Below are 71182 nucleotides of genomic sequence, written 5' to 3' on the forward strand. Positions count from 1 at the left end.
CTGGCAGATCTCTGAGTTCGAGGCTAGCATGGTCTACAGAGCGAAAGTCAGGATAGGCACCAAAACTCCAAGACTACACAGACAAACCCTGTCTCGAAAAACGTGTGTCCATGGAAGCCAGAAAGTGACATCAGATCTCCTGTTGTGAGCTGCCATGTGAGTTCTAGGAACTAAACCTGGGTCCTCGGCCAGAGCAGCTGGTGCTCAACCACTGAGCATCTCTCCAGCACCACGATATCCTGTGTATCTATCTATCTATCTATATAGATATAGATATACATTTAAAGATAAATTCATTTTTAAAGTAATTATTTCCTGGACTAGAAAAATAAATCCCAGAAAGCTTCCCCGCTTTGGTAGTATCTTTGCTTTAACGGAGTAACATTTGAAATTAAACAGGCATCTGGGGGAAAAGGCCAAGCATTGCGAGGCATTGAGACCACACTATGTGTTACTTGAGATATTAAGCTTCTAACTGTACAACCCATAATTTTTTTTTTTTTTTTGGAGCTGAGGATCTGAGGATCGAACCCAGGGCCTTGTGCTTGCTAGGCAAGCAAGTGCTCTGCCACTGAGCTAAATTCCCAACCCCAACCCATAATATTTTTAGATAAACAACATTCACTGCTTCTCCAGCACATCGAAGCCACCCCTCTAAACCACGTCTCACGTAGCCACTGGAGGAGGGCACTGTTTCATTTCATTTTATTTTTAATCACAAAAAGGAGTATTTTAGTAATTCACAATACGAGTCGAGTTCCCGAACACTTTTGGTATGAAATATTGTTCATCAATTTGCTATTCAAATCAAATTTTTCAGAAACAGCATGGCTTTTAAAGGCGGTTGTATAATAATGGGGGTGGAAGTTAATTCCATAATGTTGATTCAGTACACATATAAGTGCAGATATTTTCCAGAGCAGTTATAGCATTTAAGCATAATTCCTTAAGAATTCATGAGGAAAGGCCGACAGGATTTAAGAGTCATTTCCAGGTATTTTAAATTTCATGTAAAACTCTTTATCCCAAGACTGATCATTTAAACGTGGTACACAAAGTATACTGACTACATTGTTCTGTGTGGAGGTGGGGAGCAGAAACGGTCACTTTCATATAATCAGATCTTCTGGTTGCTCTTGGTTTTGCTCGTGGGACATCCTGTCTAAAGGCCTATAGTTGTAATAGACGGCATCACTTTCATCTGCCGGCTGGTACTCCCATTCCATGTCAGCTAGGAAGCCACTTCCGGAGCCGGAACCAGAGCCGGAGCCCGACCCGGACCCGGAGCCAGAGCCCGAACCCGAGCCAGAGCCTGACCCAGAAATGTCTTCAGAAATAGGGATGAAATTATCTGAGAATCCTCTCATCCTGAAATACAAAGAAAAAAATGTAAAGTTCAACTTACCAATACTGTAATGTCAATATTGTAATATAAAGAAATAAGCTGTGTGTGGAGTAACACGTGATTGCAGTTTGGGGCAGCAGAGGCTGCAGGATCGGAGTCATCCTTGGACCCGTGGTGAACTGCAGCCAGCATGGGCTATCTGAGCCTTCCTCCGAAAGCAAAACAAAAATGGGGTAGTTAGGGAGAATAGGAGAAGTGAGAAGAAGACGTGGAGACATATTTAGACACCCAGTTGTTCAAAATCAAGGAGTTAAAACCCTCCTCGATGCTTCAAAACAAAAAGCCAGGGCTAAAGAGACAACTCAGTGGTTAAGAGCACTTGCTGCTCTTGCAGAGGATCTGGGTTCAGTTCCCAGCACCCACAGGGAGGTTCACAACCACCTGTCACTCCAGTTTCAGAGAATCTGACATCTTCGTCTGGCCTCCTCCAGCACCAGACATGCTTGTGGTTTCTGCACATATATGCAGGCAAACACTCATCCATGTAAAATAAAAATAGATGCGTCTTGGGCTGGAGAGATGGCTCAGAGGTTAAGAGCACTGGCTGCTCTTCCAAAGGTCCTGAGTTCAATTCCCAGCAACCACATGGTGGCTCCAACCATCTGTAATGAGATCTGGTGCCCTCTGCTGGCCTGCAGGCATACATGTATGTTATGTATACATAATAAGTAAATAAATCTTTAAAAAAAATAGATAAATCTTTAATAGAAAAAACAATAAACCAAGCCCTCCATGTCAATGTTTGCTTATTTTCATCATATTAACTCATTGCCCTCACTGATTCCACATTTACCCAAGGCAGACTCAGATGAACAGTGCTCATCATTCATATCACTAACTACAGAAATCCTGTTTTTTTATTTTCTTTAGCACCATCTACTTAAAAAAAATAAAAATAAAAAAAACTTTTGATATTTTCTCCTTAAAGAAAGGGCACACCCCCAAATCATTCTAGACAGATGACATTGTTTCCTAATTTCAGCTTTCCACAAAACTTCTAATGAACTCACATAGTACCAAAACAAAGATTAACGCTCACTCTTTGTTCTTTTGAGGTAGGCAGAGTGTCATTAGGAAGGCCAAGTTGGTCTCAGGCTCTTGACTCTCTTGCCTCAGCCTCCTAAATGTGAGGCTTGCAGGCATGTACCTCCATGCCTAGCTCAAGAAGTTCTTTGTAAAGTTTTTTTTTTTTTTTTTTGTATTTTGTTTGTTTGTTTGTTTGTTGTTTTGAGACAAGATCTCATTTGTATATCCCAGGCTGGCCTAGAACTCACTCTGTAGACCAGGCTGGCCTAGAACTCATAGGGATCCACATGCCTCTGTCTGCAGAGTGCTAGGATTAAAGGTGTGGGCCACCCCACCTGGAAGAGGCTGTTAACCTTACCACAACTTAAACATTAAATTTTCTCTCCTAAAATATAAGACTTGAATATGTACTCTTGGGCTAAAGGGGGAAGCGGCCGGGGTTGAGGCAGGGGTTGGTTAGACACGTGTAACTCATTCTACAGAGCACACGAAAGTCAGAGCAGAGAAACAGTGCCACCCATCCTTGGCAAGTCTGGACAGCAGAACATCTTTGGCAAAAGTTGACTTCCAGCCCAGAATGGCGGCACAAACCAGGAGGAAGAAGAGACAAGGGGGTGACCACAACTTTGTGGCTAACAAGGTCTACACATCAAGACCCTGGTTCAAAAGTGGGGGTGGTTGTAAATGGCCTATGGGTCATTTTCTCCAGGAAAATCACAAACTATAGGCTGTAAAACTGGTAAGAATTATACCCAGTCATTCATGCAAAAAAAATATTGTTTGTTGACTATCTGGTCTCTGCCTTCACTGCTTGAGATATAACAGGGAAAAAAGGTGAGGTCCCCGCTCAAGAAGTTAATATCCTAGTGAATAAATCAGTCAGGAAAATGGTAGGTAATGCAGAGTCAGGAAACAAATGTCATCAAAGGTGCCCAGGAGGCTGCGTCAGCCCGCCGGATCACCGAGAGCGGGGTGCAGACGTGACGGTTACTGACACACAGACGGAATTGAAAGGTGTGGAACAGGCAGGGGTCACCTTGAGGAAACACATAGGCCTGTGACAGAGCCAGGACACACCATATGTTTAACATGAGCCAAAGAGAATGCAGCTACGGAAACCCAACAACCCAGACAAGGTGGATGGCAGACACCCACAGGAAGGGGCTTTCAGAGGAAGTAGTGAGTCAATCATCTTAAAAGGCAGTGAAGCAGTTGAGTAACCTAAAAATAGAGACACGATCAATAGATGTGTCTCAATCACCAAATCCTCTGGACTGAGAACAGGAGCAGTCCAACTGTATGTGTTGGGGGAGGGGCAAGCATAAGCATCCCTCCTATGAAGTGCTGGTGTGCCACGTATGGTGGCACACACCTTTAATCACAGCATTTGAGAGAGGAAGGTAGATCTCTACGAGTTCAAGGCCAGCCTGGTCTACAGAGTGAGTTCCAGGCCAGACATCCCTATATAATGAGAGGAAACTTTGTCTCAAAAAAAAAAAAATCTGACATAGTAAAGAGCAGAGTGGAGAAACATTATAAAGACAGAGAGTTGGGAGCTGGGTGGTGGTGGCGGCACATGCCTTTAGTCCCAGCCCTCGGAAGGCAGAGATAGGCGGATCTCTGTAAGTTCGATGCCAGCCTGGTCTACAGAGTGAGTTTCAGCACAGCCAGGGCTGTTATACAGAGAAACCCTGTCTCAAAAAAACAAAACAAACGATACAGAGTTGGGGGTGGTCTATCCAATGTCAGGAAGCCCTAGAATGTCTGCACACTGGTAGAAGAAGATGCTGGACCAGAGAGGCAACTGCAGAATAGAAGTCTGAGACAAGCTGGTGGGTACAGGGTATAAGGGAACTCTAAATATTTAATCCGAGAGGGGCTGCTTAAACATGGAGTAGCAGAGATGTAAAGTCAACAAGAGACAGCCAAGGAACCAGAGATGACCAATGGGCATCTCCCCACACTAGCCAGCAAGATGGCACATCACATGAGGTGCCTGCCTGCCACCAAGTCTGATGACTTAAGTTCAGTCCTCTCGACAACCACTCACTCCCCGACATTGTCCTCAACCTCCACACATACCCGGAGGCATGTTCATGCATGTAAACACACGCACGCAAATGAAAAACAAAAGCAGGCTGTTCCTAAGTTGTGGAAGCTGACTTGAGACAAGGTCTTACTATGTAGCCCAGGCTGGACATGAATTCACAACCATCCATTTTAGAGAAATGTGGTACCATGCCTAGCTGCCTTTTGATCCTAACAGTATTGATTTATATATCATTGTTTTTCCAGAACATGTTGAGTGAGAAGTCAATCACAAAGTAAAACTGAATAAACACTGATGAGAACTAGAAAAGATTTTTTAAAAACCTGTTAATTTCAGTATTTAATAAATATGTTCCAATTCAGCACAAACAAAAAACCACTGTGGTGGCACACATCTTTAATCCCAGAACTCAGAGGCAGAAGTAGGCTGATCTTTGTGAGTTCAAGTACAGCCTCATCTACAGAGCAAGTTCCAAGCTAGCCAGGGCAACATAGTAAAAGCCTGTCTTGAAAAAAAAAATCTAATTCGATTTTAATACATAAACACTTTATTTGTATAAATATAAAACTATAGTCAATCTTTTTCCATGTATATTGGAGGAATTGTTCTCAATGTCTGTTCCTGCCACCCACAAGAAAACCTTTCAGAAACATGGATGAGCCCACGGATGTTGGCACACCTCAGGCGTCGTTCAGCCCATGTGGCACATTTTCCCCCTAATGTGAAGCAGAAAACAGAGCTGCCATAGCAGGAACCTGAGAGATTCGCCATCTCTGTGAGATTGAGATCGGACAAAAGTCCACTTACGAAGCGGCATCGATCATCGATGGGCGGAGGTTGTTGGATGCCTCCATGGTGAGGTCAAACAGTGGTCCCTTCTCCTCCACGCAGTTGGCCGAGCTGCTGTCAGGGTTGCAGCGTACCCACTGGTACCGGGCCCTCCGAGCGGGGTAACCTGTCCGAACACGGAACCCACAGGGGCGTAAGTATCCCTCACACAGCCTCATTGGAATGATTGCACGCTGTCTCTAACAAGTGAATTGGATTCTTTCCTTTTCAAGACAGTATGTATGTCTCTATATATCCCTGGCTGTCCTGGGACTCGCTCTGTAGACCAGGCTGGCCTCGAACTCAGAGATTCACCTGGCTCTGCCTCCCGAGTGCTGGGATTGAAGGTGTGTGCCACCACAATCCTCGATCTCTTGGTCCTCTTGCCTCAGTATTCCCAGGGCGGGCATCACAGGTGTGTACCCCCGTGCCCAGGACTGTTGCCATGCCCTTTATCTCCACGTTACCCAAAGGTCCTCAGTGGAGGAGTCCGGATGGAGATCCGTACCTGGTCCTAAAGCACCACCTTCTTTTACAGAGATGCTTCACATCCTACGGCTTCGTTCTCAATGTTAGGAGACAGGGTCTTGCTATGTAACCCAGGTCAACCTTGAATGAGAGGAGCGCCTCCTCACCTCCCTCTTCTGAGTCCTAGGATGCCAGCTCTGAACCATCACACGCTGTTGGAGATGAATCCACTGATGGTTCAGACAGGTTGAGGAAACCAGGCCTCATGGTTCAGGCCTGTAATCCTAGCTACTCAGAAAGCTGAGGTGGGGAGGTCCTAAGTTCAAGGCCTGTCAGAGCTAGCCTGAGCAACTCAGTGTGAGAGAATTTGTGGTAGAGAACTGAGATAGCATGCCCAAGGCAGTAAATTCGACCCCGAGTTCCAAAGCAGGGGAAATAGTTGGGTACACTAAGAAGACCCCAAACAGTACAGCACCCTACTACTTGTGTTTTAGGACCCTGTGACAATGTAATTTTTTTTTTTGAGATAGGGTTTCTCTGTGTAGCCCTGACTGTCCTGGAACTCACTCTGTAGACCAGGCTGACCTCAAAGTCAGAGTTCCTCCTGCCTCCGCCTCCCGAGTGCTGGGATTAAAGGTATGCACCATCACCACCCAGATGATTTAAACATGTTTAAACCTACATCTTATTGATTGGTTTGGGCGTAGGGGAGCATGTGTGCACGAGAGCAGACAAGCGAAGGTCAGAGGACAATTTGCAGGGGCCGGTTCTCTTTCTACCACATGTGTTTCAGGGATTTAACTCAGGTCGGTCGTCAGGCTTAGCGCCTCTACCTGCTGAGCCATCATCTTGAAGGCCCCCACACAGAGATCAGAGCTGCTTGCCACCTCTTGTGGAATTTTTGTTCCGTGTTGTCTTTTTAGACGGCATCTCACAAGGTCGCCATGGCTGGCCTGCAACTTATGTAAACAAGGATGGCATGGAACGTGTGGAGGTCTTCTTCCAGCCTCTGCCTCCTGACTTGGCCTCATGTGTTTGGCCCGCAGGTGCACAGCACCATTTAAAGTCTGTAGGATACGCCGGGCGGTGGTGGTGCACGCCTTTAATCCCAGCAGCACTCGGGAGGCAGAGCCAGGCGGATCTCTGTGAGTTCCAGGCCAGCCTGGGCTACAGAGTGAGTTCCAGGAAAGGCGCAAAGCTACACAGAGAAACCCTGTCTCGAAGAAAGAAAAAAAAAAAAGTCGTAGGATACATGCGCTGTGATGCACTTTAATGAGGCTGAAATTGGTGAGAAGTACCACACCGCCTTTGAGTGCCTCGTCTCCCCGCCTAAGGACACGCGTGACTCACACCAGTGCGGCTCATAACCACCCAGCCAGGAGGAGCATGCCCAGGACTCTTGCAAAGGAGGGAGAGGAGTTTGACAGCCCCGGATGGAAGAGGAGGAAACGTTTCAGAGAAATGGCCAAGTGCTCACTTGTCACAGGAGAGGGAGCAAATTGTAATGAATGTTCTGGTAGAAAGTATTTGCAGTACAGGAAAGCCATAATTATGAATGAGTTTGCTAGTGGAATAGCTCAGTGGTAGAATAGGCACTTAGTGTGTGCCAGCCGCTGGGTTCTCTCCAGGCCCCTACAGAATCTCCAATTAATTTATTTTAATTGTATGAGTGTATGTGTGTGTGTGTGTGTGTGTGTGTGTGTGCATGTGTGTGCATGTGTGTGCATGTGTGTGCATGTGTGTCTGTCTGCTCTACAAAAGCAACAGGTACTTTTAACATTTAAGCCATCTCTCCAGCTCATGTCTTGTAAAAATTTTTAGCTGGGCAGTGGTGGCGCACGCCTTTAATCCCAGCACTCGGGAAGCAGAGCCAGGCGAATCTCAGTGAGTTCGAGGCCAGTCTGGTCTACAGAGCGAGATCCAGGCAGGAACCAAAACTACATGGAGAAAACCAAACCAAACCAAACCAAAAAATAAATAAAAAATAAAATTTAAGATTCATTATGTAGTGTTTTGCCTGCATGTATACCTGCACGCTAGAAGACCGCACCAGATCTCATTATAGATGGTGCTGAGACACCTTGTGTTTGCTGGGAATTGAACTCAGGACCTCTGGAAGAGCAGGAAGAAGTGTTCTTACACTCTGAGCCATCTCTCCATCCCCTTAAAACTTTAAGTAGTTAAAAATGAAGGAGCAAAAAGAAAGTAGAACACCCCTTTGCACACACAGTCGATTCAGCATCAACAAATATCGGGAAAGTGGCAGAAAACACACACAAAGGGCTATTATGGTAGTTGATCTGGCAAGTTTTAAACCGCATTTTCTAAAGTGCTGTAATAACATTCTTCTGTGATGTACGCATTTAAAAGACTCTAACTCAGAGCTGGAGAGATGGCTCAGGGCTAAGTCCTTACTGCTCTTGCAGAGGACCCAGGTTCCGTTCCCAGAAGCCACAGGGTGGCTCCCAACCTCCATTAACTGCAGTTGCAGGGGATCCGATGCCCTCTTGTGGCCTCTGCAGGCATCAGGCATGCAAATAGTGCAAATCCACATGCAGGCTAAAATCCCATAAACATAAAAAACAAACAAACGAAAAAACAAGATAGGAAATCATGTTAAAAAGAAAAATAAAATGTAGGTTTTTGGAATGGTACCAAATGCTGATCACCCGGATGAAGGGGATAACGCTGGTCCCTTTCTGGGAGCAGACAGATTGGAGGGAGACCCAGGCACCACTTACTACTGCTCTCCGGTTCTCAGTTTACTGTGTTTCAAATGTGAGTAACACTATAGTCATGAGCTCCTGATTCAGATGAGATGTAAGTTTGTAAAGCCAGCCAACACAAGCCTTTGCTCTCAGCCCATGTTCAATGCATTTTAACGCTTATTTTCCCCTCTTGATTTTTCTCTGAGGCATCTAGCAAACTATGACTTGTATCTGGGGGTGGGGGGGTGGGGGGTGAAATGCAGGCTGTTGTCCAGCAGAGGGCGATGTCTTCCCACTTCAACTGCCTAGAGTAGCTTTGCTAATAAAAAACAGTACCAACTTCAGTTGAGGTTGAATGTTTCAGCAGAATTGTTTTGTTTTGTTGTGTGTGTTATTTTGTTTTTGCTTCTTTTCTTCTTTAGAAGCCATATTTTTTAAGTTAAAAAAAATAAAAACTGAGTTCATGTTGGTTGAACATATTAAAATATCATAACATAGAATCAATATGAAAGTTACAAGTGTGATATTTTATACTGTTTTTTTTTTTTTTTTTTTTTTTTTTTTTTTTTTTTTTTTTTTTTTTTTTTGGTTTTTCGAGACAGGGTTTCTCTGTGTAGCTTTGTGCCTTTCCTGGAACTCACTTGGTAGCCCAGGCTGGCCTCGAACTCACAGAGATCCGCCTGGCTCTGCCTCCCGAGTGTTGGGATTAAAGGTGTGCGCCACCAACGCCCGGCAATATTTTATACTGTTTTAAACCAATTCTTCTAAATTGTGCATATCTTGAACTCAAGTGTTAGTTTAGACTCAGCATATTTCAAGTGTTCTGTAGCCACAGGAAGCTGCTGGCTGCTGGATGGGACAGGGCAGTCCCCTCTGCAAGTGGCTGATGCCCTATGGAGCTGAGAGAATGTGAGCCTGAGGAAGTTCTACCGAAAAGCTAACTGAATGTTTTTACTTCCCCTACAGGGTTGAGATCAAAGCCAGGGCTTCAGGCAGCCTCTGCAAATGCCCTACCACTGAGCTGCATCCCCAGCCCATAAACCAAGAAGGCACCCCAGTCAACAGCCACATCTTTCCATTACGGAAAACAAAACAAAATTAACAGCTTTGGCAGATTAGCAAAACAAATCACTGGAATAGAAAGATCCCTCCTAGAATTCAAGATAGTTACACACTGGGACCATCCTAAAAGCCACAGTTGTGGAAGTCTGTGAGTGAACTGTATAATGTAGAAACAGAATCTTACTAGAACTGCTTTAGAATTAGGAAAGGCATTGGGAGGTAGTCAGTTGGCAGAATTCTTGCCTAGCATGCACTAAGGCCTGGCTTCCTCCCCCAGCACTGCACAAAACAGATATGGTGGCGTAGATCTGGAATCCCAGCACTTGGGAAATGGAGGCAAGAGAATCAGAAGTTCAAGGTCATCTTCAGCTACAAGCTGATTCAAGGTCATCATGAGCCACCTGAGACCCTGTCTAAAATAAAGAAATAAAAAATAAGAAATCGGGTTGGGGATTTAGCTCAGTGGTAGAGGCCTTGGGTTCGATCCTCAGCTCTGGAAAAAAAAAAAATAAGAAGAAGAAGAAATCAAAGCCAGGCTGGTCACAAATGCCTATGAAACCTGGCACTTGAGGAGAATGGAAAGGTGGCCACAAGTTCAAGGCCAGTCTGGTCTACACAGCAGGTTCAGAGTTAGCCAGGTATTTGTGAACTTGTGGCCCAGCACTCAAGAGGCAGAGACAGACAGATCTCTGTGAGTTCCAGGCCAGCCTGGTCTACAGAGTAAGATCCAGGAGAGGCTCCAAAGCTACAGAGAAACTCTATCTGGAAAAAAGAAAGAAAGAAAGAAGGAAGGAAGGAAGAAAAGAAAAGAAATAAAATAAAAAAGAAATCGAAATTAGAAGGCATCCCACTCTAAAATCCATCCAGTTTTTACTCTAAAGAAATTAAAGGTATATTAAAGTAAAGAACACAGTTACAGATGACGAATTCCTGACATAGCTGTTCGTGGCTGGTGGGGGGGGCTGTGAAGATATAAGGTTCTGATACAAGGTTCTGGTTCCTGGAGAGTATCTGGACTCTATCTTGCTGGACAAATCTCTAATGATTATCACTATTTGTTTTGTTTTGTTTTTATTATCCCGATGTGTGTGTGTCCATGTCCCAGGGATCCAAATCAGGTCATCAGGCTTGGTGACCATGGTCTTTACTCACTGGGCCACCTTGCCAGCCATTTAAAAAAAAAATTTTTATTGAAGTTTTTTTTTTTTTTTTTTTTTTTTTTTTTATATAACAATGCATGTTGATCATATTCTTTTCTCTCCCTCAGCTCCTCCTCATCTCCTTCCCCATCCAGCTCCATGGCCCCCGTCCCCTGTTGACATGGTTTCTCTCCGTAGCCTTGGCTGGCCTGGAACTCACTATGTAGGCCAGGCTGGCCACAAGATCATAAAGATCTATCTGCCTCTACCTCCCAAATGCTTGCACTAACGGTGCGCGCCACAATGCCCACACGTTTTCTTTTTTGAGACAGAGTCTCCCTACATAGCCCAGGCTAGCCCAGAACTTGCAATCCTGTCTCAGCCTCCTCCAGGGTCCTGGGATTGTAGAAATGCTCTACTATGTGTGTGGTAAACATAATTTTTCCCATGAAAGGGAGGCCTTCTGTTGCTTCTTCAAATGCCCCACTTTAGTGGACCTGCGGGTTGATGGCACAGTGGAGTCTTAGGGAGAAACCTGTCCCTCCCTGCCTGCACACACACTCACTGGCTCTGCCTCACTCAGTATTCTTGGGAGGAAGCAAGCAGGGCAACAGCTCTCTCAAACAGGCCTCTTCTCTCTTCACACTCTACCCACCACACCTCCCACCAGACGACAATTTACTAATTTCCTTTTTTTTGTTTTGTTTTGTTTTTGTTTTTTCAAGACAGGGTTTCTCTGTGTAGCTTTGCGCCTTTCCTGGAACTCACTTGGTAGCCCAGGCTGGCCTCGAACTCACAGAGATCCGCCTGCCTCTGCCTCCCGAGTGCTGGGATTAAAGGCGTGCGGCACCACCGCCCGACGAATTTTCTATTCTTAATGGAAACTTTCTACGGATGCATGAGAAGAACTTAAACAAAAGGGAGGTTAAAAAAAAAAAAGTGTAAAAAAAAAAAAGAAAAAGAAAAACCGACTATTCTGATTCATTTAAAAAATAAATGGTAGTGCGTTAGGCAACTGCTGTTATCTGCGTTGGCGCTCCTTCCTATTGTCCTATCAACTGCGCACGATGGGCAGGCTTCCCCGTCTGGCACCATTTGACAGGCTATAAAAAGCTCCCCGTTTGCTTTCAGTTTGCCCTCACCTCTACAGGAAACAGCAAAGGCTTCAGTGAAAGGAAAGGCTTTTGTTTTAAATAAAGAAAGGGCTGAAGAGACAGCTCTGAGGTTAAGAACCCTGGCTGCTTTTGCCGAGGACCCGGGTTCAATTCCAGTACCCCCATGGCAGCTCACTACTGTCCGTAACTCCAGTTCTTGGGGCTCCGACACCCTCTTCTGGACTTCCTGGGCAGCAGGCATGCAACTGGTGCCCAGACATATGTGCAGACCAAACCCCCTTGCACATAAAATTAAATTAAATTAAAGAACGTGTCTGATCCCCGAGTTGTCTAGAAGCTTAATTCTGACCTTGAAACTGAATGATTTACGAGCTCGGTGTAACAGATCTCGGGCATAACTTGCACGTATTTGGCAAGGGGTAAACTGACGTAAGGAACATGTGAAGCCGCGGCTGTCAGGTCCAGTTAGTTCTTCTTCTGTCATAACCCCTCCTCACATCAAACATGATGATCGTTATTGCGCAGTGATTGTGAAATCACTTGACCAACAGCTGTGCACAAGGGGACCCGCCATTGTTCTTGTGAGTGTTGGAGGGCTAGCCCCAGCCCCTACACCACATCTGCGCGTGCACTTGGCATTTCGTCTCTCTGTGAGTATTTTGTTTTTAAGACAGGGTCTTATGTAGCCCAGGGCTCACTGTGTAGCTGAGGATGACCTCTAACTCCTGATCCTCTTGCCTCCACCTCCGGAGTGTTTATAGGCATTAAAAAAAAAAAAAAAAAAAAAAAAAAAGTAATACAGTGTAGGAGTGTCTGGCTTCATCAATGATCCCATGGAACCTATATTAAATAGATTAACCATTGTTCTTTTTTGCGGGGGTAGGCTTTCAAGACAGGGTTTCTCTGTGTAATATTAGCTGTCTTGGAACTTGCTCTGTAGACCAGGCTGGCCTCGAACTCACAGAGATCCACGTGCCTCTGCCTCCCTAGTGCTGGGACTAAAGGTGTGCACCCCCACCCCACCCCCCACCACCACCACCCTGCGGCCATCTCTTCTTACCATCCACACCCAAGTTTCCATTACGTGGCACAGCATTTTACATGATGATTTTAGCTGACTTTGTGGAAATAAGTAGTTTGTTATAGGACTTAGTTCTTTATGTAGGATTTATTTCATGTGAAGTCCTAACCTACACGTGCCTCCAGTGTGCCAATATTTGGAAACACGGTCCCTGAAAATGAAGTTAAAATGAGACCGTGAGGGTGGCCCTCAATATGACTGGTATCCTTCAAAGAAGAGGATAATGGGGTGTGTGGAGGAGGACCCATGTGAAGACACGGGCACCAACATCTGAGCTAAAGAGAAAGGTGTCAGAGTGCGGGCATCACGGCCAACACGGGGCTCTTGAGTTAAGAAGCTGGTACTGTGCGGAAAATGTGTTTCTGTTGTTTAGGCTACCCAGTCCCTGGTGTTTTGTTATGGCAACCCAGAGAACGAACACAGTAACCTAAGACCAAGAAGCTACAAGTCTGGTGCATTTGACCATCCAAAGCCAGAAAGCTACAGACAAGCTGGTCTTCAAATGTTTGTTTAGAGATAAGGAGAAGGCCGGGGCTGCAGGTGAACAGACAGAGCATGTAGCTGGGGTAGCATGCACAGAGGCCCGGGTTCCCAGCACTCTACTGAGGTGGGAATGCATAGAGGGAGTGCTATTCATACTACCTGTCACCGCACAGAGTGCGTGTGACAAGTAAGGACATTGCCATAGGGCAGCAGCTCACACTAACTCATGGCCAAGCACCGGTTTCCGTTCATGATAGGAGCATAAGCTGCCGCTGAGCCAAGAGCCCCTTGGAAACACCCTAGATTTTTGGTTCATTCATTTTCTCCTTTTCTTTGTTCCCTTTCCAACTGAGCGCTAGATCAACACGTTGGAAACATAAACGACAGCCTTGTCCATACCTACACCTTCCCCAGGCTTTCTTTCTTCCTTCCTTCCTTCCTCCCTTCCTTCCTTTCTTTCTTTTATTTTTTGAGATAGTGTCCTACTACAGAGCCCTGTCTATCCTGGAACTATGTAGACTAGGCTGGCCTCTGCCTCTTGAGTGCTGTATAAACCACCCGACCCGGCTCCTTCTTCATTTCTTGCTAATGATGAAATCTACAAGGTTTTGTTTTCAGTCGTTTTATCATCAGAGTCAGCGTGCAATGTGACATTTCTGGGAACTTTTGCAACTGAAAGGCTTGCATAGACGTCTCTGGTAAGAGAGACACCCATGGCCAACAGGTCACCCGCACGTCTCAAACTCAGAATTCCCTGTCGTCTATCTGGGCAGAGCACGTGGCTACCGGGACTCATTACATCAAGCCAAAGGTTTTTCCCTAGAAGATCTGAGTAAACTTGTTCTCTGCATCAAACAGAGAGCCGGGGCTCTAGCCCAGTGGTAGAGTACTTGCCATGCGTGAGCCCTGGGTTCGAGGCTCAACACCACAAAGCTTGCCTAAGTAGAAACAAGCAAGGTCACTTCCTGTATTCCTCCAACGTTAGCATAACCAGATAAAAATGAGTTTATAGTCTTTCAACATATAAGGGATTTCCGAGGTTACCTGTGAGGTTTTATTTCTACCGGAAGGAAGAACAGGCTAGCTGGGAGTCACTTCGAAGAAACAACCCCAGGACATGTGTGTCACCATGACCCAACATTTCCTTCACCGTTTGTGGGAACTATATGTTTTTCAGCCATAAGCTCTGCTACCTATTTATCAGGCCATGCCCTTCCCCCCTCATTTAGAAAAGTTTCCTTGTATATCAAAGGAGAAGAATTTGTACTTTTTTTTTTCCTTACAAACTTTTCATTTTCATCTTCTTAGTCAAGAAAAGTTTTAGGGAGATTCAACATGACTAAACAGCCCTAAATGATAACCAAACTTAAGGAGGGGTTACCAAATGGACTATTTTCTGAACAAGAGCACAAATGCTAACGTTCTTTGGGCTGTCCCTAACACATTTCTTTGGGTTGGCTTCAACAATGCCTAGCCAAAATGGAATGTTTGGTCAGAACAAAGTTAAGGACAAAAAGAATAGCTAAGTTTATCCCAATTAGAAAAAGAAAAAAAAAAGCCCACTGTTAAAATAACAGGGCCATCAGAATGCATTCTGACTTAGAGCCCAGCGTGACTACACACTCCTGTTATCCCAGCACTTAGGAAATGGAGGCAAAAGTATCGGGAATTCTGGGTCATCTTCAGCTGTACAGCAAGTTGAAGGCCATCTTACACTACACGAGACCCTACCTCAAAATGAAACAAAGATGGAATTCATGCGGACAGCTAAGGGATAGGATGATATTCTAGAACATTCCAAGATCACCATCATCTCTATATATCAGTCATTTGGGTAATTTTCTATTTATTTCTTGAATTCTTTAAATGAATAAACCACACATCTTCATCCAAAAAGAGTACTTTTCAGTCATTCTGATAGCTTTTTAAGGCTGCCACATGCCATAGAGTTATTTATTTTTTTAGACCAAACTCAAGTGAACTCACACTAAGAAGTTCAACCACCTTGACTCCCTCTTTGCCTCCTCTCCCACAATAGGACACCCTGCACCTTCAAATGGCGATGACCACTCATATAGATGCGGAGGTTTTCATCTCCGAGAACCAGGGAAGGAAGGTTCCTGGGCCTTACCTTGAACCGAAGATCCCCAAACCAGGATGAAGGCGAGAACCAGGACCAGCCTGCTGCCCATGGGAACCTGCTGCATCTTGACCAGCTCAGCCCAACACACCAGCCTCTCGATTAGCAAATGCTGCAGAGTACTCTCTCCGTCCCTTTCAGAAAAAGGTTCCAAAACCTCAGACCCTGCCCAAGAACACACGTCACAGTTTCCTGAACAAATAGAAAGAGATCCGCATCAACACTCAGAAAGAAGAAACAGAAAGCTGCAAAAAAAAAAAAACTATTCATACCCATGATGAAACATCGGACTCTCCCCAAGCTTTTGCTTTTTGTTTTTTTCCAAAAAGTTTTGCTGTTTGTCATTTGCATGTTAATTAAAATAAAAATAAAAAAAAGTTTCCCCCATCAAAAAAAGCCGAATCAGCATTCAGAAACAGTTTCTCCCCTTCCTTTCTTCAGGTAAGATCTAAACAGATGAGGGAGGACTCAGCTGTTTCGAGGCTGGTGAGATAAGGGAGCCTCAGATGCCACCGGCTCATCCCACAAAGCACATCAAAGAGAAACACCAGGCTCAGGCAGGGAACCTTCTTCCTTCCACGCTGGATGCTCGCCCCCGGGAACGAGTGTTCTCGCTTCACAGGCAGTTTCTTCCTGGGGTCCGTCTTTTCATTGGATCTCAGGCTTTCCCTCTACCTCACAAATAAGTGAGGACTTGGGGTTTAAAATCAAAGGTAGCCGGGCGGTGGTGGTCCACGCCTTTAATCCCAGCACTTGGGGAGGCAGGGGCAGGTGGATCTCTGTGAGTTCGACGCCAGCCTGGGCTACAGAGTGAGTTCCAGGACAGCCAGGGCTACACAGAGAAACCTTGTTTAAAAAACAAACAAAAACAAACAAACAAACAAACAAAAACCCACCACCACCAAAAACTTAGCATTTCTCTGTCCCTCTACCTCAACTCAACTGCTTCCCTGGGGGTGAGTCCATTCATGTTTCATCTTTTGTCCTGTTTTGTTGTTTTGTTTTTTTATTTATGTTGACATTATGTTTTAGATCTTTCTGGCCTTGGGTAAGTCAGAAATCAGGAACAAGGGCAGGTTCCCCTCTCTGAGGGCTATGGGATATAAAAACACAGGACACACATACTCCTGTACATAAAGGACTAGGCTTTCCCTGTCCCTGGAGAGAGCACCCAGTGAGCTTGGGGGCTGCCCTGTGCCACAGTCTCACAGGAAGGGTGGGTTACCCAGCAGCTTTCCCCTTCTTTGTTTGAAGGTTCAGCCACTCTCCATTTCAGGGGTGTCTTTCCTAGGCTGCTCGGATTCTTGCCTGCTTTCTATTTCATGCTCCTACCCCTTGGCCATGCTTTGACAGTGGGGAGGAGTTTCCCTTCCCGTGTTCTGGGCTTCCTGCTAAGGACAGGCCTCAGGATGTAACAGCTCAGGGGCCCTGATGAGACAGTAGCGTACAACCGACTCTCTTCAGAAGCCTCTCAGAGCCAGGGAGGCCTGCACTGTAATAACCAACTCGCACGCAGACCTGGCACACGCCCCGGGTGGAAAATTAGTATCTGGTGGAACTCCCATCTTTGGTTCCATTATCCTAGCCTTCAATTATTAACTCCTGATAACAAAACAAAAGATCCTGTTAATGCCTTCAGTAGGTTTCCCACAGCACCTCAGAGACAATTAGAAGTCGAGAGTCCGTTCCACACCACCTACAATCACGTGGGAAGAGGGTCTCAGTGAGGGATCGCCAGATCAGGCTGGCCACAGGCGGGCCTGCAGGGATTGTCTAGATTCTTTTATTTGCTGTGGGAAGAGCCCACAGCCCATGGTAGGCAGGCAGCGCAGTGCCCTGGCTTAGAGATCTGGGGTGCCAGGGAAGAGTAGAAGACGCCACGCTCACGCTGCCTCGACTCCCTCACAGCAATGGGCTGGAAGTGTGAGCTGAAAGGAACCGTTTCTTCCCTAAGTGGCTTTTTGGTCAGGGTACTTTATCTCAGCCACAGAAGTAAAACCTGAAGAAAGAGAAATTGCGCCTGAAAATGATCATCGGGGGATTTTTCTCACTTGGAGACTCCCCCCAACCCCCACCTCCAGTCTCTGAGTCATGGGAATATTATTTATTTATTTACTTACTTATATATTTATTGAGGCAGGGTCTGGGGTATCCCCAGCTGGCCTTGAACTTGTCGTGTAGCCAAGGATGACTTTGAGCCTCCGAGCCTCCTGCCACTGCCTCCCATAACCTGGAAGGCTCCCGAGTCTCTAGTGCCCTCCGCTCACACTGCTGGTGTCAGTGGCCAGACCCGTTCTAGAACACAGTCGCCCGGAACCAGACTCCAGAGACAGGTGAGCAATGAAGAGGAAATAAGACTGGTGTGTGAAAAGGAAGTCTTTCTGCAAGTCTTTATTGCTTAGGGGTATCTGCTAAACATTTCCATGCAGGCTGATCAAAGACAGATTCGCTCTAAATAACCCGAGGCTGCGGACGAGACTAGTTTGATCATTGCTGAAGCTGAGACATTTGTTAAAGATCGCCCCTTTAAAAGGGGTCTTTTACCTACCTTGAGTCTGCCTTGGTGGGAAACCCCCTCCTGATTTTCTGATTTTAGATGTATGTTTGTTTTTGAGATGAGGTCTCCATACATAGCCTACCCTGCAACTCACCGGAATTCACCATGTAGCCAAGGCTGACCTCAAACTCTCCGCCATTCTGCCTCCACCTGCCAAGTGATGGAATTACAAGTGTGCATCACCATACCCAGCTCTTAAATCCATTCATTACTTTTTTTGGAAAAAACTCAGGGGACAATTTAAATGACTATTACCTTGAATCTACTAGAATTTGAAATATCGTTGCTCAGCCTTTAGGGAGTAGGAGCAGGAAGACCAGAAGTCCACAGCCAATTCAAGGCGGGCCTGGGCTGCCCGAGATCCTGGTCTCAAAAGCAAGAAAAACAAACAAATAAGCAAAAATGCATGCCAACCCCAAAGTTATTGAACTTTCAAGGGCTAAATAGAGCCACATAAGAGCCAGGTGCTGAATATCACTGACCTGAGTGACAGGGGACAGGGTCTTAGGAATCGTTTCACAGGTATCAAAAATATTGGAAACAAATCTCGGGAAACACTCAGGCATAAGGGAGCAGAAGTAGGCCCTTTGAAAAGAAGGGTTTCAAAACTGGCTGAGCACGGTAACCAATGACCATAACCCCAGCATTTGGAAATAAAGGCAGGAGAATCAAGAGTTTAAAGGCAGCCAAGTGCAGTGCTGGACACTTTTGATCGCTTCTCTTGGGAGGCAGAAGCAGGAGGACCTCTGTGAATTCAAGGCCAGCCTGATCTATGCAGCAAGCTCCAGGACAGCCAGGACTATGTAGAGAGACCCTGTCTCAAAAAACAAAGAAGAATTTGGGGGGCCTCCTGTATTACCAGAGATCCTGATTCAAAAGAGTCTTTATTGAATTTCAAAGCTCCGAACCTTTTTCCTAAGACACACTATCAAGCTAGTCTGTAATTGTTTTTGTGTATCATTAATTATCTTTTCTAATTAAAAATCAGTGAGTGATCACGGGGGAAAGGTCAGCAGTTGGAGGTTTTCCAGGAAGGACTTGAAAGATAAATCCCTTGTCGTCCTCTACCTCAGAGATCACAGAAACCATGCTCTGACCCCAGCAATCGCCAACTGCCCACAGCACCCAGCATACTGGGTCCCTCTTCGTCACTGTTTGTTGCTTTTCTTCAGACTCTGTGGCACTGTGTAGGCCCACTGATAGCCTGTAGGTTCCAGCCAGTCCTGTAGCTCATCAGATGCACTTCCTGCAGATTCTAAGCTTCCTCTGGGATAAGCAATCCATCCACATTCAAGTTCTCAACTCAGTGACTGGCCTTGAACTCATTACACAGCTGGCCAGACTCAGAGCGATCCTCCTGCCTCTGCCTCCTGAGCGCTGGGACTGAAGGCATGCACCACTACACTCAGTCTTTTATTTTTTGAGTGAGGGTCTCTGGTAGTTCAGGCTGGCCTTGAACTCACTATGTATCCGAAGAGGATCCTGAACTCAACCTGGTATGTGCCAACCGTACCCGGCTTTATCCATAACACAACACTGTCTAGACTTCACAAACCAACCTCACTCCTGTTTCCTTCTCTGCTCAGAAGAACCCAAAATTAAGCTCGCAGTACCTGGCATTGCCAGTCACGGGGGAAGAAGGAAGTTCTCGCTCCTTAACGTGTAACCACGGAACATTAAACCGTTCTTCAACGGCCTTTTCATTTCCATCTCCAGGGGCTGACCACATTGACCAATAAAATTGCTACAGTTTGCTTGGTTCTTATTTTACGCTCGACTCTAGGCTCCCCCACCCCCTTGTCTTCGTGGCAAACGTGAAAAGGGACAGACTCATTTAGTGAAATGCTACTTAGAAATGTAGCATAGGGTGTCTGCCTAGCATGCAAGGGGTCCTTGGTTCAATCCTCGGCAATTCACACACCAAAAGTCAAGGAGATAGTCTGTCTCTTTGATGGCAGCCAAGGTAGATTTGGGCTTGCCATACAGCAGGCTAGGCTGGCCTCTTCATCTCTGCCTCAGCCTCCTGAGGGCTAGGATTCGAGATGAGCAGCAGCATGCTCAACTCACAGTAAATTAAAACTTAATGCCCATTAAACGATAAGGGAATCTAAAAACTGGCTACTTCTGATTTGTAATTAAATGATGTGTCTTTTGTTGACCCTTCTTTGATTTTAACTGCCCCTCCCAAACACTTAAGCTTGCGGATGGCCTCAGCATACCTCTGTCCAGCCCCCACTCCCACCCCCACCCCCAAGACACTGGATAAGTTCTGCCTGAGTAATTGTGGTCTCACCCGGTCTAGTCTTGGCTTCAGAGCAGTTGTTGACGTCTTGAGACAGGGTTTCACGTAGCTAATACCAACCTTGAACTGGTTATGTAGCCAACGCTGGCCTTGAACTCCTAATCTTCCTGAGTACCGGAAGTACATACCGCTGCCCCCAGCTTCATGCCGATTTTCTTTTGGTGGTATGGTTTTGAATATCACAAGCTCACTTAGCTATTGATTTTAAAAGGTCAACAGTTTCCAGACAAGGTTTTTCTCAAAGATCGTGTTTGGAGAAGAGCTGCCTCCCACCGGACCCCGGGACTAGGAATGACTTTAGGGTCTCACACACTCTAGGCACACACTGTTCGGCCGAACAGTATATTCCCAGCCCTACTGTCATAAATTTTATTGGACAAAATTACCTATCGTATTAGTCACCTGACAAAACACCCGAGAAGATTCTGCTTTCTCTCATGTGGATGGTTGTATGTGGACATGTGTGTGTGCAAGTATTCATGCATGTGTGTGCAAGTATTCATGCATGTGTATGCAAGGGTGAGGAGGCTCAAGGTTGACACCAACTGTCTTCCTTGACTGCTCTTCAGGTTATTCACTGAGGCAGGATCTTTTTTTGTGTGTGGGGGGGAAGGGGGGATTCAAGATAGGGTTTCTCTGTGTAGCCCTGGTTATCCTGGAACTCACTCTGTAGGCCAGGCTAGCCTCGAACTTATAGAGATCTGCCTGCCTCTGCCTCCCGAGTTCTGGAGTCCAAGGCAAGTACTTTAACCACTGAGCCACCATCTTCTTAGCCCCCAGAAAGGTGTTTTTTTTTTTTTTAAGATTATTTACTTTTGTTTTTCATGTGTATGAGTGTGTGCCTACAAGAATGCATGTATGTGCACGTGTGTTCCTGGTGCCCAAGGAGACCAGAAGAAGGCATCATCGGATCCCTTGGATCTGGAGTTATGGAGAGTTGGAGCCGACATGTAGAGACTGACCCAGCCTCACCCTCCCCCAAAGTCATTTTGATAGAATACAAAAAGTTAACCTCCCAGACAGCGGTGGTTCACACCTTTAATCCCAGCACTCAGGAGGTAGAGGCTGGCGGATCTCTGAGTTTGAAGCCAGCCTGGTCTATAGAGCAAGTTTCAAGATAGCCAGGGCTAAACAGAGAAACCCTGTCTCAAAAAAAAAAAAAAGTTAACTTAAAAAAATTTTTTTAAGGGCTGGAGAGATGGCTCAGCAGTTAAAAGCACTGGCTGCTCTTCCACAGGCGTTGGGTTCAGTTCCCAGCACCTACATAGTGGCTATGACTATCTGTGACTCCAGTTCAGGAGATTTGATGCCCACCTCTGGCTTCCACAGGCACCAGGCACGTATGTGATGCATGTACATGTGTGTGGGCCAAACACTCATACACATAAAAATAAATTGATTAATTAATTAAAATATTTTAATAGAGAGCAAGCCTTGGATAACCACCCCCAACCTGGGGCCCAAGGAGAATAAAGAGGTCACATCAGAGATGAGCTCTCAGAAACCACCCATAAAACAGTTGTGGTGAGGGCCGTGAACACAGCTCAGTGGCAGAGCATGTCAACCTGAGACCTGGGGATTGGCCCTCAGCATAGTAATAATAATAGCTACAATTACTATTATTTACCTCAAAGCAGTGTAGCTGGGAATCACTGTAGCCAGGGAGGCTGAGGAGAAAGAATATTTGGGGGCAAAACTGTCGCGCTCTGTCCCGAGTGAAGTGTCCTTTGATTTTGGAACATCCACGGGAAGCACTCACGTTAGCTCACAGGGGTAAAAGTGAGGTCCCTTTCATTTCAAGTTTTTCCCCAAGGACTTGGAGCTAGGAAAAGGAGACGACGTACTTCAACAAACTCACGAGAGATTGCAGGAGAGATGTGAGGCTACATCTTAAAATGACAGATGGGGAGATGAGGAGTGAGGGGGAGGCCCCGTCCTCAGTCAAGTCGGGATTCGCCAAGGCACATCCTACCTCAGAGAAGACCAAGGAGGGATGTGCTTGCCTCAAAGGGCAGCTCTCTAGAGAGAGGGGGTGAGCGCGCTCTCCTTTGGGAGTGGTGGGGTCGGCCGGCAGAACGGGTCTGTGGAATTTCTAAGTGTATTACAGTTTCCGAATATAGAGCCGCTCACCTGGAGTAATGTGTACTGAGTGTGTCCAGAATGCTGGCACACGCCCTCCCCACGCACAGCTGCTACCTTGTCTAATGAGGTCACTATTAGTTAAGGAACTCGAGTTCACAGGGCTCACTGAAGACTCAGACCCCGAAGAACGCCTTCCGGCAGGTTCCATCTCAATGGCTTTTAAGCAACGCCACTTCCCAGGTTCCACACCGAACCCCAAATGTCTTCCCATCCCTTATAATCCCCACCTCACTCCCTTAGTGTCTGCTGACATTCAGTGAAGGCATGGCCCTAGAATTTGCAGTGTGTGTGTGTGTGTGTGTGTGTGTGTGTATGTGCAGGAGACATGAGTGTTGGCATAGGCGCATGCAAATATGGATGCCACAGCCCACTTGTGGAGGTCAGGGGACACATTTCAGGAGTCAGTTCTCTCCTTCCATCATGTACCCTAGATATTGAATTCAGGTCGTCAAACTTGGTGGTAAGTTCCTTTACCCACTGACAAAAATGATCATATTCACCAAAGTGACATTTTAGAGTATGTTTGCACCATGAAATTACTCAGGTGAGCCAAGTAACATGCTATTTCACACACAGTTTTGAAGTGAGGTTTTAAAAACCTATTTATTTTCTTAACTTGTATTTCCTTGATTTTTGAGATAAGGTCTTACTCTTTAGCACAGGCTGGACCTGAACTTGCAGCAATTCTCCTGCCTCAGACTCCCAGGTGCTGCTGGGATTACAGGCATGAGCCGTCACACCCAGCAGATCACATTTTCAAGGGAATAATCCAATTGACCCCCAAAGGACAATGACTCCACTCACGACCTTTCAACTCCATGATGCTATGAACATGGAATGCACTCCCCAGGAACTGAATTTCAAACTCTGAGTTTGCTCTTTCTGCGAGCAAGGTATGTGACCCTGTATTCTCCGGCAGTGAGCGAGCTGTGACTCACAGTGAGCTTACAAGCACAGACGGAAGTGAGGAAGACTCCCCGGTGAGCTGGGGAGGGGCAGGCAGTATGTTTGTGATGGGTCAGTGGATATCGTACAGTAAGTCACGAAACACCCGTGCCTTGTTATTATTGCCAATGTCATACAGTGGACCTCGAACCCGTTCCTCCCCAACTGATTCTTTTGTTCAACATTTGCATCTTTTTTTTTTGGTTTTTTGAGACAGGGTTTCTCTGTGTAGTTTTGGTGCCTGTCCTGGATCTCACTCTGTAGCCCAGGCTGGCCTCGGAACTCACAGAGATCCACCTGCCTCTGCCTCCCGAGTGCTGGGATTAAAGGCGTGCGCCACCACCGCCCGGCAACATTTGCATTTTTTTTTCCAGAGCTGAGGACTGAACCCAGGGCCTTGCACTTGCTAGGCAAGCGCTCTACCACTGAGCTAAATCCTCAACCCCTAACATTTGCATCTTAATAGAGAATGAGAATCATTGCAAGACTGATGGTGATCGTTTTAAAATGTAGTCCTCAAGACAGATTTTAGTGCGGTGGGTCACATCTGTAATTCAAGCACTTAAAACCTGAGGCAGGAGGATTGTCATGAACTCGAGACCACCTGCCTATAGTGAAACCCTGTCTCAAAGAACAACAAAAGGCTGGTCGGTGGTGGTGCACGCCTTTAATCCCAGCACTCTGGAGGCAGAGGCAGGCGGATCTCTGAGTTTGAGGCCAGCCTGGTTTACAAAGTGATTTCCAGGACAGCCAGGGCAACACAGAGAAACCCTGTCTTAAAAAAACAAAACAAACAAAACCAATATATCTTCATGCTAAGCCTAATATCACATACATTTAATTCTGCCTCCTGGGAGGCAGAGGCAGGCAGGTCCCTCTGAGTTTGGGGACATCCTGGGCTACATAGTAAGTTCTAGGCCAGCTAGAGACACACAGTCAGACCCATCTATTTGAAAAAAAAAAATGACAAGACAGGTTGAGGTAGGTAGAGGGCTGGGTTAACCAAGGAAGGAAAAGAACATTATGAGTGAATAAGAACTTGCTCAATGTAGTTTAGTTTAAAACCTCAGTCTTCCAGCCTGGTCTACAGAGCAAGTTCCAGGAAAGCCAGGGCTACAGATACCAACCCTGTCTAGAAAAGACAAAAAAACAAATAAACAAACAAAAAACTCAATCATGGAATCATAGAGCTTATGTAGGATCCTTTGCATTTCTTTTTCTCGGCCCCCCCCCCCCCCCCCCAGACAGGGTTTCTCTGTGTAGCACTGGCTGTCCTGGAACTCACTCTGTAGACCAGGCTGGCCTCGAACTCACAGAGATCCTCCTGCCTCTGCCTCCCGAGTGCTGGGATTAAAGGCGGGTGGTACCACCACTCTGCTGGCCTCCAACTCACAATGTAGCCAAAGACGACTTTGAAGTCTTGATCCTCCGGCCCCCACCTCTCAAGGGTTGGGCTTACAGGCTCGCATGCCTACACAAAGTCTGTGCAGAGCTGACGATGAAACCCAGAGCTTTCTGCATGTTGTACCAACTAAACTACATCCCTCTAATCCTTAGGCATCATTTTCGCACCTACGATGCAGATAAGGAAACTGAGTCACAAAAACGTTTAAATGCAATTGGGAATTGATGTCTGGCAGTCTGACCCCAGACCTCCTAGGGCCCATTTTTGTGGCCCTTGCATGAGCTCTCTTTGTAGGAGGAAGGGATTTTCTTCATTGGTCCTATTTTTCCCAACGAGTCCATCTCACCTCTGTCCTGGTAGTGAAAAACCAAACATCTACCTGGCATAAGGCCACACACCTTTAATCCCAGCACTCAGGAGGCAGAGGCAGGCGGATCTCCGGGAGTTCGAGGCCAGCCTGGTCTACAGAGTGAGCTCCTGTCTTAAAACAACAAAGCAGAACCACCACCCTATCTGTCATGAGCGAGGAGAGCCAGAGGGAGCTAACCAAAGCATGTGCCATTACAGGGTCACCAGCGGCTCCTCGGTGGAGTCAGAGCACACCAGTTTCCCTATTATCCAAAGGTTAAGACATTTGCTAGGTTTTGGGGTTTTGGGGGGGGGACAAAGACACCCTCACCCCCAAGTATTTGCACAATACTTTCTAAACCTTCCCAACGGACAAATGACAGTTAGCTGCTCACAGAGGAAGCTTCCCACAAGGCAGCCTGTGTGGTGTAGTGGAAAGGGGGCCTTCACACCTAATAAAACTAAATAAATATTAACTTGCAGGCCTGGGATCAACCAAGAGCCTTGTGCAGGCCACGGAAGCCCTCTCCAGGGAGCTCCAGGCCTGGCTCTCACAGGGTTTTCCCTGACCTCCTGCCTGTCTTTTCCTCAGACCAAGTCAGATGACTTTGCTTTTAGTAAAGTTCACGAGTCTCCATACAGGCTAGTGAGGTGGTGAGCTTGCCACCAAGGTCAATGACCCGAGTTGATCCCTGGGAACCTGCCTGGTGGAAGGAGGGGACCAACTCGCACAAGTTTTACTCTGAAATTACACACACACACACACACACACACACACACACAAAGTCTCAACATTAGCAGGCTGAGCATAATATCTCACACTTGTGAGGTACACATAGAAGGATCAGGAGTTCCGGGCCACATGGTGAGTTTGAGGTTAGCCTAGGCTACATAGTGAAACCCCATCTCAAGAAAAAAAAAAAAAAAAACCCTGAAGTTTCAAGACCTCTAGTGGTGTCATTAGTCCCATAATCCTAATTACTCAGGAGGCTGAGGAAGAAGGACTGAAAGTTCAAGGCTTGCTTGGGCTACAGAGTGAGTTCAAAGCCAGGTTGGACAACTTGGGGAGACCTGGTGTCTCAAAAGAATAAAGGGCTTGGGATATCCTGTGGTAGAGTGCATTCCTAACAAGTGTGAGGTCCTATGCTTAATCCCCAGTACACACACACACACATACACACACACATCAACACACACATGCACACACATGCACATACATAATACACATATGTACACACATGTACACTCACTCGCACACACAAATGTTCACACACATACATACATATGCACACACGCATGCACATATATGCATACACACACTCGCACATACATGTCACATTACTAAAAGCAATTACTCTCAAAAGATGCCACACGGACTGAAGAGATGGCTCAGAGGTTAAGAGCACTGGCTACTTCTCCAGAGGTCCTGAGTTCAATTCCCAGCAACCACATGGTGGCTCAGAACCATCTGTAATGAGATCCGGTGCCCTCTTCCGTCCTGCAGGCAGAACACTGTATACATAATAAATAAATAAATCTTAAAAAAAAAAGATGCCATACATATTGCCTTATTAATGGCACTGTTACAGTCACTAAGGACACCCAAGGTCAGCAAGTAAGAGGTCAGTGAGCAGCCCAATATTTGGAGGCAGAGCCTATATGGCTATCACACAGTCCAGGCTAGCCCAGATCTTCCTGTTCCAGCCTCCCAAATGTTGGGGTTATAGGCTCTGGGCATCTCCTTGCATCCAGACCACTGAGGCCCAGGAGACAACAAACAGGTCATGCGTACTTGTGAAAGAGCCGGGCTGGGAGCCGTTTCCACAAGCCACATTGGTCTGCTTTCCGTTAGCCCAGGGCTTTGCGCAGAGCTGGTCCGGGATGGGGTAAGTCACCCCACCCACAGGGCAGCCACACACAATGAGCATCTTCCTCCCTTCCTCTGGCCCTTTCTCAGAAACCTTATCTTTTGGGTGGCCCCCTTCCTGCTGTTTGTGTTGGATTTTATTTCTTGCAGCCTCTGGCTGCTTCCCAGACCTGGAAAGGCTTTATCCACATCATCCCGACATCCATCTTCACCCCTCACCATCTTCAAACCTTGGTTGAAATTGCACCTTCTTATGGAAGCAGGCCCAGAAACCTCTCCCACATCCTTCAGGGGAGCCACAGTCCCCTAGCTTTCCTCCTCAGCCTTCCCTACAGCGTTAACCCCTCACCTGCCACATTGTAGGATGCCTCGAACACAAAGAAGGAACCTATTGCTCACTGATGTGTTTTCAAAAGCCTAGAAGAGTCCCTGCCTGCAGCAGGTGCTCACAAGCACTAAAATGGTCTAGCCTGTGCTTAATGTCCAGAAATTCATATGCCAGGGCCTCAGGGCAAGATCAAGGAGAGTGTGTCTTCCACACACACCCCAGAGTGCCTGACATGCAGGCCCCTGGGCTCACAATGAACTCTAGTCTGTATAAAATGTTGGGGGACCTGGGGATATAGCTCGATGGTGAGCACTTGTGTTGTGTGCCTGAGGCTTGGGGTTTGATTCTAACACCAGAGGAGTGTGGATTAGAGACCACTTTTCCTATTGCAAGTACACACAAGTGCTGCATCAGTTAAGTTAAATCCTGAGTCCAAACATCTTTTATTTTTAATTATGGTTATATATGTGTGTTTGAGTGTGGGTATGTGCTTGTCCATGCAGGACCCCAGCAGCCGGAGGCACCGAATGCCCTGGAGCTGGAGTTACAGGCGGCTGTGGGTCACTTGACAGGGGTGCTGGGATCTGAGCTGGGGTCCTCTGGAAGAGCAGGACATGCTCCTCACTGCTGAGCCATCCGTTTCTTCTTCTGCCACATGGGGCCCCGATATCAAACTCAGGTTGTTAGGCTTGGCAGCAGGAACATTTTCTCACTGAGCCATCTTGCCAATACCACACACCCGCAACAACCATCTTTAGGGGTTTTTTTTTTTTTGTTGTTGTTGTTGTTGTTTTTGGAGTGCCAGGTATCAAATTCAGGGCCTCAGCAATTAGGCAAGCCCTCTGTCCCCAGCACCCCTAGCTCATATTTATTTATTTATTTATTTATTTATTTATTTATCTATCTATTTATTTATTCATTTATTCATTTATTCATTTATTTATTTATTGTGTATACAGAGGAAGGCACCAGATCTCATTACAGATGGTTGTGAGCCACCATGTGGGTGCTGGGAATTGAACTCAGGACCTCTGGAAGAGCAGCCAGTGCTCTTAACCTCTGAGCCATCTCTCCAGCCCAAAACTCCCCCCCCCCCCAGACAGGGTTTCTCAGTGTAGTTTTGGAGCCTGTCCTGGATCTCGCTCTGTAGACCAGGCCTCAAACTCACAGAGATCCGCCTGCCTCTGCCTCCTGAGTACTGGACCACCGGCCGGCCCCCTAGCTCTTTATACTTCTATTCAACTCCAAAAAAATTGGACTACAAAGACAATAAAGTGTGTGGCATGGTATTGTTCACCTATCATCCCAGTCTCAGAGGATCGCTTCATGTTCCAGGTCAGCCCAGGGCCATACCCTGTCACACAAAAAAGCAAGAAAACAGAGAAGGAAAGGAAAGAAAAGGAAAACGACAACCAAAGAGTAAACTCAAATAAACTTCCAAGCAGGTGCAGAAGAGCCCAGTGCGGTTTGTCCAGACCCTGGGGATCCCTGGGCGCGACCTCGCTGCCCAGTCCATAAGCAGTAGGAGGAGCACCTAGGTATTTCTAACGCTCTCCTCGGCCCAGGACAGGAACCCAGCCCAGGGAAGGAGTTAGGTCCCCCAGCTTCAGAGAAGAATTGTTGGGACTCCAGCTACCGCGAGATTGTTGGCCTGGAAAGGGCATCCCTCCTGCAGTCTTCCCTCTCCACAGGTGACGGGCAAGAGAAAATAGGCCGATTTTTGAGACAGGAGAATTCAATCCGTTTTTAAAACAAAGCCTGATTTAGAAGATTAACCAGCAGTGGAATGTAACCAGAGGGGCCTTTGGAATTTCTAACTCCAGGAGTAACAGATCTTCCAGAAAGAGAAGAGGCCAGGCATGGTGGGTGCCTCCCTCTGAACTCCCAGGCTAGGGTATCAAAGGGAGCACCTGTTTGGCTACATGAGGAATCCGAGGGTAGCCTGGGCCGAACGAAACTCTTGTCTTTAAAACAGAAAAGAAAGGAATGGAGTGGGAGTGGGAAAGATACAAAGGAAAGTACTGTCGTTTACAGAACCAAGACTTGAACCCTTTTCTTATATTTTTGGTTGTGAGCTTAGCCTTTAACGGCTGAGCCATCTCTCCAGCCTGACTTGGACCCTTTTCTAAATTGTGAATTGTAACATTAGAGTCAGATGATGTCTGTGGGGACTGGGGCTTCCGGGGAGACTTCATGGATTCCCTGTGATCTCAGGCCTTTTTGTGTCAATTTCTCCGCCTTTTTGTTTGTTTTTTTGGTTTTGGTTTTTAGAAACAGGGTTTCTCTGCGTAGCCCTGGCTGTCCTGGAACTCACTCTGTAGACCAGGCTGGCCTCGAACTTACAGAGATCCGCCTGCCTCAAGTCTCCCAAGTGCTGGAATTAAAGGCGTGCGCCACTACCACCGGACCTCCCCCACACCTCCTTTTTTTTTGGGGGGGGGGTTTCTATCTATTATCTTTTTAGGAAAGTGAGGACCTATTTGGTCCTCAGCCGTATCTGCCAGGTTGACCACACATCTCCACGCGCTTATGAAGGGGCTAGGGTTGAGGCTGACTGACTGGAGGTGGGAAGATGGAGCATGCCCAGCTCTGTTTTGGAGGCTGGGTGTAATTAAAATCACCCACAGAAAACCAGGGCAGACTCTGTTTATCTTAGCACTTTTCACAGATGAATGCATTTCTCTCTCTCTCTCTCTCTCTCTCTCTCTCTCTCTCTCTCTCTCACACACACACACACAAATGAATGCATTTAACTCTCTCCTCATCCTCCTCTCCCTCTCTTTCTCTCCCTCTCTCCCTCTCTTTCTCTCTCCCTCTCCCTCTCTCTCTCTGTCTCAAGTCCTCTGAGACAGATAAAGAAGCTGAGAGTATAATTTGACCTTTATGGTGATAAAGCCCAGAGGGAGCATGCTAATTCAGGGCCTCCCTGAACGGAGAGGAGTCTAGACCTGTCAACCACCCAGCAGCCGGAGCTGGCTTGCTAAAGCCTAATCGGGGAGCTGGGGAGACAGCTCTGTTTGCAAGCACGAAGACACGAGTTTGATCCCCAAAACCCACATTAATTTAAAAAAAAAAAAAAAAAAAAGGCTGGGCGGTGGTGCACGCCTTTAATCCCAGCACTTGGGAGACAGAGGCAGGCTGATCTCTGTGAGTTCGAGGCCAGCCTGGGCTACCAAGTGAGTTCCAGGAAAGGCGAAAAGCTACACAGAGAAACCCTGTCTTGAAAAACCAAAAAAAAAAAAAAAAAAAAAAAAAAAAAAAAAGCCCGGGCGGTGGTGCACGCCTTTAATCCCAGCACTCGGGAGGCAGAGGCAGGCAGATCTCTGGGAGTTCGAGGCTAGCCTGATCTACAGAGCGAGATCCAGGACAGGCACCAAAATTACACAGAGAAACCCTGTCTCAAACCCCCCCCCCCCAAAAAAAAAGCCTGGGCTTGGTAACCTGTGCTTGTGACTCCAGCACTGGGTAAGTAGAGACAGGCAGGTCCCTGGGTCTCACCGGATGACCGGCCACGCTGAACCTACAGGTTCCAAACCAGTGAGACGCTGGCACCAAAAATAGGTGGCTAGAGCCTGAGGAACTACACCCACTGCTGCCCTCTGACCTACACACACACACACACACACACACACACACACACACACACACACACACACACACGTTGAGGGGGTGGATATCTTATCTGCCCCCTCCAAACCCTTCACAACCGGAGCCGTCTAGACAAACACAAATACATGTGCAGAAATGTCCAGGTAGGCCTCTTAATCCTGCCCGGACAATGCTGTGGGGACAGGCTATTCTGTTTGCGCCCCGGGATGGCATCTCCTATCCTGCGCTTGTTTGTGTGAAACACAGATAGGGAAAGGCCTCTGGAGGGTGTGTGCCAGAAGCCCCAGAGAGGTCCAAGTCCAGAGATAAGGAGGGCCTTGAGACACCTGACTGCTTCGGTCAGCTCCCCACACGGGGTGATCATTACCTCAGGGCAGACAGGCCAGATGAAGCTTGGGCCATCCTGCTGCCCTGCCCATGCCGGGGAGACGGGAGCTGGGCTAGCTTCTTGTGTTGCCTCCGTTAGCTCATAGATGTCTAAGCCCCTCCACCTCACCACGCGATGGCCGCACATGAGACCCACCAGAGCAGCCAGCCATTCACAACCTGTGGGTCCTGATCGCTTTGGGGGGTCCAACGACCCTTTCACAGGGGTCACCTATCAGATTGCTTGCATATCAGTTATTAACATTACAGTTCCTAACAGTAGCAAAATGACAGTTATGAAGTAGCAACGAAAATAATGTTATGGTTGGGGGGGTCACCACCATGTGAGGAACTGTATTCAAGGGTCACGGCGTCAGGAAGGTTTCGCACCACTGCACCAGAGCAAGGACTGTCTGAACCCAGGACAACGAACTCCATGTGCCTGGCCCTCAGTATGTGCCTGAGGCTCAGACGTGGCTGGATCCATGACTACAGACACTATGAGGACAAAGTGCTTGGAATCTGTCACATGAATGCCCCGAGGAAGCTAATGAACTTACCTGAACTCAGTGTCAATTAGCAATTAGCCCCCTCTTCCTCCCAGCTGTTAGGAGGGTGGAGCTGATCCTGTTATTTTGAGACAAGGTTTTATGGAGCCCAGGCTGGCCTCAAACTCGGTTACTACACACCTGAGAATAACCACCGCCGCACACTCCTGAGGCTCCCGAGCGCTGGGATTGCAGGTGTGTTCCCCGACCACCCGTTAATGCAGTGATGGCGATCAGGCTAGCCTCTGCAAGGTGCTAGCCTGTCTCACAAGGCTGTGGGGGTGCCGCATGTACAGCCCTCGGGAGGCAGAGACAGGCAGAGCTCTGTGAGTTCGAGGTCAGCCTGGTCCAACACTCAAGTTCCAGAATAGCCAGAGCTGTTTACACAGAGAAACCCTGTGTGTGTGTGTGTGTGTGTGTGTGTGTGTGTGTGTGTGTGTGTCTGGTGGGAGGGATAATTGAAAAAAATTAATTGAAAAGAATTGACTTACATGAAGCCAAGATGATTCTTGGTTCCTGTAATTCTGGTTCATATGCTGGAAATTACAAACTGTTCTCCATGGGCGGGCTTCCCTGAATTTATTTATTTATATATTTGTTTGTTTGTTTACATTATTGAGGATGAACATGCTAGGTAAGCAGTCTTACCCCTAGAGAATCTCTCTGTCTCTCTGTCTCTGTCTCTCTCTGTCTCTGTCTCTCTCTATCTCTGTCTCTCTCTCTCTCTCTGTCTCTCTCTGACTCAGAGATGCCCGTGGAACACCTGCTCTATCCAGGTCAGTCAGCCAAGCACAGTGGCTCATAGAACTCACCATCCCAGTAGACTTCCAAACTGGGGATGCCAGGAGGCCATTTCATTTCAATGTGAGCGCACCTCGAAAGACTCAGGGACGGGCCCCGCTGCAGGGACTCCATTCTGCGGGGCCCAAAGAAACTGAACTTGATTTATTCGTTTAGATTATTGCAAACAGGCTCTCTCTGCACAGTGCTGGCTGAACTCAAACTCACAGAGATTTGCCTGCCTCTGCTTCTGCCTCTTGAGTGCCGGCCGGGATTAAAGGCACGATCCACCAGGCAGGGTGAAATTTTACATTTTCAGTAGCACAGAAGGGTTTGAGGAAGTCCCGACCGCCAGTAGAGCTGAAACTGCCTCTCCATAAAGAGCAACCTCTGACCACGGGTGGCTGAGGGAACCACCCACCTAGAGGTGAATTCTCTAACCCTACCGGCTGGCCAGGAAATCCAGGCCTCCCAATGCCCCACCAGGGCTGTGCCCTGCACAGAGTGGAAAGGGACCTCTGAGAGGTGGACCTGTAGTTCTTATCTCCATGTGGAACAATGCTTCCAGTCTCCTCAGATAATAGAAATAAGAGCCCGGGGTGTGTGTGTGTGGCGGGGGGGGGGGGGGGGGGTTACCGTAACCCCAGCGTCCTGGAGGCTGGGGCAGCAGGATTATGAGTTTGAAGCTAGCCTGGGCTACATAGTAACTACCTTTAAAAGGCATAGTGGTACACGCCTTTGATTCCAGCACTCAGAAGCAAAAGCAAGTGGATCTCTGGGAGTTTGAGGCCAGCCTGGGCTACACAGTGAGACCCTGTCTCAAAGTGGGGGGGCAGGTATCAAAGGAGGGATGGAGGGAAGAAGAGAAAAAAAAAAAGGAAATAAGAATACACATTCATTTACTCTACTAAAGACTAAAGATTGCCTTGGTAAGCCTTTAGTCCCAGCACTCAGGAGGCAGAGGAAGGTGGATCTCTGTGAGTTTGAGGCCAGCCTGGTCTACAGAGTGAGTTCCAGGACAGCCAGGGCTACATAGAGAAACCCTGTCTCAAACAAAATAAAACAAGAATCTGTTATAGAATTTAAAAAAGGTTACTAGTTAGAAACTGAAATACCTGTGTGTGTGTGTGTGTGTGTGTGTGTGTGTCTGTCTGTCTGTCTGTCTGTCTGTCTGTGTGTCTGTGTGAGTTTTCTCTCCCTATGTGTCAAGACCCAGGACCATCTGTGAACATACGGTGGGATATACTTAGTGGTCAAAATTACCCCGGAAGTTTCCACACACCGAATTCCTCTATTCTTTTTCTCCAAGGGTGGCTTCAGTGTCCGTCAAGCTTTGGGGACTTGCCAACGCATTTATCACGCAGGGTCACACTGTGACAGTTTACTGAGCCTTAGCATGCTCTGAGGGAAGGACGCTGGACCCCACTCTCTGCTTAGAGTCCTGGGGTCTGTAAATAAGGAGCTCTCTCTAAAGCTGCATCCCGCCTCATCTTTGTTAGATGAGGGATGCAGAAGAAGTAACTCCAGGTCCATGAACACCAGAAACCCCAGTGAGCCCAAAATGCGGTTGTTTTGTTTGGTGGGTTTTGGTTTTTGTTGTTGTTTTTGAGATAGGGTCTCACTCTAGCCCAGGCTAGCCTGAACTCTCTGTGTAACCCCAGCTGGTCTCAAACTGGTGACTATCCTCCTGCCTCAGCTTCTCAAGTGGGGAGATTACAGGTTTGAACCTGGTTTAGAATTGTACACAAGAATGTCCCTGGGTTCTTGGGACCCACTACCTGAAGTTAGTCACCCCAAACCTGGATGCACATCAGAACCCCTTGAGGGACTCTGGGGACAGGACAGACAGGATCCCAGGATAAAGTCACACCTCTTTAATTTGTCCTTCTTCCTCATAAATTTCCTGGTGGTCGGTTGGAATATTAATTTATTTAGGTACTGGAGACTGAATCCAGAACTGTAAGCAAGTTAGGTAAGAGCTCTACTGAGCTATATCTCCTCAGCCCCTTTCTTAAAAACAAACAAACAAACAAAACAAAACTCTGTGTGCCTCTGAGTGGCTGGAATTTCAGGACAAGGACATGTGTGGCTTCCCCGACGGTTCTGATATTAGCCAAGACTTTTGGCCAAGGCTCCTCCTTGGACCAGTCAGGACCTAGGCTCCTCCCTCTAGCACGCTATGCCTCAAACAAGATCGCACAGTGTCTCTTGGCTCCCTACTCCGAGGCTCTCTCCACTCCACCTTGCACAGATCATCTCAAGTGTCCAGGGTTAGGGCGTTGCATGGGCACCTATTCTCCAGCTCTGGTTCTCACACTTGGTGCACACTGGGATTAAAAGTAACAAAAGGCCGGGTGGTGGTGGTGCACGCCTTTAGTCCCAGCACTCAGGAGGCAGAGGCAGGCAGATCTCTGTGAGTTTGAGGCCAGCCTGGGCTACAGAGTGAGTTCCAGGACAGGCTCCAAAGCTACACAGAGAAACCCTGTCTCAAAAGACAAAAAAAAAAAAAAAAGAGCTGGGCCTGGCGGCTGGCAGCATATACTTGTAAGCCCCACGCTGGGGAGGTGGCTCCCTGAGGCTCCCTGGCCAGCCAGCCTGGTCAAATCAGCAAGCTCCAGGTCCAGCGACAGACCCTGTCTCTAATACCAAGGCAGAAAACAAAATACACAAGCCAGCGTGATGGCACAACCCTTTAGTCCCAGTACTCAGGTGGCAGAGCAGGTAAATCTCTATAAATTCAAGGCCAGCCTGGTCTATGTGTGAGTTCCAGACCGGCCAGAGCTACGTGATGAGACTCTGGCTCAAAACAAAAACCAACCAACCAACCAAACAAAACTATATAAAAGCCACCGGAGGTGATGCTCTGGCTGACTTCTGGATTACACACACACCTGCATACATAAGCATGTACACACACCATAAAGGATGCAAGCATTCTTTCTGAAGTGGGTATAAGAAATGTATTGGGTGTAAGAAATGTGTTTCTGATATAGTTTCATTCCAATTCTACCTCAAATAAATCTCTCTCCTCTCTCTCTCTCTCTCTCTCTCTCTCTCTCTCTCTCTCTCTCTCTCTCTCTCTCTCTCAGACTCAGTGAGTTCCCATATCCCTTACTGATAAGTGAATTCTGTGGCTACATGACAATCAATATTTGTCTCAATCCAAAACAAACTGCATTTTTTGTTTCTTGAGATGGGGGTCTCATGTAACCAAAGCTGGTCGCAAGTTCGCTATGTAACTGAGGTTGGCCTTGAACTCCCGATCTGCCTGCTTCTGTCTCCCAAGTGCTGGGATTCCAGGCCTACACTACCACATTTCAGGTTTTGTTTGGTTTGGCTTTGCTTTGCTTTGTTTGATCCAGGGCCTCACTCTGTGGCCCAGGCTGGCCTGGAACTGGAGGTGGGTCCACCCTGCCTAATCCAGTGCTGCGTCTTGGACACTCCAGTGGACCAAGTGACATTTCCCCCCTACCCCTCCATCTACACCTTCTCACCCCCCAACCAGGTTTGTCACAAAGTGTCTAGGAGAAGGAATGAACAGACCAACGGTACTCAAAATGGACTGGCCCCCTCGTGAGATGAGGACACCGAGGTTCTGAAAGTGGACTGTCTCACTGCCCCAGACCATGCCATCAGCAAGGGGAGAGCCAGGGTCTGGGTCGAGCTATCTACAAAGACAGGTCTCTTTAGTTTGAGCAATCACCCCAAGATTCTGATCCAGGCCCCCAGACTCCAAGTCAGAGACTCTTTCTACCATCAGCAAAGGGAGACGTTCCCGGAGCACTGTGGAAGTCACAGCCAGGGTCTCCTCAGCAGAAAGAAGCAGCAGTGAAAGAGAACAGCCTGGGCCAGGCGGGGGTGACGCCCGCCTTTAATCCCAGCACTGGGGAGGCTGGGGCAGGAGGATCTCTGGGTTCGAGGCCAGCCTGGTCTACAGAGTAAGTTCCAGGATAGGCAGAGCTACACAGAGAAACCCTGTCTCAAAAAAACCCTAGAGGGAGAGGGTGGGAGAGAGGGAGAGGGGGACGGAGAGGGAGAGAGAGAGAGAGAGAACAGCCTGGAACACAGACTAACATTGCATGGAGTGAAACCTCCAGACTGCCTCCAGTCTCTCCATGTCTCCCAGCCTCAGCCCCTCAGCCCATATGGCCTCGAGTCCAACTCCTTCATTCTGCATTTCTTTTCCTGTGTGGTATAGCCATGGGTGTGTCTAAAGCACAGAGGCCTTGTACCTGGTCATGTCTTCTTTGTAAAAAAAAAAAAAAAAAAGAAAAGGGCCTAATTCCCCCCTAAACCAAGTCACCCACCTCCCAGGAGAATCACCAGGTTCCATTCAGCAAAGACAGGACAGTTCATGCCTCCGGCCACTCACCTGTCTCCGAGCCCTGTGCCTGGCCTTCCTGGGCCGCACTGACAGGAGGAAGATCTGCTGAGATTCTCTTCCCCCGGAGGGAGGCCTTAAGTTGCCTGCCACTTGGCACAGTTGGAATAGAGAAAGCTTAATGAAGAGTCTTTTACATACAATAGGACTGTCTTCCCGTCAGCTGACCCTCTGATCCAACAGAGGGGCTCAGAGATTATGTCTCAAGGCTCACCCAACCCCCGGTGGGGGGGAGGGAGGGGGGGAGTCAGGCAACAGATCCAAGGTCCCACTCCTCTGTGGGCTGGGATTTATTTCTTGTGTTTGGGACTTGGTGTTTTAAAATAGTCTGGCAGCTTCAGAGTGCAGGTTGGTGCCTTGCCTGTGTAAAAAGAGGAAATTGATTCAATCTTAGCACCACAAATAAATAAAAACACAAAAGCGGTGTTACCAAACATGAGTAGGGTGTTTAATTCTTTTTTGTTGTTGTTTTTGTTTTGTTTTGTTTGTTTGTTTGTTTTTCTAGACAGGGCTTCTCTGTGTAGCCCTGGCTGGCCTCGAACTCACCGAGATCTGAGTGCCGGGATTAAAGGCCTGCACCACCACCGCAGGCTGTGATTTAATCCTTAATCCCTTCATCTACTTCATTTTCTCTCCTTCATTCTGTGGCCCAGGCACAGCCAGCAAATGGGGTTTAAGCAGCGTCAGAGTCCAATCATGAGCTTGTCACCAGAGTCCCTGTCCCTCAGTGTGATATTAACCCCCCAGCCCTCAGAGAAGCCTCCATAAGAGAGTAGTGTGGGGAGCTCGGTGCTACAATGCCCGTCTTCCAGGTACCAGGCCAGTTAGACCCCAGCACTAGCAAAAGACAACGCACTGGGAACACTGTCCAAAACCATCCAACTACTCACAGTGTTTATAATATAGTTTATAATATAGATACACAATTGAACTTGCAATTTGCTTCTCCAGTCTGAGGAGTTCGTCTAGAATCTGCCCGTTCTCGTGGATGTATCCTTAACCCAGTCTACGCCTCAGTTTCCCCAACTGTAACAGGAAGTCTCTAGATTCGACTGGCAACCTCAAAGATGGCGATTCCCCAGTTCTCCTGCAAGTCCCAGTTCTCAGAAGTCACGTATCGAAGAGGCACTCGAGAGACCTTGGAAGCCCTGGTGGGTGAACACGTAAAAGGCACAAAGCAAGGTCCTGGGAGGAGATAGAGGAAAGAATGCCTGTCCCAGCACGAGATACTGTCGGCCTTCCCTAGATCAAAGTTTGACCTGATCACGGAGGACTGAGACCCATTGTCAGGCTTGGGGCTGTGGGTGACAGCCAGAGACCACACCTTTCCATCAGACAATGGCCAAGGGATAAAATCCAGCCAGTCAACAATGATTGAGGCAAACTCTGGGGTGTGAACAGGAGTGTGGAGGCTCCTGGAGGGGCAGATGGGCCACTCCCAGGTGAGGCAGTCACAAATTAAGAGGACAAAAAAAAATCAGGGATGGGGTGCTCACCGCTGAGCCCCAGTGCCTGGAACAGTGTGACCCAGTGTTTGTGGGTATCCAATAAATACTTCTGGAATGAATGACTCCTGGTAGAGTAGCTTCAGACAGACGGTGATAGTGCTGTGTAGAAGGATGGTGGAGGCAAAAGGAAGACGAGGCATTAGAATATATGCCTGAAATTCTAACGCCTTCCAGGATACAAGAGGATCGGGAGTTCAAGACCACCCTGGACATGTACTGAATTTGGGTGCAGCAATTATGCCTTTAATCCTAACACTCACGCAGGAAACAGAGGCAGCTGGACTTCTGTGAGTTTGAGGCCACCCTGGTCTATATAGCAAGGCGGGGAGACGGGAGAGGGAAACAGTGGCAGAGGAGAGCCAGCCATGAAACCCTGAGATGTTGGACTGAACAAGTCTCCTCTTAATTTCCCCTTCAACCTGTGGGGGTCACACATACTGGGATCCTGCAGACAACCGCGGGTTGTTCTCTCCTTCTGGTGTTATGTGGGTCCCCGCGATCAGCAGCAGGTTAGCTCAGGAAGTGCTTTTACCAGAGCTGAGACATCTCGCTGGCCCTGGCATGCTGTTTTTGAGGGTCTCTGTGTGTAGCTTGAGTCAGCACTTACTCCTTTTTTGATGGGCAAATAGCCCATCATATACCTGAACCACGTGGTTTCATCCACTCATCCAGGGACAGACATCACCTACAGGTAATACTGTTGTGGACTTGCCACGTGTGGTTTTATTTGGACAGACGCTATTTTTATCTCTCTCTCATGACTGGAACTTCTGGGCCAGTGAGTAGTTCTGTATTTCTTTTTCTTCCTTTCTTTTTTGGTTTTTCAAGACAGGGTTTCTCTGTGTAACCCTGGCCATCCTGGAACTCAATCTGTAGACCAGGCTGGCCTTGAACTCACAAAGATCTGCCCACCTCTACCTACCCTTCAAGTGCTGGGATTAAAGGCATATGCCACCACTGCCGATAATTTTTTTTTTGCTCTTTCCTTTTCTTTCTTTTCTCTAATATTTATTTTATATATGTGCGTGACCTGTCTTTTTTTTTAAATAAAGATTTATTTATTTATTATATATACAGAAGAGGGTGCCAGATCTCATTACAGATGGTTGTGAGCCACCATGTGGGTGCTGGGAATTGAACTCAGGACCTCTGGAAGAACAGTCGGTGCTCTTAACCACTGAGCCATCTCTCCAGCTCTTTCCTTGAAATAGAGTCTCGAGTATCACAAGCTGGTCTCCAACTACATAGCTGAGGATGACTTTGAACTTCTGACCCTTCATTCAGCCTCCACCTCTGAAGTACTGGGGTTATGTTTCACTCTTTGAGGAACGGGAAGACTCCTTATTTTGTTTATAGAGAACCTGGAAGTGGGGGTGAGGGTGTGAGACAATTAGTTTATAGTCGCTGGCTAGTAACTGGCAGACCAGGGAGGAGGGGGTGTTTGTGAAAAGGAAGCATCTACTTCCTTCCCTACATTTGATCTATCTGGGAAGCCTTTTGAGCACCTTCTACGTGAGTCCCTAGTGCAGGTGCTGGAATTACCCATGAGCACCTGTGGTGGTAGGATGGTCATAGTCCTGCCTTCTCCGCCTTCCTGAAGACACACTCTGTAGGAGAGCGAACACACGAGAAAATGATGACTGTTCCGACCAGGGCAATGGAAGTCTGGGAGAGGTAAGTGCTGACTGACCCTGACCTCTGTTCGGTGACTAAAGCCTTGGGTCTGGGGCAGTTCCGACAAGTGTAACGTGAGGAATCGCAGGGATGCTGCTGACACCGTGGAGCTGACTGCCACATGCCTCCCCTGTGGGGACTGTCTTCCTGCAGACTGCAAGCCAAAGGAAACCCTTCCTTCTTTAAAAAAACAAAAATATACTTTGGGTTTGCAGGCAGGCCACTAAGACCAACGTTTATTATATTGACTTGTGTGTGTGTGCGTGTGTGTGTGTGTGTGTGTGTGTGCGCGCGCGCGCGCGCGCGCACACGCGCACTCGCAGCCTGGGCTACAGAGCAAGATCCAGGAAAGGCGCAAAGCTACACAGAGAAACCCCGTCTCGAAAAACCAAAAAACCAAAACCAAAAACCTCAGAACTCGATTTCCCTGATCTCCCTATGTCCTCATTTCTAATATGGAAAATGGACAGAATAATAAATACTAACAGGGCTGGAGAGTTGGTTTGGCAGCTAAGAGCACTGGCTGCTCCTCCAGAGGTCCCCAGGTCAATTCCCAGCACCCACATGGTGGCTCACAGCAGCCTGTAACTTTCATTTCTTAGAATCTTCATGTGTCCATGCATACAAACATGCAAACACAAACATATAAATGAAAATAATTTTTGTTTGTTTGTTTTTGAGATAGGGTTTCTCTGTGTAGTTTTGGTGCCTGTCCTGGATCTCACTCTGTAGACCAGGCTGGCCTTGAACTCCCTGAGATCCGCCTGGCTCTGCCTCCCAAGTGCTGGGATTAAAAGCATGCACCACCACCACCTGTTGAAAATAATTTTTTAAATAAACAAAGAGGCTGGGTGGTGGTGGCGCATACCTTTAATCTCAGCATTCGGGAGGCAGAGGCAGGTGGATCTCTGTGAGTTTGAGGCCAGCCTGGTCTATATAGTGAGTTCCAGGACAGCCAGAGGTACACAGTGAGACCCTGTCTCAATAAATAAACATCTACTGGGTGTAATAGAGTGGATTGATGGTATCAAACCCTATAAAACACTTAAGCCCAGGCACTAATAAACACCAATTGCATAGTAGCAGTTGGAGCTGGTTATTATACTGACATTCAGGATATGAGTGCTGGTCCGTCTCATCGGCACACTGTCCTGCATACAGACCGTTCTGACATTAACCAGGACACTCTGGTTTCAAGATCTCTGCAGTTCAAGGCATCTGATGCGATGCTCGGATTAGAATCCCCAGCACACAGAGAAGGAAATGGCTTTTACATGATTCATCTTTTCTCCTTAAGCAGACTGTGAGCCCTTTGAAGCTTACTTAGTCCTTTTTCTCCTAGAATCGGAGGCAGGGAATGGGTTGGAGGCTGAAGGTGCTTAGGGTCTGGAAAACAGATGGACCTGAGACTACAAACTCCCACTCTGTTTCCAGTAGCTGCGTCCAAGCCCCCTTCAGTCCTGTCTTTAGGTACAAGGTCGTGGTACTTGGTGAGCCGCGCTGCTGGGAGCCAGAGTCCTGCCTAGACCACACACCCAGCAGAGCCCTCGAAGTACAGGAAGGACACAAGGCCAGAAGGAAAAGGTCCCTGGGAGTGGCCCTCTGATCACTATCGTCTAAGTTGGGGTGGGTGGAGTGGAATTTACTGTTCTGAACTTTTCCTCTCCTAATCCCGTGTACGCTTCTCTTGCTATTTTTATTAAGTAGGAACAGGAACAGAAAGTTTTCATTGAACTATACGATGATTAAACATGAAACGCAGACCGGCGAAAACTAACTCCCTGGAGCTGCTGGGCCTCGTCATCAGCCCACGAGTCCAAGAAAGAGTCAGCCTTAGCTGTTCTCTGTTCCTAAGAAATCTCAGAGGTGACTCTAACTCCTTATTTGGGAGTTGTGACAGAGGCTATATGCTCGGTCATCCATTCCATGCAAAGTCAACGACACATCAGAAGCAAACATCATCTGCTTTCCCTTATCCTGTGTGTGACGACCAACATGTGTGTCTTTGAAAGGGTCTTTTCACCTGAACTTCACTAAGGATGAGCTGCTATCTGTGTAAAAGGAGATCGCAGTAATTTTCTGCTGAAATAGATAAGAATCTAAAAGTAAAAACCCGGGCTGGAGAGATGGCCCAGCCATGTACAGTCTACTCTGGCAGAGGACCAGGGTTCAGTTCCCAGCACCCACATTCTATGTACCTCATGACAATTTGTAATTCTGGTTCCATGGACATCCGACACCCTCTTCTGGCCTCCCGGGGCACCAGGTACACACATGGCAGTACACATGCATACATTCAGGCAGGACATTTGTACATATAAATAAACAAGTCTAAAAAGAAATTTTAAGGAACCTAAGACTTCAAAGTTAGTCTCAGCTACATGGTGAGTTCTAGGTCAGGTCACCCTGGGCTACATGAGACTGTTTCAGAAACAGAAAAACTCAATTCAAAGTCTGATAGAAAACTTGCTGTGGTCAAAAAAAAAAAAAAAAGGCCGGGTGTTGGTGGCGCACGCCTTTAATCCCAGCACTCGGGAGGCAGAGCCAGGCGGATCTCTGTGAGTTCGAGGCCAGCCTGGGCTACCAAGTGAGCTCCAGGAAAGGCGCAAAGCTACACAGAGAAACCCTGTCTCGAAAAACCAAAAAAAAAAAAAAAAAAAAAAAAAAAAAAAAAAAAAAAAAAAAAAAAAAACTTGCTGTGGTAGTGCAGGTCTGTGATCCCAGAAATGGGGAGATGAGTGGGGATGACCCCAAGTTCATGGTCATCCTGAGGAATGAGGAGCTTGATAGATCCCTGACAGGATGACAGATGGGGACAAAGGACACAGGTAATAAAGGTGGGAACTCTGGCTTCTCCCTCACCGTCCTGATCTGAGACAAAGGCCTGGGAGCTTGTTTTCCCATCAGCAGGTGGCCTGGACATAAGGAAGGCCAGTTCTGAACATGCTCCCCTGAAGTTGTGAGCCTGTCAGCTTCCCTTAGTCTCAGTGGACCAAACTCATATCAGGGAAGGAGACCCATCCCAGCCACCAAGAACACTAAAGATTCCTGGACCTTTGTCAGGGACTGTATTTCAGGCCCCTCTCTGCTCTTCAGGGAGTCTTTCTCGTGGGTGCTTTGCTGTGTGTGTGTGTATGAGTGTGAGTGAGTGTATGTTTCTACACTTGTAATAAAATTTGTCAGCTGTTGCCACCTGCTGTGTCTGAGATTTTTTTTCTGCCTTATAATCTTATAAATTTTTAGTCAGTAGAGAAAATGAACCCAACCAGGACAAGATAGTAACAGTCCTTGACTGCATAGAGTTTGACACCATCCTGGGGTAGGAATCCTGTCTCAAAAAAAAAATCATCATACATTAATATTTTTTTTTTTTTGAGACAGGGTTTCTCTGTGTAGCTTTGCGCCTTTCCTGGGACTCACTTGGTAGCCTAGGCTGGCCTCGAACTCACAGAGATCCGCCTGGCTCTGCCTCCCGAGTGCTGGGATTAAAGGCGTGCGCCACCAACGCCCGGCTCATACATTAATATTTTAAATGACTTTCCTTTTTTTTTTCCAGTGGTAAATTTGGATTCTCTTTCTTTTCTTTTTTTCCTTTCTTTCCTCCCTCCCTTCCTTTTCTTATTTAATTTTTTTGATATGGGATCTCCCTGGTAGCCTAGACTGATCTAGAACTCTGTATAGCCTAGGCTGGCCTCAAACCAGTGGTCATCCTCCTGCCTCAGCCTCCCAAGGGTTAGGATGACAAGTGTGAGCACCAAGTCCAGCTTCTATGACAGTTTTAAGAAGGCAGGGGGATGGATATCCCTGAGCGTCCCTGGGATGGGGATGTGGTTTGAAAAGTAAAGTCTAGTTCATCTCTGGCTTGTATTTCAAAGGTATTGTTAGCCGGGAGGATTTCATGGACCAAGAGCACCAGAATACAAGTCTGTACTCCCCAGCTCACTGATGCTGGTAAGGGCAGGGCAGGAACAGACGTTTGTTTAGAAACGGTCTGAGACAGGAGCATGAATTATACAAAGATCCAGGGGGTTTTCCTAAGAATTCAAGGAAACAAGCTCTCCAGCTATTAGTCTGTTGCCCTAAACTGGTAAAATATCAAATTAAAACCCAGATAAAGGCTGGGAGCAAGGGTCAGTGGCTGCCGAGCATAACATCCTGCTTCTACCCCGGCACCGCAAACAACAATAAAAATCAAGACAAAAACAAAACAGCGCCTGGTAGGCAGGAAGAAAGAGCTGGTTTCCCTTTGATGGTGAAAAACAAATAAAAGTGGGTAATGAAAAGAAAAGGCAAAGAAGCAATACAGAAAACAGAAGCTGGACGGAGCTGACTTTATCAGAAAGCCTTGGCGCCCCAGAGAGGGCAGAACTCTCCGGGCCACAATCCCAAGGGCTCCCCCGGGTCCTTCCCATAACAGGTACCCTAGGACCGGGCCCCAGACCTCAACAAGGAAGTTCCTCTCTCTACCTGAAGGGCCACGGCTTAGATGAGATGGATACTGAGAACACCCTGGGCCTCTAGGCACAGACCCCTGGAAAAGTGCATCCAGGAACCTTGGCATCCCTGATCACACCGGAGCCCTTCGGGGATGTGGGCCAGCCCAGCTCTGAGAAGGGACCAAGGCCCAATTTCCCCGTTTATGTGTAGGTAGAGGCAGTTGGGAGCTTGTGAAACATCCTCCATTGTTTCTAGCAGGTTCCTTGTGTGCCCAGCAGCAGTCCTGGGAGGTGTCTGTCCTTCTGAGGGGACACCACTGCCTGGTGCACACGCCAGCAACCGGCCCACTTTCCTGTTAGATTCAGCAAAGATGGATATCCTGAGGTCACTGTGGTTTTTAATTCTTGTTAAAACTCCGAGTCTGGGTTGCTGAGATGGCACAGTGGGGAAAAGTCTGGTGACCTGAGCTCAATCCCGGGAAGCCACGTGGCAGGAGAAAGAACCAATTCCAGCAAATTGTCCTCTGACCTCCACACGCATTCCGGGACACATATGTGCACTACCACACAGATGCACACCTACACATCAAACAAATACATAAATGCCTTGGACACATGAGGCCTGGGGCTTGCTTTGGGGTTTTTTGGTTGGTTGTTTTGTAAAGACGGGATCTGATAGAGTCCAGGCTCTCCTCCAACTCCCTAGGTTGTACAGGATGACCTTGAACTCTTGACCTCCTGCCTCCAGTTCCTCAGGGCTGGGATGACTGATATGCACGACCACACACAGTTTATGCAGTGCTGGGGTTAGAACTCAGGGTGTCCTGCATGCAGGACAAGCACCCTATCCCCAGAGCTACACCCTCAGCCTCCTTGGGTTTGATCTCAAGCGAAAATCAATTCTGAGCCTTCCTCTGCCGCAGGAGGGGAGCCTTACATGCAGGAGGGCCCACTGGTCTGGCACAGGATCAAAAGGCTGGAGGAGGATGAGAACCGGGGAGGAGCGGGGCCTCTGGGTCCTGTGTTTATTCCTACCATTTAGTTTCTCCAGTGTGTCATGGAACCGGAAGCGTGGGCTACCACCACCTCCATCCCACCTCTATAAGGAGGAGGAAAGACCCGGCTCCGGGGATCCTAGCTGCACCACGAGCCAGGTTCTCAGGGGGTCATGGGGTCTCCATTCCACTTTCTCCTGTACACACAGGGCTTTGCAGTCTTTGGGAAACAGTGTCTGCTCTAGGGTAGAGCATTCACATGACACCTGAGCTTTCTTCAGGGGCCGAAAGAGTTCCCGGGTCCCAGGAGAAGTAAAGCTGGTGTCTGAGAGCCTTGTTCTCTGCTGTAGCCACTTCCTGGCTCTGACATCTGACAGTTTTATGTAAGGTGTAACCTCAGGCTTGAGGCTCAGACATCTCCTATGACTCATGACTATCTATTTTGCTTTCTTAAGCCTTGGGCCAGTGTGATGGCTAGGCAGGGACAGGCGCTTGCTGCTAAGTTTGAATACCCGAGTTCAATCCCCAGAACCCCCATGGTGGAAGGAGAGACTCAAGCCCTACAAGTCTCCCTCTGATCTGCACACACATTCTGTGGCACACACTTTCTGTGGCACACACTTTCTGTGGCACACACTTTCTGTGGCACACACATTCTGTGGCACACACTTTCTGTGGCACACACATTCTGTGGCATGAACATGGGAGTATTTTTCACTCTGCAACACTGTTTTCAAATACATTTATTACTGAAATAACAAAACATAATCAAAAATTTAAACAATAAAGAGATAAAGCTTTGGTTAAGTTTCTCGGCTGAGAGGTCATGTTCCCTTGTGGTAACACTGCTATTTCTCACCAACTAGTCACTAGTGTGGACTTGGGGGATGGGGACTGGGGAATGTGGATCCAATGGACTCATGTTAGCCTGGCCCCTAAGACTCCAGCCTCTTCCCTATCCAAGTCCTTAGTCAGGTGTTTTTTTTTTTTTTTTTTGTTATTGTTTTTGTTTTTCTTTTGGGGGTGGGCGGTGTCAAGACAGGGTTTCTCTGTGTAGCCCTGGCTGTCCTGGAACTCGCTCTGTAGACCAGGCTGGCCCCGAACTCAGAGATCCACCTGCCTCTGCCTCCCCAGTGCTGGGATTAAAGGGGTGCTCAGCCACCACTGCCTGACCCTAGTCCGGGTTTTAAGAAGAGTCAAACCACAGTGACGTGTGTGTGTGTGTGTGTGTGTGTGTGTGTGTGTGTGTGTGTGTGGTGTGTGTCCCCATGTCCGTCCAGCTTCTCTGAAACTGGAAGGGAAGTGGGGTTGGTCATAGTTGCACCAGACTACCCGGAAGAGGTGTCCTCACAGCAGAAGCCCAGTAACCTGCGTCAGGCCATTGACCCCCGGGCCCCTCTGGTCTCAGCAGCACTGGGACTCTCTCCCTGATGTGAGAGTGGGAAGAGGCTGTCAGAAGGTGACTTGCCCCAGTCCCTCCCGGGCCCTGCCCCTGCCCCTCCCCCAGCTGCAAGGCCTCCTCTGTAGTGTGTAGTTATAAGAGTGTAGCTGTAGTTACAAGAGCTTCTTATAGCTACAGCTCCACACACTGGGTAACTGAGAAATAGGGGCTTCCAGGAGGGCTAGCAGGGGGGTTATCATGAGCACAAGGGCCTCCAGGGCTTCCTGACAGAGCTGTGGAAAATCCCATGGATTTCTCTGAAATAGTTTTCAGAGGCAACCGAAAGACTAGGGGCATTTGCTTTTTTCCTCAGGCAAGGGTGGACAGTTTTATAAAATTCTCGAAGATGCCTGGGCCTTCCAAAAGGCCAGAGAACCCATGCAGTGGCTACAGGTTGACAGGCTGGAGGAGAGTCTTCCTTGTGCAAGACAGGCCTTGGAGGAGAAAACCCCAACTGAGAAAATGCCTCCATAAGACTGGGCTGTGGGCAAGCCTGTAGGGCGTTTTCAAATTAGTGATTGATGGGGGAAGAGCCCAGCCCACTGTGGGTGGTGCCATCCCTAGGCTGGTGGTCCTGGCTTCCACCAGTAAGCATGGCCTCTGCATCAGCGCCTGCCTCCAGGTTCCCGCCCTGCCTCCTTCAGTGATGGACTACGAATGTGGAAGTAGAAGCTAGATCATCCCTTTCCTCCCCAGGTTGGTTTGGTCATGGTGTTTCATCACAGGAATGGTAACCCTGACTAGGACAGCCACCTAGCGAGGGGATGAACACAGCCTCTCTGCGACACTGCACTGGGCGCCATGCTTCAGGACGGCTGCTCCCTGCTCACTCCTGCCCCTCAGATCCCAGGCCCCGGAAGGCTGGGGTTCTCAGCACGGCATCCGCAGCTGGAGGGACTGGAAGACACTGAAGTCAGCGTGGTGCAGTCGTCACAACCTCCCGCACGTCCTGACACATCCTGTACGCAGCAGTTCTCAGAGAACTTTCCACAGAGAGGCAGTGGCTTCCTCTTTTCTCCCCAAGGGTATTCGTGAAGGCCTCCATCAACCGGTGTGAGTGTCCCTAGCACGCAGAGGAGACAGACTCACAGTGGAGACCACCCACCCCACCCGAGGAAAGACCTTTCTCCTCAAACCTGCCTGACCATAGAACCAGCCCTCTTCCTGTCTCTGCTGTCCGGCCTTTGGTTTGTAGGTTTCTAGGGGAGATGCTCCTGGCTGAAGACAGCTGGGCTTAGCTGGGCGGTGGTGGCGCACGCCTTTAATCCCAGCACTGGGCAGGTGGATCTCTGTGAGTTCGAGGCTAGCCTAGTCTACAGAGTGAGCTCCAGGACAGCCAGGGCTACAACAGAGAAACCTTGTCCCCCAAAAAACAAACAAAAAACAAAAAAGAAAAAAGCCAAGCTTTGCCACCCTTCAGGGGTGAAGCCAGATAACTGCCACTTTGTAGCACTGTGACCTTAGGGACGATTTCCTTTACCCTTTGGAATCTATTTCCTCCCACAAAGATTGGAGACAATGTGAATTAAATCATTCACAGTTATGAGAGGAGCTGGGTGTGGTTCTCACAGCTCTCAGCCACCAGGACCTCTTCCCTCTCTTTTATCCCTTCCTCTCAGCCTCCCCAACATGACAGGGGTGTGTGTTTTGGTGGTTTGAAGGATAACCAGATGTGTCAAACACCAGCACTGGCAAGACTTACCTTTCACTAAATACACAAGAGAAAATAATGTAAGATGGAAAGTGTTTGGACTGACAGGTCAGGTTTTGGACTGCACTTCCTTGGCCAAGGTGCTTTGCGCCTTATTGGAGACAGCGCATCACTGTGGGAGTGTGGGGGCACTGGACACTACTTACCTTCAAGAACAGTGGTTCTCAACCTGTGGGTCATAACCCCAAAGGCCATTGAAAACCACAGATATTTATATTAAGATTCATAACAGTAACAAAATTACAGTTCTGAAGTAGCAATGAAAATAACTTTATGGTTGGGAGTCACCACAACATGAGGAACTGTATTAAAGGGTCACAGCATAAGGAAGGATGAGAACCACTGATCTAGAAGCTCCGAGGTCGTGAGCATCCGGTTAGGTCCATTAAGCTATAATCCCATAAATGGATGAATTTACGTATGCTGTTGGAGCCATACGGATCCAGTCAGCTCCCACAGACCCCCTGTAAACACTGTTATATTGGGTACTAAGCCTTCAACATATAAGCTTTTGGGGGGACATTTGAGGGCTAAACCATAACACACATCTCCAAGATGCCAAGGTACAGAGAACCACAGTTGGAATCTGGAAACCTTGATATGAACTCAAACCAAGTTTCCTGGTCCAATCCTACCTACAACATAGGGCACTGAGTGCTGGCCCTTCAGACCTCCCACAGAGCCGGTGGTTGGGATTCTGTGACTTTCCCTGCCCAGCAATCGGCATGTTGACTCTGCCACCATCTCTGAGAGATGATCCTTTCTATTCTTGTTGAGACAGTTTCTCTACCAAGCTCAGGCCAAGCTCAAACATGTAAGCATCCTGTCCCTGCCTCCTGAGTGCTGGGGTCCTGAGTATATCCCACCTTACCCAGAGATAAGGCTTTTCCCCTTCTTTCTTTTTTTTCTTTTTTTTTTCTTTTTTTTTTTTTTTTGGTTTTTTTCGAGACAGGGTTTCTCTGTGTAGCTTTGCGCCTTTCCTGGAGCTCACTTGGTAGCCCAGGCTGGCCTCGAACTCACAGAGATCCGCCTGGCTCTGCCTCCCGAGTGCTGGGATTAAAGGCGTGCGCCACCAACGCCCGGCTTCTTTTTTCTTTCTTTCCTTTTTTTTTTTTTTCTTTTTAAGATATGTAGCCTAGACTGGCCTCAAACTTACCGTCTAACCTAGGATGACCCTGAATGCCTCCTGCCTCCACTTTCTGATGCTGAGATTACCGGCATACACCACCAGGTTTATGCCGTGCTGGTGTTCAAACCCAGGGCTTCAACTGACCTACATCACCAACTTGATGACATGTTTTTAAAAAGACAAATTCACTGGGCGGTGGTGGCGCACGCCTTTAATCCCAGCACTCGGGAGGCAGAGGCAGGCAGAGGCAGGCAGATCTCTGTGAGTTCGAGGCCAGCCTGGGCTACAGAGTGAGTTCCAGGAAAGGCACCAAAGCTACACAGAGAAACCTGACTTGAAAAACCAATAAAATACAACAAGAAGACAAATTTCCAGGACAAGTGTGAACTAAGGAGTGTGACAGACATGGATTGAAATGTCATAAAACCCATTGTTTATGCTAACTAATAAATAGTTTTTGGTTTTTTTTGTTTTTTGTTTTTTGTTTTTCGAGACAGGGTTTCTCTGTGTAGCTTTGCGCCTTTCCTGGAACTCACTTGGTAGCCCAGGCTGGCCTCAAACTCCAGAGATCCGCCTGGCTCTGCCTCCCGAGTGCTGGGATTAAAGGCGTGCGCCACCACCGCTCGGCTAAATAGTTTTTAAGTACATAAATTTAGCACAGCAGGATGGCACACGCCTTTGATCCTAGCTCCAAGAAGACAGAGGCAAGTAGATTTCTGTCTGAATTTGAGGCCAGTCTGAAATACAAGGTGAGTTCCGGGCCAACCAGAGACCCTATTTAAATTAAAAATTTTTAAAAAAATTAAAAATCATAAATTCTCAAGTGACAGACTGCTTCAGAAAAATCCCAGATGGGCAACTCTTGGAGATTCCCTGAATGCCGGGGGCAAAGAACAAGCCTGAAGGTTCCTGTACCAAGTGCTTATGGGGGCCTCACGAAGGATGCAGAAACCCACTCCAGATTCTCCCTGTGGACCTCTGCTTCAAGCAGGGCAAGCATCTCCTGCTGCCTGAACCCGGCTAGATCTCATCGTACTCGGCCTCTCCTCCCTTCTTTATCCAGAAAGTCCCGCTTCTCCCCTGGAATTTCCATGCTGCTCCAGCCCGTGAGCTGGAAAGCTTCCCCCGAATTCCCAGAGGCTAAGGGCATGGGTTCCCGGACGGGGCGCGGGGCGCTCGGCAGGGAGAGCCTTGCCTACAAGAAATACTTGGAAACACTTTGCTGAGCGCAGGATTGGATAAACCGCAGGGAGGAGCCGAAGTGGGCGTTGACACTGACTGGATGCGCAGACAGAAGCCGGAGCAGCCTGCGCGCTGGGTCAAGAGAGGAAACGGTGATGGAGAGGAAGCGAGCGTGGCTATAAGCAGTCTAACCGCAGAGGGCCGTGTCCTGTTTGTTCTCTGCCCGCGACGGCTTTTAGAAACTCAAAGTTTTAGCCTTATTTCGGGATTAGGTCTCTGGTCGGAAGCCTCCTCTATTGGCTCAGCTGGAGACAGGGAGGGGCCCTTGGAGGAGGACCGGCCCTCCCTCCATCAGACTCAGCAACACTTGCATCATTTCGTGGGAATCGGAAGGTGGAGGAGGAAGCGTGGAGGGCAGAAGGGCCTGCCCGGTTGGGGTTCTTCCGCAGGCAGCCGTTAGCCGTCTCTACCTCCCTGACAACAGTGCAGAATTGTGTAACGGCCCAGTTTCCCCTTTCTCCGCGGTTCCCAGAAGCTTTGAGCCAGCCCCTGCTACCTGAGGGTGTCCGATTCTGTACCCCGCTGGGTTGGTTCCGCTTCATATATCTGCTTTTTCTCGTTAACCTGCTGAAATTTGCCTGAAGCTCTGTGTAAAATAAGAAGGAACAATGGGTGTGGTGGCTCCTAGCCTTTGGGAGGCTGATGTGGAAGGGTCTTGGCTGACGAGAGAGATGAGACCAGCTTGGGTTAAATGAGACTTTCTTCTTTTCTTCTTTCTTTCTCTTTCTTCTTCCTTCTTTCTTCTCCTCTTCCTCCTCTTCCTCCTCTTCTCCCTTCTTGTCTTCTTTTTCTTTTCTCTCTTTTCTTTCTTCCTTCCTTCCTTTTTTTCTTTTCTTTTTTTTTTTTTTTGGGAGGGGGAGTTTGTCTTTTGTTTTTTGAGATGGTTTCCCTGTGTGTGGCCCTGACTGTCTTGGAACTCACTCTGTAGCCCAGGCTGGCCTGGAACTCACAGAGATCGGCCTGCCTCTGCCTCCTGAGTGTGGGATTAAAAGCATGTGCCACCACCCAGCTTGGAGACCTTTTCTTAATTAAGCTCTCCTCAGATGACTTTAGCTTGTGTCAAGCTGACATACACCTAGGCAGCACAGGAAGCTGAGAGAGCAAAAGGTCACAGCTATTGACTTGGAATGGCTGAGATACAGGCTCAGGTCTTGGTGATAAACTTGGGCTTCTAGTACCTCACCCACAAGGCCATGCATGGGAACAGAGAGCAGAAATAACAATGGGTGGATTCCCAGACCAGAGGGTTGGGGGATGCTTTCTTTTTGTTGTTGTTGTTTTAAGATTTATTTATTTGTTACATACACAGTGTTCTGCCTACATACCAAACGAGGGCACTAGATTGAATTATAGATAGTTGTGAGCTACCATGTGAGTGCTGGGAATTGAACTCAGGACCTCTGGAAGAGCAGCCAGTGCTCTTAACCACTGAGCCATCTTGGGGGATACTTTCTTCCTGTACACCTGCTCTAAAATAATACTGAAGGTTTGATTGTTCCTGACGTGGGTCCTCCTGTATTGGCCCAGGCTGGCCTCTCACCTTCCTCCTGCCTCAGCCACCCAAGGTCTGGGATCACAGGTGTGCACCACCACACCCCAGGTTACACTAACATCTGTAACACAAATGGAGACTATTGCCAGGTTTGTGATGTCTCAATTATAGTTAAGACAGTGATGAGCCCGCTCCCATATGACTCAATTCCCCTCAAATCCAAGAGATGCTGGCTTTGAACTCTCTTGAACTTCCTACCCTGCCTCCACCCTCCAGAGGGCTGGGATTACAAGTGTATGCCACCATTACTGTCTTTAACGACAGATAGCGGAATTATCTGAGGGAAACGGGCCCTGCCATGGTGGGGCCCGATGAGCCTGAAACCTGCAGAGCAGTTAGGGAAGGACAGAAAGTCTAGTAAAAGCTGGTGCCAAAGCCTTGAGTTCAAAGGTAATCTGAGAACAGAATCCTTCCTCCTCCAGGAAACCGCAGCCTTGATTGTCTAATTGGACGAGGGCCACCACATTTTGGAAGGGAATCTGGCTTTTTTGTTTTTGTTTTGTTGCTTATTTGAAACTCAAATGTAGTCAAGGATGGCCTTGAACTTCTGTTGGGATCATGGGCATGTGCCACAAGGAAATCTGTTTTACTTAAAGCCCACTGATTAAAAAAATTAATCCTATCTCCCAAATGCTTCACAGAAACATAAATAGTGCTGGGTTTTGTTTTGTTTTGTAGTCAGGGTGGTTCTCAGGGCCTTGGGCATTCAAGTCTAGTTACCACTAAATTACAGACTCAGCCTCAGAACGATATTTGCTCCAACAACCAGGCTGACACACGAGGTTCGTCATCTTAAGACACCCACTAGCATTGGCCTGGGCCTTGATTAAGACGTGTGCTTCAGAATGGTTTGGAGGGCTCACATACAGGGTGCTCAGGCCTGTGTGAGTCTTATCAGGTCGTGGGACAATGTTGATCCTTTCTCTACAGCCTGACAACTGTCTCAGTGGCAGCCACTGATGGTTCCATTCTTGGAGAGCGGCCTGGTGCCCCATCCTCTAGGTGTTCACTGCAGCTCTCCTTTGCTCAGAAGACATGGTCACCCTCCAGCTCCCCCCTGAGGACGATGGTGGTACTGCACTTGCTAAAAGGTGCTGGGATCGCTAACATTTCTTCTGGGTCAGACCTCACCAGAGCATGGCCTTTCTTAGGCATGAAAGGGGTGATCCTAGAGTATCTGCTCCACTTCACACACATCAACCTCCTAAGGGACAGCCCGGCTTTACCTGCAGTCGGTTAGAGCCACCCCTAGGGCAATCATTTGCATTTTCTTCCAGTCCTGCCAGACTGCTGCTTGTGTGCTGTTTCTAATAACCCACTTTCCCTTTCCTCACCTCCCTTGAAGCAATCTAGAATATTCTCCAGGAGTCTACTTGACACCTGGGAATCCTACCCTCGGGAGCTGAGACCCAAGACTGTGATACAGAATCCTCTCAGGACAGCTGCGGCTGCTAGGCTCCTGGAGACTGCTGGGGATGTTTGTTCTGTCCCTCTGTCTCCAGGCTAGGGTCCCCTTGGGAACCAAAAGCACAGGCGGAGTTTCTGGTTCTGGATCCCTGTCTACAAAGGGAGGCAGAGGCAGATGGATCTCTCTGAGTTTGAGCCTACAGAGCAAGTTCCAGGACAGCCAGGACTACACAGAGAAACTCTGTCTCAAAAAAACCCCAAAACCAAAAACACAAAAACCAAAACAAAAAAGAGCTCTAGTTTCCTTCTCAATTCCAAGAGCAGGGGCTCTGGGTTGTGGTGTACATATGAGGCACACAGAAGTCTACTAACAGGCCTCTCCGGGACCCAACTCTCAAATTGTGCAATGTACCTCATTTTCATTATCCATCCACCAGTTGGTGGACAGCTAGGCTGTTTCCAATTTCTGGCTATTATGAATAGAGCAACAACGAACATGGATCAACAAGTGTCTCTATCGTAGGATGAAGAGTCCTCCGGGTAGATGCCCAAGAGTGGCAAAGCTGGATCTTGAAGTAGATCTACCCCCAGCTTCCTGTGGATGCCATACTGCTTTCCACAGTGACTGTACAAGTTTGTACCCCCACCAGCAATGGATGAGTGTTCCTCTTACCGCACATCCTCACCAGCATGAGCTCTCGTTTATGTTATTGATCTTGGCCATTCTGACTGATATAAGATGAAATCTCAAGTTTTAATCTGCATTTCTCTGATGGTTCAGGATGTTGACCATTTTTAAGTGTTTCTCAGCCACTTGTGTTTCATCTTTTGAGAATCCTCTCCTTAGTTCTGCACCCCTTTTTTCATTGAGCTGTTTCTTGATGTTTGATTTTTTTTTTTTTTTTTTTTTTTTTTTGGTTTTTCGAGACAGGGTTTCTCTGTGTAGCTTTGCACCTTTCCTGGAACTCACTTGGTAGCCCAGGCTGACCTCGAACTCACAGAGATCCGCCTGGCTCTGCCTCCCGAGTGCTAGGATTAAAGGCGTGCGCCACCACCGCCCGGCTTGATTTTTTTTTTTAGTTCATTTGTTTTAGATACTAACCCTCTCTCACATGTATGAAGATCTTGAGATCTCTAATATCCTTTGCCATACAGATGTTTTTTCAGCTTCAAGAAGTCCCATTTATTTTTCTCCTTTGTGCCTGTGCTACTGGTATTCTGTTCAAAGTCTTTTCCTGTGCCAATAAGTTCAAGACTATTCCTCATTTTCTCTTCTATCTGATCCAGGGTATCTGGTCTTATGGTGAGGTCTCTGATCCATTTGGAGATGAGTTTTGTCCAAGGTAACAAATATGGACCTACCTGCATCCTTCTACAGGTAACCTCCAGTCTGAACAGCACCATTTGTTGAAGATGCTGTTTTTTTTCCAGTGTGTAATTTTGACTTATCAAATCAGCTGTCTGCCAGGTGTGGTGGTATAGCCTTTAATCCCAGCACTCAGGAGGCAAAGGCAGACTCATCTCTAGGAATTTGAGGCCAGCCTGGTTTACAGAGTGAGTTCCAGGACAGCCAGGGCTGTTACACAGAGAAACTTTGTCTCGAAAAAACAAAAAACAAATGAAACAAAAAATTCTACTTTGTCTTGAAATGTTTCCATTTTTTCATTTAACTGTTTGTGTTTTGTGTGTGGGTTTTGTTTGTTTGTTTTTTGGTTTTGTTGTTGTTTGTTTTGAGACAGGGTCTCACTAGCTTTGGCTGTCCTGAACTCGCTATGTAGATCAAGATAACGTCAAACCCACAGGCTACACTGTGAGACCCTGTCTCAAAAAGAGAAAGGAAAGAAACCTGTTTTCTCTACAAACAACAGTAACTAATACAGCCAGCAGAGAAAAGGTCAATGAGACCATTCAAAAGGGAGAGCGGGAGAGCGAGAGCGAGAGCCAGAGCCAGAGCGCTCTGAGCTGACGTGAGTTTGTGGGCGGCTGCTGTGGGGCATGTCACATCTTCTGATGCAGGCCTCTCGCCAATATTTAGTTATATTTATTTTTATTTTATTTTATTGAGACAGGGTTTCTCTGAGTAGCTCTGGCCATCCTGGAACTCGCTCTGTAAAGCAGGTTGGCCTCCAACTCTTTATGAAGCTGTGGATGACCGTGAGCTTCTGCGTTTCCTGCCTCCTGTTCCCAAGTGCTGGGATTACGTGTGTGTACCCTCACAGCCTGGCATGGTAGTGAATGCCAGGCAAGCACTCTGCCAACTGAGCTACAGTCCCAGCTTCAAAGGCCTTTCATGCCTTACCATCAGATGCCCTGGAGGGTGCCTGCCTGTAATTAAGAGGCAGATGGATCTCTGTGTGAGTTCCAGGTCAGCCTGGTCTACAGAGCTAGTTCCAGGGCAGCCACAGTTACAAAAAGAAAACAAAAGAGTGACATTTCTTTAAAACAAGTAAGCAAATTTCAAGTCAGAGCATTCAAACATATCTTTAGATTTGGTAAACACACCTTGTTGAATTTACATGGCAAAATCTATTATTTTTTTCTATATGTAGAGAAATGCCATAATGAAGCCCATTAATTTGTATGCTTAAAAATTTTTTTTCTTTTTCTTTTTTGTTTTTGTTTTTTTTTTCGAGACAGGGTTTCTCTGTGTAGCTTTGCGCCTTTCCTGGATCTCGCTCTGTAGACCAGGCTGGCCTCGAACTCACAGAGATCCGCCTGGCTCTGCCTCCCAAGTGCTGGGATTAAAGGCGTGTACTACCACCCAGCAAAAAATTTTAAAGTTATTTATTTTTACGTTTATTTATCGTATGTGTGTGTATGTGTGTGTGTATATGTGTGTGTGTGTGTGTGTGTGTGTGTGTGTGTGTGTGTGCTCGCGTGCACACGTGGGGTCAGTGGTAGGCCTGCAGGCACTGGTCCCAGGACTGCACGCATCCAGTTCTACCTACTGAGCCACATTGCCAGTCTGAGACATTACTTTTTTTTTTTTTTTTGCACCTTTCCTGGATCTCGCTCTGTAGACCAGGCTGGCCTCGAACTCACAGAGATCCGTCTGGCTCTGCCTCCCGAGTGCTGGGATTAAAAGCGTGCGCCACCACCGCCCGGTGAGACATTACTTTTTAACTAAAGGTAAAGAGCAGAGCTTACAATCATCTAGCTTTTTACAACTGAGTAAAATTTAGGCTTCTTTCTGACAAGCTGGGAGGCACTTCTCCTGTGTGAGTGGGAGGGACTTAGATTTTATGAGCACCATATTCAAAAAGAAATGAATGATTAATTGCATAGAAGCCGAGTCCACACCTCTTTAGTTACCACATAGAGGGGCGGCAGGTCCTTAACCTAAATCCACCCCAGCATCATGCACATCAGTAGGAGGAGCGCATTATGTGGTTTTCCCTGCTAAGACTTCCCACTGTTGGACCGCTTTCTTTCTTCTCTCTCTCTCTCTCTCTCTCTCTCTCTCTCTCTCTCTCTCTCTCTCTCTCTTTGGTTTTTCAAGACAGGATTTCTCTGTGTAGTCCTGGCTGTCTTAGAACTTTCTATGTAGACCAGGCTGGCCTTGAACTCACAGAGATCAGCCTGCCTCTGCCTCCTGAGTGCTGGGACTAAAGACGTGCCATTTTTAGTTTCTGCAGAACAGCTGTTGGGTGACTGGATTAGAGGTGACTGACCGTGACAAGCCTGCTGATAACAGGAGACAGATAGCAGGAACCTCAAGTGAGACACTCGGAAGGGAGCCGGCCAGAGCTCTGCACTGACGTGCTGGAGGCGGCGGCGGCTGCGGGTCACAGCGCATTCAGCAGCTCACCACATCCAGCAGGCACCTCAGGTTTCTCAACTGTATTTTTACATAGAACGTTATATAACCTTGTCATTTCCTGCAGATAAAATGTAATATGGGGTCATGACCTTCCTGGCAAGGGCCTGAAGGGTCTGGCTGGATTATACAGTTACATGCGGGCTCACTGTGCAGCCAAAGGCAACCTTGGATTCCCGATCCTCATGCCTCCATCTCTCAAGTGCTGGGATGCAGGTGTGTGCACTGGGTCCTTGCAGTGCTGGGAACCGAACCCAGGACCTTGTGCACAGTAGGTTTCAGGTTACTTTCTAAAATCTACTAAAAGGGCCTTGGAGGCACAGGGCAATGGTGGACACTGAGCTTAATGCACAGAAGGTCCTAACACATCAAAATAACGATGAAGAATAACTTTAGCCAGGTGTGGTGGGTGCACACCTTTAATTCCAGCACTCAGGAGGAAGGCGCATCTCTGTGAGTTTGAGGCCAGCATGGTCCACATAGTGAGTTTCAGGACAGCCAGAGCTACATAGTGAGATCCTGTCTCGAGAAAACAAAACAAAACAAAAAAAGAAAAGAATAATTTTAAAAAGACAATGAGTGAATGTAATGGAGCTCCTTCTTTTTTCCTTCTTCAGAGATTCTCTCTCTGGCTGGCAGGATGACCGAAAGGCCCATCCATCTGTGTCCCAGTGTCTACAACACAAACACTACAGGGTGCCACGGCATGTCTGTAATTTAGCACTTGGAAGGATGGACAGGACTGGCTTGCATTCAAAGCCATAGTGTCCACAGTGAGGCCAAGTGAACAACCTCCTGCTGAGGACAATAACGAAGGAGAGCTGCATTCCCAGGTGCCAGAGACAGGTGGATCTCCGTGAGTTCAAGGACAGCCTAGTCTACATAGTAAGTTCTAGGACAGCCAGGACTGTAGAGAGACCCTGTCTCAAACAATCAACGAAACAAAACAAAATACAAACAACAACAAAAACAAAAACAAGAACAGGGCTGGAAAGATGACTCAGCCATTAAAAGCCAAAAACAAGTAGAAAAGACAAACAAATACATCCATATGTACTGGGTCAATTAAAAATATTATTGTTGTCCAAACTTTTGAGGGTTCTGTTTTTGTTTTAAGATTTATTTACTTATTATATATACACAGTGTTCTGTCTGCATGTATGCCTGCGGGTCAGAACAGGGCACCAGACCCCATTACAGACTGTTGTGAGTCACCATGTGGTGGCTGGGAATTGAACTCGGGACTTCTGGAAGAGCAGTCGGTGGGTGCTCTTAACCTCTGAGCCATCTCTCCAGCCCTGAAGATTCTGTTTTTACAGCTCATGATGAGAAACTATTTCTGATAAATGAAAACTGGGAACTCTCTCCAATGGCTACAGAAAGATTGCTAACCCTGACCAGCTGCTTAGAAACAAAACTGATAACTGAAAAACCTCTTTGTAGAGTTATAATTACGGTCTGGGTAAGGTGGGGTGTTAGGCCAACTTTCCTTCTCATTTCAACCTGACTTGGGAGCTTGTGAAGAATTTTACTGGAGATGCTTACAGTCTGTTCTCACTAAATTGGTAGGACCCACTAGCTTAGTTTTGTAGGAGATCCAGGGTCCAAACAGGCCCGCCACTCAAATAGAAATAAATGTAGAAATCTTTAAAGCACATAAACCCAGATCTCTGCTGTCTGTCCTCTGTAATGTCAGTACAAAGGGCTTTGAGAACAGGACATCTGAAACAGCCCTCTTTAGGGAAGCAGCCAGCGCATTCAGACGGCGGATGCCAGGCGTCAGTGAACACAGAGCTGAGATTTCTGCTGATAACCAAAGACAAAGTCTTAAAGTCTGAAAAGCCACAGAGAGCAAGGGACAAAGAGCAGAGTGTGCCGATGTTGACAGGGATGACGGCCGTTTTTACAGTCACTGCCTGTTCTGCTTGGCATTGTTTTACCCTTTGAAATGGAGTTAACACTGCCCGAAAGGAGAGAGGCAAAGATAAAAGCCACTGCGTTTTAGCAAATTCTCCAAGTGTAGTACCCAAAGCTCGGAGGGTCCTTTTTAAATGAATAAGCACTGAACTGAGGTCGTGCACATGACTGTATCAAGAAAGGCCAGGGTGGGGGGAGTAGAGGGGACGCACTGGAGAGCTGGCTTAGCAGTTAAGAGCACTTACTGCTCTTACAAAGGACCTGGTTTTGGTTCCCAGAGCCCACGTGGTAGCTCACAACCATCTGTAACTCCAGTTCTAGGGGGTCTGACACCCTCTTTTGACTTCTGAGGACACCGCACACATGTGATGCAGACATACATGAAAATCACTCACACACACATCTCCATCTGTGAAAGGAAGGCTTGGGACAGAGAGGGGTGAGGTTCCCTGTCACATCTCTGTTCCCAAGAAGCTGCCCTGCCCTCTTTGGCTCCTTCGGGCTTCCTCCATTCCCTTTTCGGGATGGTCTCAGGCAAAGCTACTGAACAGCAGTTATTTCAGCTCAGGCTTACTTACCATCCCAAACAGAACTCTGCTTCCGACCCCCCAGGCCCCACATAGTGCTTCCTTGACTTATTGTGGCTCCTGATTCTTCTCCCTTAGAAACCCCTGGCAGGGCCCATGGCTTCTGCTTCTGCCCCATCACCCTGGTTCAAGCCACCTTGTCTCTGACTTGGATCAACCCATCCCCCTCAGAAGCTAGTCTCCTTGCCTCCTCCCTCCCTTCCTTGATCCTTCTCTTTTTCTTTTAACGGGGTCTCATATAGCCCAGACTAGTCCCAAACTCAGTGGGTAGCTAAAAAAGACCTCAAACTTATGATCCTCCTGCTTCCACCCCCAGTACTGAGACACTGGTGTGGAGCACCATGTCTAGTTTATGTGGTGCTGGGATTGAACTCAGGACTCTCAACATTCTGGACAAGCACTCTATCAACTAGGCCATGTTCCCAGACCATAGGAGCTGATTTCTTAAAAATTCTAATCCAATTGGCCAGGCCTCTTGCTAAAATTCCATGAACCATTGCACCTAGAATAAAATGCAAACTGTCCCCAACCTACAGAGCTCCTCCTCCTTCTGGTGTCCCCCTCCTCCCCCACCCCGAGTTCAGGTCCGTTCCTGCCACATCTTCTAAAGTGCCAGGCTCCTTGCAAGCTGTTCAGCCTAGCACCCCTGGGACACTCCAATGAAGACTCTATGGATTCTTTTTCATTCAGTTCTCCACTCTGGGTCTCTACCTTGTCCAGGCCTTCCAAACCAGCACAGCTAAAGAGCACTCCTTCCCACAAACGATTGCATCAGCACTGGATTTTCCTCACGGAGCCCCAAGGTTCCTTGTTCTCTGTTCATCTGCTCTGTGAGCACAGGGCCCTGTTCTGCTCATCCCGTGTCTCATGCTAAGAATGAGGACAGAGCCTGATTCACATGCACTTTAATGAATTTCACTGGTGAAACTCTAACTGAATCTTCCATACTGACTGCTATTCACAGATTTGTTCCCCAGCAAACCGAAAAGCACAATGGGTATGTAAATACACACCCATAAGAAACGTCACGGAATCTTAGGATTAGCTTTAGGATGCAAGTTAATAGGTAAGCAAAGGCAGGCACAGGGCTATTCTCTACAGCAAATCTTACAACTGATCTGGACTGTGAGCCGACATCCTCCTTTCCTCCTTCCTGGATGCAGACTGTGCAAGCCAGCTCCTTGTCCATGCTAGGCAAGTGCTCCAACCACTAAATCACATCCTCAGCCCTGAATTCTGCATTTCTTTAAATGACCAACACATAAGAACAATGTCAATTTTTATGACAATTATGATGTGGTTTATAACTACAGCGGGACTCTTTGATGATAAACATGATCAGTACCGTTTCCTATTTAAATGTTTCCTCATTGTGCAACACTATTAAAGATATATTCTTTTGAGGAAGAAGACTGAGGAAATGGGAGGGGCACAAGAGAAGGTAACAGGAGTGAGTATAATTGAAATACATTATATGTGTGTATGAAAATGTCAAAGTGAAATCTATTATTATAAATAATTAATATACACTAATAAAAACACTGAAATATTATTCTCTGGCTCTGAATAAGCTAATACCTTTAAGGTGACAAAAATAAGACAATTTTTATAAGAAAATGGGTTGGAGAGCTGGCTCAATGGCTAAGAGCACTGGCTTCTCTTCCAGAGGACCAGGGCTGGGTTCCCAGCACCCGCAAGGCAGTGACAACTGCCTGGAACTCCAGTTCCAGGGGAAGCTGCTGCCCTCTGCTGGCCTCCATAGACACTGCAGCTACATGACCCATCCACAGACATAACACTTGGCACATACACACACATAAAAATAAATCTTTTTTTAAAAAGAACATTCTTACAAGAAAGAAAAAGGGGTAATAGAAGTGTTTACTAGTTGAAACAAGTAAATTTATTATGTGCAAGGCCTTTTGTCTTATAATTAAGATAAGCCATTTTACAACATTTTTAATTAACTTAAGTTTTTAGTATTTTCAAAAGGGAAAGATTTATTTAGGAGTTTAAGAAAGTATTTTACAAAGAATGACTACAGGAAGTAACTTTCTGAAATCCGCCACAGTAACAGGCCCTTCTACAGGCACACTCCTAGTGTTGTTTTGAGTGTGAAATCTAACAAGCACTAGTCAGCAGAGGACGTAACAGTTAGAAATTTAAACAGGAAAACGAGCGCTCGAAAATGCAAAACACCTGTCACTTAGCAAGGCAATTTACATAATTAGGTGTAAATTATTAATGAACTTTATGTTGCTTAAGGTCCTAGCATAGCCTCAGGTACCTGACTGCATCTGAAGCTCAGCGTGCACTCCTCTAGCTCTGGTGTGGAGGTGGCCATGGAGCTGGGCTCGCTCACTAGGGTGGATGGAGGGGGAATTACTCCAGGTTGTACGTTTCCTTTCCTTTGAACCAAGGCTTAAGTCAGGGCCATCTTGGTTCTGAATCTCTCCATTTTTGTTGGGAGAAGACTGACCATCTCTTTACTAAGTTCTAACTCAACTTCTATTTCCTGGGCAGCCTCGGGGTGAGTTTCACAGTAATCAACAATAAACTTGTAATGTTCCAAAGATGTTGCCAAGTTTTCTAGCTCCTTTTTGGGGTCTGCAGTGATGATTCTGCCATAAAGACGAGCTACTCGGAACTTGGCTAACATGGCAGGGCGGAGGACGTCCTCCCCGATGTGCTCAGGAAATACTTTATTTGGGTCCCTCAGAGAGTCCAGGAAGAGCTGGTAGTACTTGAGTGCAGACTTATTTAGGCTGTTTATTTTTTTCACAATGTGTGAGTCAGGATCCCTGAGCTTGTCAGCAATGGCAACCTTCAAATCCATCATGTCATAGTAAGTGTGTGCGATTTCAAACTGAATCTGCCTGTTGACCAACAGATAATACTGGGGATTCAAGTCCACAATCAGGGGCTCTAGCATGGCTATTCTGCGTTTGTGCATCTTGCACCGCCTCTCCATGTCAGTCTCAAAGAATGCGAGCACCTTGAACAGTGCACTGTGGTCTTGGACAACTTCAATATGGTCAGTAACATACCCATCAATCTGGAAGAACTCCTTTGCCTCAAACACATAGTGTTGACCCAGTAGGAAAAGTTCCCTGGCTTCTTCAAAATCTAACGGCCTCAAGTATCTCACTTTCTCCTCCACTGCAGAGATGGCGTCACACAACTCGCCGGTTCCAAACTGTACAGCCCGCTTCCTGATGCTCTCCTCCTCATCGAGCTCCTTCTTCCGTAATGCTCTGAGTTCCAACTGCTTGTCAAGATCAAGTTCTCCAATGTTGTCCTAAAAGAAAAGGAGAAATCGCAGTCAGGCAGGACACTCATCTGCTGGGAAATAAAAGCAAAGAGTAAAGCTCAGCTAGCTATGTGGTGGAGCACACCTGTGATCGCAGCGTTCAGGAGGCAGAGGCAGGGGACTGCAGAATGGAGGCCAGCCTGGGCTACACAGCATATTCCAAGCTGGCTGGGGATACACAGCAAGGCCCGGTCTCAACAAACAAAGACTTGGGGCTGGAGAAATGGCTTTTTTGCAGAAGACTTAGGTTCAGTTCTTAGCACTCACAACCACCAATTCCAGAAGATCTGATACCCTCTTTTAACCTCCATGGGCACCAGGTGCACACGTAGTACACAGACATACAAAAACATTCATATATGTAAGAAAAAATAAATAAATCAATTATTTGTTCGTTTGTTTGTTTTTTGAGAGAGGGTTTCTCTGTGTGGTCCTGGATGTCCTAGAACTCTCTCTGTAGACCAGGCTGGCCTCGAACTCACAAAGATCTACTTGGCTCTGCCTCCTGAGTGCTGGGATTAAAGGTGTGCGCCACCACCGCCCAGCTCAATACTTTTTTCTCTTCTCTTCTTGTGGGAGTCCGTTCTGGGGTTCCTCGTGGCTTTACCCAGCAGGTCCGAATAGAGGATGATCAGGACCACGGGCCTGAGTGCAGGTGTCTGAGATGGTCTGCACTTGACTGTGCTGGGGGAGGAGGTCTTTTGCTCCACCCCTTGGCGTCTCTATAAATACCCTGGGCCAGAGACAGTCGGGGCCCGTTGGAAAAGGTTCCAGGCCCTCTCGAGGCTATCCTTTATTTTCTATCTGTTTATCTCCGAAAGATTCTCTGCTATAAATCCTTCTATCTAATATTTCCCGCTGCTCACACTCAAGAAAACTCTGGGAAGCTGTGGGGGTGGTGGGTAACGCCCCACATCTTCTCCCCCGACTGCACCCACACACCCCTGCCCAGTCTCTTGTGGTAAAATCTGGCTGCAGACTTGTTACGGAGCCAAGGATGGCCCCGAGTTCCCTCCAGCTGTAGCATCACAGCCTGTCCCCCCCACTTCGTTTACGCAGTGCCGGGGAGTGAACCCCTGGCTTTGCGCAGGCTAAGTAGGCACACTGACAACTGAGCTGCATCCTCAGCCCACACAATGTCCTGTCCTGACTTCCATTTTCCAAACGGTCTCCTTTTCTCAAAAGGCATGCTTCTGCATTTGTTATTTTTACAGCTTTATAAGCTCTATAATATTATAGCTATAATTACTATATTTCAGTTTTCACAAAGAGAAAAGCAAAGTACAATAGCCAGAAAGTTTATGTGTCTACAGGTAATTTACTTTATATTCCTTCTTTGTGTCTAGGAACAAGGGTCCCATGTAGATTAGGATGAATGATGAAGATAAAGTTAACATTTAGTGAGGACTTAGTAGATTTCAGGTGCTCTTTTTTTTTTAAATTAGACTTATTTAGGGGTGTGTGTGTGTGTGTGTGTGTGTGTGTGTGTGTGTGTGTGTGTGTGTGTAGGTCAGAGGACAACTTGTAGGAGTTGGTTCTCGTTTACTGTCATGTGGCTCCTGAGAATCAAACTCTGACTTGGTGGCAAGCACCTTTACCTGCTGAGTCAGCTCATCAGCCCTGCTTAGACACTCAGATCCTTTCTGAGTCCTTTAAATATGTTAACTCTCACAACAACAGTACTAAGCAGGCATTGACATGTCTGTCTTGCTTATGAGGAAATTGAGACAGAGAGACATTAAGAAAACTACCAGAAAAGCCAGGCAGTGGTGGCTGCTTTAATCCCAGCACTCTGGAGGCAGAGGCAGACGGATCTCTGTGAGTTCAAGGCCAGCCTGGGCTACAGAGCGAGTTCCAGGACAGCAAAGGCTACACATAGAAACCCTGTCTCAACAACAACAACAAAAAAAAAAAAAAAAAAAAAAAAAAAAAAGGAAGGAAGGAAGGAAGGGTGGGTGAGGGATGGATGAAGGGAGGAAGGAAGGAAAGAAAAACTGACCAGAAACAGAGAGCTACAGGCAGAGCTGGGCTCACGTCAGAGCTCTGGAGCTAAGCTCCTTACTGTGGCTGGTTCTCTATCTACACTAAACCACTGCACTGTCCACACTTAACCACTGCACTGTCCACACTTAACCACTGCACTGTCCACACTTGACCACTGCACTGTCCACACTTAACCACTGCACTGTCCACACTTAACCACTGCACTGGCTGTGTCCACACTTAACCACTGCACTGTCCACACTTAACCACTGCACTGGCTGTGTCCACACTTAACCACTGGACTGTCCACACTTAACCACTGCACTGTCCACACTTAACCACTGGACTGTCCACACTTAACCACTGCACTGTCCACACTTCACCACTGCGCTGTCCACACTTAACCACTGGACTGTCCACACTTAACCACTGCACTGTCCACACTTAACCACTGCTGTGGATATTGTTCTATATAAATAAAACACTGATGGCCAGTGACCAGGCAGGAAGTAGGTGGGACAAGGAGAGAGGAGAATTCTGGGAAGCGGAAGGCTGAGGGGAGAGACACTGCAGCCACCGCCAGGAGAAGCAGCATGTGAAGATGCCGGTAAGCCACCAGCCACGTGGCAAGGTATAGATTTATAGAAATGGGTTAATTTAAGATAAAAGAACAATTAGCAAGACGCCTGCCACGGCCATACAGTTTATAAGTGATATAAGCGTCTGAGTGATTATTTTATAAGTGAATTGTGGGACTGCGGGGCTTGGGGAACCTGGAGAGAAGCCCTCCAGCAACAAACCACTGCACTGTCCACACTTAACCACTGCACTGTCCACACTTAACCACTGCACTGTCCACACTTAACCGCTGCACTGGCCGTGTGCACACTAAACTGCTGACTGGCTGTGCCTTAAACCTGTAAGACTTTGTCAGTCTGTAAGGTAATACTGCAAAGACACAAAAATTGGTGAGAGTTATTTCCTGCCTTCAAGGACTTACAGTCTAAAATCAATCAAGGGGCCGTCCATGGTGGTGCATTCTGTGATCCTAGCACTAGGAAGATTTAGGCTGGAGGACTGCTGCAAGGCTGAGGCAGGGCTAGACTATTTAAGTAAGTTCCATACAAGACAGTACTAGAGAGAGATCCTGTCTCAAAACACAAACTGATGAGCAAAAGGAGATAAGAGATGTGACCACATCGATTCAAATCATTTTGGTCATTTTTAAAGGGTTTGCCACCACACCACATCCTGTCTTTCCTTTCTTCCGTTCTTTTTAAAGTTAACTTCTTTTCTATCTTATGTGCATTGGTTTTTTGCCTGCATGTATGTCTGTGCACCAGGTTGGTGCCTGGCATCTGCAGAGGCTGGAAGATGGTGTCAGATCCCCTGGAACTGGAGTTACAGACAGGTGTGAGCTGCCATGTGGGTGCTGGGAATTGAACTCAGGACCTCTGGAAGAACAGCCAGTGCTCTTAACCACTGAGCCATCTCTTGAGCCCCCTATTTGGCTTTTTGAGACAGGGTCTCACTGTGTAGCCCTGGCTGTCCTGGAACTCACTTTGTAGACAGACTGGCCTCAAACTCACAGAGATCCTCCTGCCTCTGCCTCCTGAGTGCTGGCATGTGCCACCATTCCTGGCTCACAAAACAGAATTTAAATGACTTAGAGTATGAAGCTCTAGGAAGGAGATAGTATCTGTGGAGGATAAAGAATTAGTCATTCAACAATTAGTTTTTTAAATAACCACTTGGGACAATCATGTAACAATCTGAATATGATGCTGACCCCACCTCCCATAGCTTAGCTAAAAGAAAGTTTTCCAGAAAGAGGTGGTATTCTGAATGGTCCTTACCAGGTGTGATGCACACCCATTATCCCAGCATTCTGGAGGCTGAGGGAGGAGCTGGGGAGGCTGAGGGAGGAGCTGGGGAGGCTGAGGGAGGAGCTGGGGAGGCTGAGGGAGGAGCTGGGGAGGCTGAGGGAGGAGATGGGGAGGCTGAGGGAGGAGATGGCTTAAACTATGGAGTGAGACTGTTAAACATAAAAAATACAAATAGGGCTGGAGAGGTAGTTTAGTCAGGAGAGTGCTAGTCACGAAAGCGTGGGGACCCAGATTGGATCCCCAAGACCCATACAAAAAAGCTGAGCATTGTGGCAAGTACTTATAATCCAAGTACTGGTGAGGCAGAGACAGGTACATCCCAGGCGCTTGCTGGCCCGCTGGCCAGCCTAAGCTAATCACCCAGCCCCAGGTTCAGAGAGACTCTATCTCAAAAAACCCAACGTTATCCTCTGCTTTTCACAGGCAAGTTTACATGTGCACCCAACCTCTGCACACACACAGGCACCTCAATACTTACACGCTTGCGCTCTCTCTCTCTCTCTCTCTCTCTCTCTCTCTCTCTCTCTCTCTCTCACACACACACACACACACACACACACACACACACACACACACACACACACTCACTCACTGTGGGCCACCCGACAAGCCCCCGGGAGCTGAAGGTGGTTCCGCGGACACACCTGCATGGAGAGCTGGGCGTTCTGCAGCAGCGTCAGGCAGTACTTGATCCAGCATCTTGCTATCTCCCCTCTCCTTTGGCGGTGGAGCTCCGGCACGTCTCTTTCAGCTTCAGGAGCTAGAACCACAGGGGGACTGTCAGCACGGTCAATGCCGTCTGCCCTGACCACTGTCCTCTGCTCTTCCACTCTCCTGCCTGCACAGCGGCAGACCCTCACTAGGCCGGGAGGAACCCAGTGCCGCGTGCCTACAGAGCCTCCCTAGTTTTCTTAGTTCTTGTCTGCAGGTGAAAACTAAGGTCACAATGTATATTTACTTTTCAATAGTTTTTTCTTCATATGGTGTGCAACTAAAATTCTGACCCTGCCAGGCGGTGGTAGCACACACCTTTAATCCCAGCACTTGGGAGGCAGAGCCAGGCAGATCTCTGAGTTCAAGGCCAGCCTGGGCTACAGAGCGAGATCCAGGACAGGCACCAAAACTACACAGAGAAACCCTGTCTCGAAACAAACAAACAAACAAACAAACAAATAAATAAACAAACAATTCTGACCCTATCATATACTGTTACCAATTCTTCCTATTATGAACAATTCTAGGATACAGATCCCTATACCTATATCCATCTAGAATCTGGACTGCTTTCTAGAAATGGAATTTACTAGGTCAAACAGTTTACACAACTTAAAATATTTTAAATAAAAACCGCCAAATTATTTTTGACAAATGCCATACCCAACAATATTTTTGTGTGCTGACAAAAAGCATGTGGAAAACAATGTCATTTCTCACCTTTCTCCATGACCTCTCCCTCTGGGCTAGAATCAGCTTGCCTATCACACGTAAGGCCCTTGCTTCAATCCCTAGCATCACATACACACAAAGAAGCAACCACACAAAACCTCTACAATTAGGAAAGAGTGAGGAGACAGCCCTTACGTAAGTGGTATAATGACCAAAATCTCAGCCATGGCGAAAGACAGCATCACACCAACCCTACGCAATAGAAACTCTATGTCGTAACCAGCCCGTGTTCGTCAAAATGTTCTGTGAGGAAAGGGAAGGAGAGGCTGAGGAACTAACTGCCCCGAGACAGGAGGACGAGAGACTCGGCTGCTGAGGGCAACATGCAGTCCTGAGCCGTGCGCTACAGTGCTAGGAAAACGTCGCTGTAGAGGACGGCAGAGGGCAGCTCATGGCAGAGATACGCACTGCAGACAGAAGTCTGTCTGTCTTGGTGTTGCACTTCCTGCAGCTGCTAACTGTCCAGAGAGAGAGAGAGAGAGAGACAGACAGACAGACAGACAGCGTGTTTTTGTTTGTCTGTGATAGGGTCTTACTCTACTGTCTGGGCTGGCCTGAAATTTGTGGCACCCTCCTGCCTCAGTCTCTGAGGTGCTGGAACTCCAGACGTGAGCCATTATGCCTAGCTGAAGATATTCTCATTCTTACGAAAACATGCATTAAAGTATTACAGTCGTAAGAAGCCTATAAAACCTCCTCTCAAATGGGTCAGAAAGAAAAATGAAAATAGTGATAAATATTGAAAGTGATGAATTTAGAAAAAGGCATATGGTAACTCTGTTCTTACAATTTTTCTAAAGCTTAAAACAGTTTCAAATTTGAGGGCTTCATGGTTAAGAGTTCTTGGTGCTTTTGCAGGACCCTGGTTCTATTCCCAGAACCCACACTGTGGCTCACAACCATCTAACTTCAGTTCCATGGAATGAGACACCCTCTTCTGATCTCTGCAGGCATCATGCACACATGTTGTACACATACATACCTATAGACAGAACACTCATACACATAAATCAATCTGAAAAAAGAAAACTAAGTTTCAGAATTTCACACAGGTTTTTGTTGTTGTTGTTTGTTTTGTTTTGTTTTGTTGTTCGAGACAAGGTTTCTCTGTGTAGCTTTGGAGCCTTTCCTGGAACTCATTCTGTAGACCAACCAGGTTGGCTTCAAACTCACATAGATCCACTTGGCTCTGCCTCCTGAGTGCTGGGATTAAAGGCGTGCACCACCACCGCCCGGCTTTACCTAGGTTTTAATTATATAGTAACCAGGATACACACTGGTAATTGCAGTCCTTAGCTAAGGCAGGAGGATCTTGAGTTCAAGGCCAACATGGGCAGGACTGTCACGGGTGAGGAAATATTTAATGAAATGCACACACAAACTTACTGTCTTCTGTAGCTGGGATTTTTCCAGTTTGAGCAAAAATAACATTAGCAGCAGACAGACAATGTCTGGCTTCCATAAAGCAGAGCTGTTGGGAAAATAAACAAGAACAAGTGTGACTATGACAAAGCCTTGTTTACAACTAACGGTATCTATTAACATGGGGAAAGCTATACTATCAGGAAAAGTACCCACTAAAGGGGTCCTGTAGTGTTGTTGCTATGGAAACAGTATTAGGCTAGAGAATAAACTACCAATATCCCACACTCCTAATCCTGATCCAAGCTGATGGAAAGATGACTGAAGACTGACGTCCACTCTCCTCCTGCGACCAGGAACACAGAGCAGCCTATAATCCAATCTCCTCACGACACCCTCAGGTTCAGCCCAATAGCCTAAGTCCCATGCACAGTTCATTCTTAGACCATTTACGCTGTGCCAGAGAACTGAGGACTCGTTCCTGTCTTTTAAACCTTTAGAGGGCGGTGACAAGGCAGTAAGGCTCCCCATCAAGTTTTCAATCAACAGATTTCTAGATGAACTTTATGGAACTACTTCGTCAATACTCATAAAGAACTCAGAATTCAAATCTGTGTTACACACCAAATACTTGTCATCTGTCATGCAAAAAGCAGGATCACCCAGAAGGAAGCCTAAGTCTACCCTCAAAATGGA

The 71182-nt window shown here is 47.4% G+C and overlaps 2 protein-coding genes across 4 annotated transcripts in view; both read right to left on the reverse strand.

Annotated features, from left to right (window-relative positions):
• Positions 1-688: 688 nt before the first annotated feature.
• Positions 689-37159, reverse strand: Srgn (serglycin). Of its 3 annotated transcripts, none has more exons than XM_028886190.2 (4): positions 37075-37159; positions 15497-15697; positions 5289-5436; positions 689-1368 (listed from the first exon to the last, which is right to left on the reverse strand). In XM_028886190.2, the coding sequence occupies exons 2-4, from the start codon at positions 15570-15572 to the stop codon at positions 1110-1112; spliced, it is 483 nt and encodes a 160-aa protein (XP_028742023.1). In that variant the 5' UTR covers positions 15573-15697; positions 37075-37159; the 3' UTR covers positions 689-1109. The 3 variants fall into 3 exon arrangements, with proteins under 3 accessions (XP_028742023.1, XP_037055540.1, XP_037055539.1); XM_037199645.1 differs by lacking the exon at positions 37075-37159 and adding an exon at positions 18157-18184; XM_037199644.1 differs by lacking the exon at positions 37075-37159 and adding an exon at positions 15778-15796.
• A 25220-nt stretch (positions 37160-62379) lies between these two features.
• The window catches only part of Kifbp (kinesin family binding protein), a 20318-nt gene continuing 11515 nt past the window's right edge, over positions 62380-71182 (reverse strand). The window contains exons 5-7 of the mRNA XM_028886191.1: positions 70511-70595; positions 68323-68438; positions 62380-63797 (exon numbers count right to left, since the gene is read on the reverse strand). Coding sequence (XP_028742024.1) covers positions 62922-63797; positions 68323-68438; positions 70511-70595 — 1077 coding nt within the window. The 3' untranslated portion in view covers positions 62380-62921. The remainder of the gene's footprint in view (positions 63798-68322; positions 68439-70510; positions 70596-71182) is intronic.

Source organism: Peromyscus leucopus, chromosome 16_21 (genome assembly GCF_004664715.2).
Source record: "Peromyscus leucopus breed LL Stock chromosome 16_21, UCI_PerLeu_2.1, whole genome shotgun sequence".
Classification (NCBI taxonomy): domain Eukaryota; kingdom Metazoa; phylum Chordata; class Mammalia; order Rodentia; family Cricetidae; genus Peromyscus; species Peromyscus leucopus.

Coding starts and splice junctions, on each gene's coding strand:
- Srgn (XM_037199645.1), bottom strand. Junction 5,437..15,496: donor TTGGGGATCTTCGGTTCAAG/GTAAGGCCCAGG, acceptor GTGTTCGGACAG/GTTACCCCGCTCGGAGGGCC. Junction 1,369..5,288: donor TCGATGATCGATGCCGCTTC/GTAAGTGGACTT, acceptor TTTGTATTTCAG/GATGAGAGGATTCTCAGATA.